Source organism: Canis lupus, chromosome 18 (genome assembly GCF_011100685.1).
Source record: "Canis lupus familiaris isolate Mischka breed German Shepherd chromosome 18, alternate assembly UU_Cfam_GSD_1.0, whole genome shotgun sequence".
Lineage (NCBI taxonomy): Eukaryota > Metazoa > Chordata > Mammalia > Carnivora > Canidae > Canis > Canis lupus.
In genome coordinates, this window is record NC_049239.1 from 27,734,651 (window position 1) to 27,806,739 (window position 72,089).

At 39.7% G+C, this 72,089-nt stretch overlaps 1 long non-coding RNA gene across 1 annotated transcript; it reads left to right on the forward strand.

The window, feature by feature from the left end:
- Nucleotides 1–42,585: 42,585 nt before the first annotated feature.
- Nucleotides 42,586–57,698, forward strand: LOC111090929. Its single transcript, XR_005373311.1, has 3 exons — nucleotides 42,586–42,809; nucleotides 54,021–54,112; nucleotides 55,945–57,698. It is a non-coding gene; the product is annotated as an uncharacterized LOC111090929 (long non-coding RNA).
- Nucleotides 57,699–72,089: the final 14,391 nt, after the last annotated feature.

Consider the following 72,089-nt stretch of genomic DNA (forward strand, 5'->3'; position numbering starts at 1 on the left):
CTTGAAAACAAGCTTTTTTTTTTTTTTAAGCTATCTTTGTATATTTGTTTGTTTTTACATTGATAAGGCCTATTTAAAAATATTGAATAGTCAAATCTTAAGATTTGGGAAATGCTGAAATGTTAGCCAGTCTGACCTCCCACCTCATGGGAACCCTTCACTGTAGACCTTCATACCTTCTCATTAGCTTCATTCTCTGCTTGACAACCTTTTGCCCCCTTCCTCTAAATAGTTTCACCCTTTAAAACTCAGCTTGTGACACCACCTCCAAGAACCATTCTCTGGATGTCCCAAGGAATGAAGATATCCCTCTAGTGTCTTGAAAGTACTACAAAGTGTTTGCATTGATCAGTGCATTTTCCAATCACTGTTGTAATTGCAGATGTGTTTACCTGTTTTTTCTGCTAGATTATAAGTCCCCTCATTGGGAGCCAACCCATCTTCTTTATTCACTTCTGTGTTTATAAATGTATAAAATGAGGTCTAGAGAAGCACCAACACTTTGTTTAGTAGAATGGCTGAATGAATGAACACATGCATTATCTTTTTTTTCTTTGATCGGTTAATATGTATATTTGATATTTTAATAAATGTATGTGGTGTGTCAGTTTGAGGAGAGGAATGTTGCTTGGAAAGATGGCACTTAACTTGAGATGACTCTAACTGATAAGAAGATGTGTTGTGAAAAAAAGGAGGAGAGAGGTGGTTGTTTTTGCAAGGATAGCTCATTTGCTTTAGTTTATTGATGGAGAGAGGTAACATAGGTTTCGTTCTGTTTGCTATTTCTGTGAGAAACCATGCAGCTCAGCTCTGCAGAGTCTGTCTCTCATTAAAGAGTTGTCTTAAGGAAACGATTCAGCAGCTGTCAGGAGAGTGCCAAAATGAGTCATTGATTTGCGATCAGGATGACCAATGCTAACGGATTCACCAATTCCTCAGGTCCTCTTAGAGCTCACCTTCTTGTCACATAGCCTAGCACTCTGGCAGCTGGCGTTCAAGTGAGGAATGACCCTTCACGGGGACCCTGACTGTCTGCCCCTCTGTCACCAGGTTTCAGCCTCTAAGATACGTTTGTACCTTTCACTCAAATGTGTCTCACTAGAGCTAAGGGTTAAAAGATGCATCTTGATGTTCATGGTAAAGACATTCTCATGTGAGCAGCTGACGTTCCATTTATGCAGGAAAATGAACCCATTCTACCAAATTCCAGGTGGTTCAGCACAATCCATGATGTTACTATTTCCTGATTATGAAATAGCCAAGGGACCTGAGAAGTCATCTAATCTTCTTTTAGTAGAAACTGAAGCCCAAAAGGCTAAGAATTTCTGTGGTCTCAACCAGAATCGGCTGAATCAAGGTTCAAATCTGAAACTGATGCCCTTGCTACTTTGCTAGAAACAGATCCTGGGGCACCCGGGTGGTTCAGTGGTTGAGTATCTGCCTTTGGCTCAGGGCGTGATCCCGGGGTCCTGGGATCGAGTCCCCCATCGGGCTCCCTGCATGGAGCTGCTTCTCCCTCTGCCTGTGTCTCTGCCTTTCTCTGTGTCTCTCATAAATAAATAAAATCTTTAGAAAAAGAAACATCCTTTTTTTCTTCTTCTTCTGCATTATAATCTGGTCCTGGAGATTAATATGACTGGTTGGTGAACAATCAAGATGTTCAGTGGTTATGGCAATTAAAAAAAAGAAAAAGCGATCCTGAGTCTCTTTTTTCTCCTCTTCTATTTTCACTTGATCTTAGCCAAAAGGCCGAGAAGCAATCTTCTCCTACTTTCAGAAGCAATGCAGTACAGCCTTTGGTGTAGAGTTTCTGAAGCCAGACTATACGCGGTAGGATCCATGATTCATATGGTATTAACTAGAGGAATTGAGCATGTATCCTCAGTTAAAAAAAAAAAAAATGGTATAGTCCTAGCATCTACTTCATGAGGTCACTGAGTTTAAAAAAGCTAAAGTCATGTACATGGAACAGTGACTGACACGAACTAAGCTTTCACTAAATATTGCCTGTGCTTATTTATAGGTGTATGGGAAGGGGATGGGAACTTTCTATGCCTCCCTTCATATCTAGAGTGGGAGTGAGCTCTCATTTCACTGTGTATTTCTCAGATTTTCAGCTCCATCTCCTTTGTTCCAGTATAACCTTATGCCTCTTCTCACTTGTGCTTTGTAAAGGAATTAAGATAGGCGGGGGTGGAGGCTGATAGCATGGTTTTGAGTGTTAGTCGTACTGAATTTTGGAATGATTGGAATCCACACACTTGTTTGCCAGAACTACTGTCTAAGCGACTACACAATGTTTTATGTATCAGCATCGTAACATCAAGGGACCCACTTTCTAGCAAAGGTTGAGTGAAAGTGTATGGAATCCACTTGTGCCTTCATGCACCACACCACCCAGAAACTGGCCCAGTAGAGTGGCAGACTGAGCTGCTGAAGACACAGATGGGGCACCAACCTGGAGGTAACACCCTGTGAGGCTGGAGTGTGGTCCTTTAGGACATCACATGCTACACATCCATTATGTGGTGCCACATCTCCAGTAGAGAAAACATATGGGACCAAGAAACAATAGCTGGGGGCCAGAAGGACTGCACTGCGCCTTCCGTTGGTTCCAATGATCCACTTCAGGAATTTGTGATCCATACCCCCCTTGACTCTGCGCTTTTCTGGATTACAAGTTTTGTTTCCCAAAGAGGGAAATGCTTCCACCAGGCATCCAGCCAAAGAGCCACTGAACTTTGAGCTAAGACTACCACTCACATATAAGATGGTCTTCTGGCCACGGAACCAATAGGGAAGAATAAATGCCAGAGTCCTAGTGGGGAGACTTGGCCTGGACCGTTAAGGAGTGCTGTCACACAGTGGAAACACGCAGATATATGTTAGGAACCCACTTGGTTATCTCTAAGTGCTCGCTAGCCCAATATTGATCATACATGGATAAGTGCTTCCAAATTATATGGGAAGCAGAAATACAGATGACTCAGGACTGAAGGTCTCATTCACCCCACGTAGTGAGCCACCAAGACCAGCAGAGATGTTAGCTCTGAGCGAGGGACTCTAGAATGGGTAGTAATGGATGAAGATAAGGATCATCTGTTGGGACCAGTTATAACAGTGGGGACTGCAGTTCATCCTACCATCTCCTTTTTGTGAGTTTTTTCCCCAGTAGAAGAGGCCCATCAAGGCATTGAGTTGATATGTTCCATATCATGGCATCAAAGCCTTGAGTTGATATGGTCCAAGTGGATTTAAATGGCATAAAGGGGAGACTGTAATAAGTGCTGTATCTTTTAGGTCTGATAAGAGTCCCCCAACTGCTAATTAGGTTGCTGGCTGAAAATTTTAAGTTCTCGGGTAAAAAAGGTTGACTAACCCCAAGTCAGACCCCTTTGCAGGGTATCTCATAAACAATTACTGATTGTGGCCGGGTGATAAAGCCGGGACCTCGCAATCTAACCTGTGACAACTCTAAAGGACTATCCTGACTCCAAAGCTTCTGGTTGGATTGGCTGGGGCCTGGATACTGTACTGGAGCCTGCTTCTCCTTCTCTTCAGCCCTGCTTGTTTTTCATTTCCCTCCAGATGTCGACACCAAGAGCAGTCCCTAATACAAACCTAATGCTGACTGCTAACCTAGACCTGGATTCTAATCTTTATCTCGGAGTTCCTGGGCACTTGCACCGGTGATATTGTCTGAATATACACCTGTATAAGTCGGGGACAGGATAGGCACGAGTCATTTCTTTCAGGAGTAGCCATAAGAATAAAGTTTCACTAACAGTGCTGCTCCTTTTCCCTCTCATCCTCCTTTCTCCACTTCCTCCTTCCCTTCCCAAGTTGGCCTCAAGTTGACATTCTTATCAACCCTTAACGCCTTCTGCAGAGAAAGTGAGGAGTATGGGTAACTTTGGTTCTGTTTAGTTGTTCGGGGGAGGAAACCTGACCTTCTCAATGTATTAGTTGTACTTTGCAGATTGAGAACTGATTATAAAAATCATTTACAGTCGGGCCAACAGAAGTCTTGTAAAAATAAAAGGAATATTTGTTAATGATGATAAATAAAAAATAAGATTTTTAAATGTAATGATTTCTCCACAATTGGACTTTTTAAAAAAGATTTTATTTATTTATTCATGAGAGACACACACACAGAGAGAGAGAGAGAGGCAGAGACACAGGCAGAGGGAGAAGCAGGCTCCATGCAGGGAGCCTAAACTGCTGAGCCACCCAGGGATCCCCACAATTTGGACCTTTTAAAATGGACTTTCAAACTTTGGCCCAGGAAAAAAACGTGAATAATTCTGAATTTTTTCAATTTGGAGTGGAAACTATCGAGGCAAGAGTATGTGACAAACTTGGGATGGTAATATGTCTATTTGGGAAAAAAGAGATAGAAATAGAAACAGACTAAAAAAAAAAAAGAGAAAGAAATAGAAATGGACTTGCTTTAATTGGTCTAAAAGAGAAATACTGCAGTATTTTTTTAAGATTTTATTTATTTATTTTAGAGAGAGAATGGGTGGGCCCAGGATGTGCACGGGTGGGAGGAGGAGCCGAGGGAGAGGGAGAGAGAGAATCTCAAGCAGACTACCCCCCCCCAACAACCGAGCACGAAGCCCCACGCAGGGCTGGGCCTCACAACCCTGAGATCATGACTTGAGCTGAAATCAAGAGGTCTCTCAGTGGACCCAGCCATCCAGATGCCCCAGGAATGACTGTTGTATTAACTCAGCTCGAGTCCAGCCCCAGAGTAGTCACCGTTTAGTCCTGTCAGCACTGTGATAACCTCTGGCTCCTCTTACAAACGTAGGTGCCTCTGCTTCGAGGAGGCGTGTGCTTGTGCAGGCAGGCAAGCCTGACACGCATTGATTAAAGTGCTTGGCATCTATTAATAGAATTGCAGATGGGGACAGAAGTGTTTTAACTCAATTATGCCTCAAGACCTAAGGAAGTGGCTTGTATTGATTCTCCCAACTGACACTTTAGTCTTCAGCAAATGGGAGGAGAAAAAAAAAAATAACAACAGCAAAAAACACCTTTGCTCCATTGTTGGATTCTTTCGTGATTACTGTTTATTGAGTGAATGCCCACTGTGTATCAGTCCTTCACGTTTATTCTAATATATGTTAGAAATGTTACAACAGGGCAGCCCGGGTGGCTTGGCGGTTTAGCCCTGCCTTCAGCCCAGGGCCTGATCCTGGAGACCCAGGATCCGTGTTAGGCTCCGTGCATGGACCCTGCTTCTCCCTCCGCCTGTGTCTCTGCCTCTCTGTCTCTCTGTTTCTCATGAGCAAATAAATAAAATCTTAAAAGAAAAAAAGAAATGTTAGGACATTAGCCATGTTAGAGGTAGTAGATTGCCAAGGATGGAGGTCATATGTTTCCTATTTGACATATATGGGAAACGGAAGCTATAATCCATGAGCTAGCTCCGTACTTCAGCACAGCGGATGGTGGAGGCTGTGTAGGAGCCTGGCCCATCCCAGGGCTACGGGGCTGCCTCAAGAGGATACTGAGACAATGAGAGCTTTGAACTTGAAACCAGCCATGATACAGGGTGGGTAGGATGAGCACTTCACAGGTGACAGGTGAGGCTCTTCCTCTGAATGAGAGAAGCAACTACATACTGCACATGATGCTTGCAGTAGATAAGGAGTTTGAGTAAAAAAAAAAATTTTTTTTTTGGAATTTGGTATTTTTACTTGCAAGGCTCTCAAGGAATTCAAGTAAAAGTAACCCAATTTGTGAAATTATAGCATGTTGGAAGTAAAAGGGCTTTGAGGAGACTCTAGCTCCGTAGTAAAGGGAATAAAACCTGGTAGAGGGTGATGATTCTTTGTTACAGTCAACTCACCAACTTAATAGAATGCGCTTTTTTCGGACAGTTCTCTGAAGGTGTACGATTCACGGAGTGGACGTGATCTAAGAGGTCATGGGAGGCTTTCTAAGGAAAGTGTAATTGAAATGACATCTGTAAGAATATTGAGAGGGGAGCAGCCAAAGGGAGGGTAGAGATGGGGAAGACCATTCCAGGCAGGTGAACAGAAGGCCCCCATGACAAGAGTAAGGAACATTGAAAATATAGAAGGTACGAAACAGCTAACGAACGTACAGAGCTGCCTTAGGTGAAACCGAAAAAGTAGTTTGGAGCCTGAACACATGGGTGCTCTGGACCAGGTAGAGAATTTAATGCTTAATCCTAAATGCAATGACAGACAACCCTTCGAAGTGTTTTTAGGTATGGATGGGACAAGGTCTAATTTGCATTTCAAAATGATTGATCCCTCTAAGGTCGACTAGATGGCAGGTACATCTATGGTGACTGCAAAGAGGTAAAAATGTATCAATAATACTGGGGAAAATACTGACAATTTGAACAGTTCTGAGATATAATCTATACAAAATAAATGCCCATGTTTTCAGGGCTGTGACAATGTAGCCACTATTATAATTAATCAATATACAGACCATTTCCATCACTCCCAGGGTTTCTTTATGATATCTGTCGATCCATCCTTGGCACGTTAGCTTCTTCAACTTTCTTTCATCTGTGTTTTTTATAGTTTTCAGAGTATCGAACTTTTACCTCCCCGATTAAATTTATTCCTAAGTAACTTATTTTTTATGTTATCATAAATGAGACAGGTTTCCTGAGTTCCTTTATGGATAGACCATTGTTGGTGTAAAGAAATGCAAATGATTCTTTTTCTAATGCAAACGATTCTTAAACATTTATTTTGTACCTTGCAACTTTACTGAATTTGTTAATTGCTTCTAACAGGTGTGTGTGTGTGTGTGTGTGTGTGTGTGTGTGTGTGTGAGATCTTGAGGGTTTTCTACGTACAGGATTATGTCCTCTGCAAACATAGATAATTTTACTTCTTTGTTTCCAATTCGGATGCCCTTTATTTCTCTTCTTGTGTCTGCTTGCTCTTTCTTATACTTTGGTACTACAGTGAATATTGAATAGAAGTCATGAGGGTGGACTTCCTTGCCTTGTAGCAAATCTTACAAGAGTTTTCAGTTTTTTCCCCATTGATTATGATGCTAGCCCTGGGCTTTTCATAAATGACCTTTATGTGTTATCCAATTTACTTACATATAAATTGTTTATAATAGTTCTTTTTAAGGCATCCTTGATAATGCCTCATCTTTCATTTCTGATTTTATTAATTTGAGTTGTCTCCTCTCTTTTTCTTTTTCCAAGTAAGGGTTGCTGGATGTCATATTTTTTTTTTTCAAAAAAACAACTCTTAGTTTTTTTTTTTAATTCTCTATTTTTCTATTTTCTATTTGATTATTTCTGTTCCGATCTTTATTATTTCCTTTTGTTCTGCTAGCTTTGGGTCTAGTTTACTATTTTTTTTATAGTTCCTTGAGGTTTTTAACTTGAGATTTTTTTCTTTTATAAGCTGGATGTTTATTGATATAAACTTTCCTCTTAATGCTGCTTTTCCCGTAAGTTTTGGTAAGTTGTGTTTTGTTTTATTTCTCTAGAGAGACTTGTTCATCTCAACACCATTTGTTGGAGAGATTGTCCTTTCCCTGTTGTATATTTGTAACACTTTGTTGATTATCACTTGACAGTATATGCATGGATTTATTTATGGGATTTCCATTGTTCCATTCATTTATATGTCTGTCTTTATGCCAGTAAAATACTGTTTTGATTACTGCAGCTTTGTGATATATTTTGAAATCAGAAAATGTGATACCTATAGCCTTGTTCTTAAGAATCATTTGACTATTGATTAATGTTTGGCTGTATGTGTGCATATGTGGTCCTATATGAATTTTAGAATTGATTTTGCTATTTCTGTGAAAAAAAAACAGGCCATTGGTATTTCGAAAGAGATTGCACGGAGTCTTTAGATTGCTTTGGGTAATATGAGCATTTTAACAATATTGTCTTCCAATCCAAGAACACAAGATATGTTTCCATTTGTTTGTATCTTCTTTAATTTTTTCATCAGTGTTGTATAGTGTTCAATATACAAGTTTTTTTTTCACCTCAAGTAAGTTTATTTCTAAATATTTTATTCTCAGTGCCACCATAGAGGAAGGTTTTCCTAATTTACTTTTAGGGTAGTTTGTTGATAGAGTCTAAAATGTAACTGATTTTTTTACATAGATTTTGTATCCTGCAACTTTACTGAATTTATTAATTCTAATAGTTTTTTTAATGGAGTCTTTCGAGTTTTTTTTTTTTTTTAAGATTTTATTTACTTATTCATGAGAGACACAGAGAGAGAGAGGCAGAGACACAGGCAGAGGGAGAAGCAGGCTCCATGCAGGGAGCCTGACGTGGGACTCGATCCCAGGTCTCCAGGATCATGTCCTGGGCTGAAGATGGCACTAAACCGCTGAGCCAGCCGGGCTGCCCTAGAGTTTTCTATACATTAGATCATATCATCTGTAAACAGGAAAAGTTTTACTTCTTTCTTTCCAATTTGGGTGGTTTTTAGTTCTTTTCCTTATCTAATTGTTCTGGCTAGAATTTTAAGTACTATGTTGAATAGTGTCAAGAGTGAGTATCTTTGCCTTGTTCCTGAGCTTAGAGGAAAAAACTGTATAATGTTTGAGCAAACATTGAGCATGATGTTTGCTGTGGGTTTTTCGTATGTGGCTTTTATTGTGCTGAGACACATTCCTTCTATACCTAAATTATTGCTCACTGGGAGTTTTTAATCACTAAAGGATATTGAATTTTGCCAAATGAATTTTTTTTTGCGTCTGTTGAGATGATGATATAGTTTTCATCCTTCATTCTGTTAATGCACAGTAGCACATTAATTGATTTTTGTATGTTGAACCATCCTTGTATCCCAGGGGTAAATCTGGTTTGATCGTCGTGTATGATCCTTTTACTATGCTGTTGGTTTCAGTTTGCTAGTATTTTCTCGAGGATTCTGCATCTATGTACATCAAGGATATTGGCCTATAGTTTTCTTGAACTGGCTTTGGTTTCAGTGTAATGCTGGCCTTATAAAATGAATAGGGAAGTTGTCCCTCTGCTTCAACTTTCTCAAAGGTTGAGAGGCATTAGAGTCGTTAATTTTTCTTTAAATATCTGGTAAAATTGAGGAAGACAAACTGTGAGAGACTCTTAATTCTGGGAAACAAAAAGGGTTGTGGAAAGGGAGGTGGGTGGGAGGATGGGGTAACTGGGTGATGGGCACGGAGGAGGGCATGTGATGGGATGAGCGCTGGGAATTATACTATATGTTGGCAAATTGAATTTAAATAGAATATTTTAAAAAAATATTTGGTAGAGTTAATTAATGAAGCCATTTGGTCCTGGGCTTCTTTGGGTTGAGCGGGTTTGATTACTGATTCAATCTCCATACTACTTACTTAGAGGTCTGTTCAGACTTTTCTATTTCTTACTAGCTTAGTCTTGGAACTTTCTTTTAATGGAGTCTTTAGAGTTTTCTTTTTTATTTTAATATTTTATTTACTTATTCATGAGAGACACAGAGAGAGAGGAAAAGGAACTTAAAAATTTATAAATTGGCATTACCTAGTAAGTTTTAAATCCTTTAAAATTATCTAGAAAGTTTAAATATACATCCTGGAATTCCACATCAATGTATATGACTTACAGAAATGTTTGCTGGTGGGCCCCAAGGGTTAAGTTCAAAAGTACTCAGTTATCATCCTTTACAATAGCCCCCAAATGGAAACAATCCAAATGTCCATCAGAAATAGAATGTGGTTTATGTATACAATGGAATATTCTTCAGCTATTAGAAATGACAAATAGCCACCATTTGCTTCGATGTGGATGGAACTGGAGGGTATTATGCTGAGTGAAATAAGTCAATCGGAGAAGGACAAACATTATATGATCTCATTCATTTGGGGAATATAAATAATAGTGAAAGGGAATAGAGGGGAAGGGAGAAGAAATGGGTAGGAAATATCAGAAAGGGAGACAGAACATGGAAGACTCCTAACTCTGGGAAACGAACTAGGGGTGGTGGAAGGGGAGGAGGGCGGGGGGTGGGGGTGAATGGGTGGCGGGCACTGAGGGGTGCACTTGACGGGATGAGCACTGGGTGTTATTCTGTATGTTGGCAAATTGAACGCCAATAAAAAATAAATTTATTATTTAAAAAAAAAGAAATAGAATGGACAGATACACTGTGATTATGTTCATACAGTTGAATCCTAGACAGAAACTAAAATGAATAAAACATAAGTCACGTGACAATGTGGATGGATTTCCCAAACATTGCTGATCAAAAATTCAAACATGCAGCTATTCCTACTGGATAGTTTTTTATTAAATAAAGTCCAATGAGAAAGAACTAACCTGTAGTCTTTAAGGATACATAAACATGTGGTATAACAAAATAAGGAGCAAAGATCAATTACTTTAGATGCCAAGATAGTAGTTTTAGTTGCGTGCATAGTGAGGAGCTCTGATTGGGGTGGGGTGAGAGGGAAGTGGCTGATGGAATGCTGGTGGGGGTTTTTTGACTGGGTACTGACTTTGTGTGCCGTGTGTGATAACATGGTGTGGTGTAGATGAGCGTTTTTCTCTGTGCATGTGATAGTGTGTAATTGACATTTTTATTTCATATTAAAATGCAAATTAGGGGCACCTGGGTGGCTCAGATTAAGCATCTGCCTTAGGCTCAGTTCATGATCCCATGTCCCTGGATTGAGCCCCACGTTGGGCTTCCAGCGCAGTAGGGAGACTGCTTCTCCCTCTGTTTCTGCCTCTCCCTTCTGCTCATTGCTTGCTCACTCTCTCCCTCTCTTTGTCTTGAATGAATAAATAAAATCTTTAAAATAAATAAAAAACAAGTTAAATGTAGGAAGGACAGTTAGGAGGCTACTGCCCAATTTTTCAAGGGAGAGAAGATGGTAGGTTGAAGACTAGAAGTTGAAGGGTTAAAGGGATATCAAAAGGCATTTAGAGGGGATAGGGAATAGGGGGAGTACATTGAATTTTTGTGTTTTACATCCAAGTAGCTAACACTTATAGAGTGTGCATACGGTTTGATATATAGGTCAAATTTCATTTTTTTTTTCTGTATGGATACCAAATTACCCTAGCATCATTTATTAATGAGTATTTAAACTTTGTATCAATCCAATGGGGTAGGATTTATGGGTGAACAATCAGGATTTATGCCCTGATTTTATGGGTGAACAAACTGAGGCAAAGAGCAGTTAAGCAGCTTTAAAAGAGCAGGATAACCTAATATAGCAACTTAGGACTAACAGCATTTACTGAATAGCAGTGTTTTGAGGTATGAGGAGAAGTGCCTTAAATGCAGGTGCTCATTCAATCATCCAACCACCTGTGAAGCCAGTCCTACAGTGATCTCCATTTACACTGGGGGACCCGAAGAGCCAACTATCTGTAAGGGTGGAACCAGGCCTCCCACACAGGTCTATTACTTTCTAAAACTCAGGCTCTAAATGACTAATTTGTCCTGCTTTGGCAATATGCTAAAAGTGATCATAGATTTGAAGTTGTCATTTTGGTTGTTCTATTGCAAAGCATTCACAGGTTTTCTTTGAGGATTTCAGCATACATAATCCTTGCTCCACATATCTTCTAAATCATAGAAGAAAGAGATAGGTTGAAAACGATGGAAGAGCCCCAAATTTATACTATTTCTTTTTTGATGTTAGCGTTTTATACACTGTCTGTAACTTTGACAGTTAACACCATACTATGGATCTTTAATATTAAATTGATCTAAATTCTTTCACTTCTGATTTTTCTCTTTGCTGCAAAATTTCCTATCACGGCTCAAGATGCAAATTTACAGTTAGCAGTCACCATGATTTCACTGTATGCTTCAGCTACGGGATGTTAATATGCACAACTAGACTTTACTGTTTTCTATCTCCTATCTCACCGGTTCTGTTCTATAACTCTGCTTCTTTGCCTGTTTTTCCCACAGAATAAATACTTGGCATTCTGATAACTTACTGATTGTAATTCCTTATCATTAAATACGTTTTTTTTTTTTTCCCCAAGTGATGTTTCTCCTTCTGGAACTCTGACCTTTGAGACCCTGCTGAGCTCATTATTATTGCCAGTAGCAGATATCCAGCCCTCATCGGAATACTCTGATAGACACTTCCTTTTTTGCTTGACATCAGACATTTCACTTCCTGACATCTACAATTTTGTGAGAATTTTAGTGGCTGCCACAAGCCTGAATTTCATCTTCACTGATAGCATCATGCGAAGCATGCAAGAATGTCTCTCTCTGTATCATTAATGTGTTAATGTGTCTATTAAATACATCTTTGCAGGCAATGTTTGACGAGCCAAATTAATTTCACATAATTACTTATGCTGCAACATTACTTGTCCTGTAATATTAGATTACTTTTCCAAGGTGTCCATATATATAAAACATTTGTGTTGCATATGTCCCCTTAATTTATATCTATTTATTCCTTCAGCAAATACTTTCTGAGCCCCCTTGTGATATAGCATGAAAAGTACAAAAAGTGGGAATTTTCAACAGGAATAACATAGTAGGTACCCTAAAAACATTATTAAATGAATAAATGAGTGAACACAATAGTGACATAAATATTGAATAATTGCACACCTTGTCAAGAGTTTGCTTGAACTTCTCATGGGAGAAATCCAGAAATCCATCAGTTCAGGGACATTGGTTACTGGCAGTGATAAGAGAATGGGTACCACTTCCCTCTGGTTCAGGACTAAGGAGCAAAGGGAATTATTTTATTTTATTTTATTATTTTATTTTATTTCATTTATCTTATCATCTTATCTTATCTTATCTTTTATTTTATTTTATCTGAGAGAGAGAATGTGAAAGAAGGAGAGAAAGGAAGGGAGAGAGAATCCAAAGCAGACTCTGCACAGAGCACACAACCTGATGTATGGAGATCTCATGACCCTGAGATCATGACCTGAGTCAAAACCAAGAGTTGGCTTCTTAACCAACTGAGCCACCCAGGTGCCCCTAGAAGCAAAAGTAATTATATCTGAACCCTTGTTGAGAGTGAATTTAACTGTCTAAGATTGAAGAAGTGGAAAGAGAATAAGACAATGAGCTACTTGAAAAATCACTAAAATAGAACAGGAAAAAAAAAAAGGAAAAAAATTCTGAAATTATTTCATGATGGTAAGGTGTGCAGAGAGAGTGTTAGTAGCTGGCAGAAGAATAATAACTGCTAATGTGGAAATGAATTTAGGCAAAAGCAGCAAATTCCACAGCTCTTATAGTTTCCCAGTGTCCTTATATGCCATGTAACCCTCTTTCTTTGTTTTGTATGATGGCAGAGAGAGTGAGCCATTGCCAAGATGGCTGAGGCTGTACAATTTAAAATGTAATTAGAATAAAATAAAAGGCCCACAAAGCACAGTTGATTAGTGCACAATAAGGTGGCGGGCGTTACTCATAGTTAGAGCACTAGAGATCCATTCCCATCACTGATCTTTTCCCCAGAGATCCTGAGCATAGCAATCACTTCTGGGCAATAGGGCCAATTGCCTGAGGGTTGATGAAAGTGAAATATGATATCTTCCCACTCGAAAATTTAATCAATAGTCAGGGAGACTGTGTATTCACTATTTATGGTACTTCCTCTGGTTGCATCCATTTCTAAACCTGCAATATCTAGCCTCTGATCCAGCACTCTGCTGAAAGAGCTCTTATGATGGGTTTTAAGAACTCCCTATTTGCACAATTCAAAAGCATCATCTCAGTTCTCATTTGCTTTAGCTTCTCTCTGCGGTGTTTGACCAAACACTGACCCTTTCATTTTTCTTAAAACATTTGCTGTGTTTGGCTTCCAGGGTCCCAATGATATTCATCATTCTTCTTGGCTGGGTGATAACTGGATCTCCTTCCTCTGTTTGGAGAAGTCTCCCTTTTGGAGATAGTGCCCTTCTTCCATTTTGGAAACTGAAAATGCCAGACATTCATTTTATCAGCTCTCGTGGCAGCTAGGAAGCAAAAACATGTCCAACTTCTAAATTTTCACCTGTATCAGCACTAGGCCTTGAATCAGAATCAGTGATACAAACCAGCAAAGAATACAGAGTCAGTCCAGGTGACCAAGGACAGCCAAGGTAGCCTCTCTGTGACAGTTCCAGATGAAGTAACTGTAGAATTTCTAGTGGTGGAGTCCAGTAGCCTGTGCTGAGATTTTGTTGGGGTGCCTATGCTCATTAGGATTTTCCTTATGGCGTCACTATAAGTCTAGCATAATGGTAGTCATTCTTCATGGTTCTTCTCCCAAGTTATATGCTACATGTCATGCAGATTACCTTAATGGACTCCAGGTGACAGAATGCCAAAGTACTCTAGAGCATGAAAATAATTGCATCTGAAAAATACAAAGAGTGAAATTCCCGCTTCTTTATCTCCTATTCCTCCGTCCTCCTCTCTCTTTCATAAAACATTTCAACTATATTTTTGTTAAGAATTAGATGGTAAATGTGAAATGGTCGATTATGCCTTTGTCAGTGACTCATTAAAGAAGGGGTTAAGAGGGGATCCCTGGGTGGCTCAGCAGTTTAGCACTGCCTTCAGTCCAGGGCGTGATCCCAGAGACCTGGGACTGAGTCCCACATGGGGGGTCCCTGCATGGAGCCTGCGTCTCCCTCTGCCTGTGTCTCTGCCTCTCTCTCTCTGTGTATCTCTCGTGAATAAATAAATAAATAAAATCTTAAAAAAAGAAAAGAAGGGGTTAAGAATCTAGTTTGGGTTCAATCAATTGAATTGTAGAGTTAGAAAAAAAAATCCCAAAGTAAATTTAATTCTACTTCACATTTGGTGTTTCACCTCCAACATGCAGCAGTCTATCTTCTGTGCAAACTCCTCAATTATTATAATTGAAGTTTTAGATCATGGAGTAAACCTAAAAACCTATGCTAATGTCACACTTTTTCAGAAGAAAACCAAGGCCAAGGAAGGATGAATGAGCAGCCTATGGCCACATATTCATTAGTGGTTGATCCCGGTTTCTGGGTTCAGTGGTTTCTTTGCTGTACCTCTGTCGTCACTCTTGAGGCATCTCTAGCTGACCCTGACTCTTAGGACATTTTTCCTTATAATGAGCCCAAATTTATCTCTCTGAAACCTTCGTGGTCCACTGATTCCTAAACATGTAGAGACATAAAGAATGAGGTTAATCCCTCTTTGAGAAGACTGGTATTTACTTTGCTCAGGGTTTCTGTTAAGTATTCTCCAGGGTAAGAATTTCCCTAATTCCTACAACTTGGTGCTCACATATTGGCACTCTCCGAGTCACCCTCCCCTCTCCTGGCAGACTTCTGGGCACACTCCAGTTTATTTTATTGGGTAGTAGCTAGAACTAAACATGCTCTTTCTGCTGTATTTTCTCCAGCTTACAATTTGTCTCATTCGTTCTTATGAATAGGGAACCATCTGAGTCTGAAGTGACTCATGGAGTCTTGGAAGGAATCTTGGTGTGTTGGAGGTGGTTTGGTAAACATGGTGTTTGGAGAACTGTTTCAGAAGGAGGATAGTGAAGGCAGACTGTAAAATACCAGCTGCCCAAGGCATGCCAGAAAGCCTTTTCTAACAACTTACAGACTGCAGGGAAGTCATTTAAACCCTTTAGGTCCATGTTTGAACATGTGTAAAATAAGCCATGTGACTTACTAAGTGATTACTAAGGAGTTAGCACACTTGCTGGAGTGGAAAGAGCAAGAGGGCTTTGATTCTGAGGGTCTGATCCATTCACGTCCAAGCTCTGTTATTCACTAGCTACATGAATCTGGGCCAGTAGCTCCTGTTTCTGGCCTCAGTTTCTTCCTCTTTAAAATGTATACGTGAATAAAGGGAACTGAAGAGAAGAAAGTTACTGGAATTTTTATGGTGGTTAAGATTCTATTTCAATCAGCAAACAAACAGAAAACACCTCTTTTCTGCTATTATGCAATCCACATCCCTTACTCAACTATGATATCCTCAAAGCCAGAGCCTCCAGCTTGTGTAGAATAACTGAGGTTCTGGTTTTGTGAAAAGCAGTCATTTATATCATAGGTATTCTGTTCTTCCTTGGTTTAATTAGTCCTTTATTATCAGAACTAGTGGAATTGTATATTATGCAGCATTTCAACAAGCTTGGGAAGAGAGTCCCTTGAGCTGCCGTCATAAAGAGCCAGCGTCCAAGACTTCACAACATGACCTCTTCCAGTAATGAGCTGTTTCTAACTTTATCCACATCATAGGCACTCAGACCATTAGCTGGTTTTGAAGAGCAGGTTGGGATACCAAAGACCATTATATGTGATGATCGATTTTTGTAAAAGCTGCATCTGGGGATTACCAACCAAACAAGTAGCAAGCAGACAGCACTGGATGCCTTTCTTCAGTTGAACATCAAGATGACCTAGCTTGTGGCAGACTCAGTCAGCTGGAAGAGGGTGTTTTTGTATTTCTTAACAACTCAAAGCAACCTTCTCCCAATCATCTCAAATTATCTGCAGCACAGGGGAATGAGTGGTCCATGAATTAATTATTTACAAAAAAGCACACGCACCACCACCCCGCGTCTTTTTCTTCAGCTGTGACTTGCCGTGCTCCCTTCCTAGGAGAAGTCAGAGGATGAACAGGTTCAACAATTTTGTATAATAATATCCTCCAGGGATAGCCTTATTTTTTTTTTTTAATTTCATTATTTTGTGCTCTGGGGAAATTGACCAGAGAGCTAGATCTTGAGCAAATATTGCCTTCCTAACTTGTAGTTGCAAGAAGATCTTTAACAAGGCATTTTTTTTTTTTTTGATGGCTGGTGCAATTATATGTTTCTTTGAGCCAAAAATTAAAAAAAGAAATCTCTGATGGAGATTAAGGTACGGTACATATTCCAAAGCACCGATTATTTAGTAATCATAACCCATTGAAAATGAGAACTGGTATTAATTCAGTGGAGACTGTGTTCCTGTTGCCATACTAGGTGTAAGGTGCGTTGCATGTTACAATACATCCAGTCTTCATAACCTTGACCTCACAACTAAGCACTCTTACTCCCATTTTAAAGATGATGGAATTATTATCAGAGAGGTTTTCTGACACTTCAACAGGGCCTGCTATTTTACAATGTGCTTTAATATAAATGATCAACTACAACTCTTTTGCATAGTCTACAATGCAGGCTTAAATGGCCTCATTTTATAAGTGAGCAAACAGACTGAGAGAAGGTTGGCCTTGTTAGCAAGACTATGCCTGGGCATCTCTAATGCAATGGCTTTAGTGACTATTTTTTGGGAAACTTATTTACCAAAAATTATTCTGAGGACCTTACCTATCTCATTTTACAAATCTTTCAAGCAATCATGCCAAACTGATACCTCCATTTTATAGATGAGGCAAGATGAATTATTTTGCTCAAGGTTATCCAACTAATGTATGTTGGGACCAGGGTTCCGATTCAGGTTAGCTGGACTCACTGCCTGTGATCGTTCTCCAAAAAATACACTGCACCACATTGTAGGTGATGGTGTATTCCTTGGCTTCACCCATGAATTCATCCTCTTGAAGTTAATGACACATTCAGGATACTGTCACATTTGCATTCTCCTGAAGTATACAAGCAGGTAACAACACCAGCAACAACAACAACAACAATAATAAATACTGCACAGGGCTGTTGTGAGAATCAAAGGAATTAATACGCCTAAAACACTTAGGACAGAGCCTAGCAGATAGAATTATAGAATGAATGCTAGCTTTTATTTTTGGCCAGTGTTGCTGCTGTTGTTTATTTTTTTCTAAGGCAACATAGGCTATGCTAAAAGTCTCATTTTCTTTTTCTTTTTTTTTTTTAAATCTCTTTTTCTAAAACCATCTTTGGCTCTAGTTAGAAGTGTTATTCATGTACATGTTTCAAGTGTGGGATCAAAACTCATTATATTCCTGTGGACGAATGTTAGGGATATGACCCACATCCTCCAACTTTCCTTCGTGATATTCCCAGGTGCTCAAAACATAGAAGTTCTCAAGGTGGCCTTGTTATCTGCAGCTCTTCTTTTGCACAGCTCCTTTCTGAGTGTCCAGTTGTCACAGTGACACTGACAAGCACTGACAGGCTCGTAGGTTTCCCCCGGGAGTCTCTGCAGCCAGCCTGGACCCACCATTAACGATCACCGCGAGAGTGCTGTGTGTTGGCTCTCGCCTGCTGGTTATAAGTCAGACAGGCCCTTGCCTCACAGCCAGCATTCCCCGGAGTCTGCAAACTGACATGAAAGAACGGAACACCTCTCTCTTGCCATAGCCTAATCAAGCCAGAGGCCCTAACTATCAAATTAGGATTCTTCAGGCCTTCAGCAGGAGAACTTATTTTTCTCTGCTCACTCTAGGGCATTAACCTGCCTGTCACATTGATCTGCATATGATATTTTTACTTAAGTGTCAGGAAGACTCTTTGGGAAGAGCTGAGTCAAACTGAAGGGAAAGAAGATGAGTGTTGGGGATGATGATAGTCAAGATGGAGTCTCATTTACCTAGGGAGGTAGCGGGTTTTGCTCTTAAAATCATGATGTATCCTGTCTAAACCGGCCATTGTTGATGCCATCTAGAACTGGTACATTGTGACCTAAAAACATGAAGTGTCAGATTTTGTAGGAATAAAGGGAAAATCGAATGCCTTCCCTAGGGATAGTAGGGAAAACTTTTTGCGACATCTTAATTGGTGCTATACAATTACTCTTTTTACCTGCCCATCATCACATGGGCAAAGTTTAAGATTTAGCATAAACCAACCTGAGATTAAATCTGGTTTCTTTCTTTTTTTTTTAAAGATTTTTTATTCATTTATTCATGAGAGACACAGAGAGAGAGAGAGGGAGAGGCAGAGACACAGGCAGAGGGAGAAGCAGGCTCCATGCAAGGAGCCCGATGTGGGACTTGATCCCGGGACTCCAGGATCACGCCCTGGGCCTAAGGCAGGCACCAAACTGCTGAGCCTCCCGGGATCACCTGAATCTGGTTTCTATCCCTCATAACACAGTAACCTTGGATGAGATATTTTAGCCCTGGAAGCCTCAGTAAAATATGAATTACTCATACTATTTTGAAAGGTTGTTTTGAGAATACAAAACAAAATCATCGACTTTGATGATTTCAAAGAAGTTAGAAAATGTTATATCCTCACCTGACTAGCTCAAAATCCCCTCTCCGTAGAGCCTTCCCTGACCTTACCTCATGTTGCCCCTTCTCCTTTACTCTTTCTAATTTTCCTGTCTATGTAGCTCATGAGAAGTATCACTATCTGAACTACTCTTGTTTTACTTATATGTTTGTTCAAGTTGGCTTATCGTTCTCTCCACATGGCATCTCTTTTATTTCCTGGCAGTCAGAGCAACACCTGATACTTATTAGTAATAAATAAAAACTGCAAGTGGCTAAATGACTGTATTAGTTTCTAAATGCCACTATAACAAATTACCACAGACTTGATGGCTTACAGTAACACAATTGTTTCCTTACCTTTTTTTTTTTTTTTAAGATTTTATTTATGAGAGAGAAAAAGAGGACGGTGGGGAGAAGCAGAGGGAGAAAGACAAGCAGACTTTGCACTGAGAATGGAGCCCACACAAGGCTCGATCTCATGACCCTGAGATCATGACCTTAGCCCAAACCAACAGTCAATATTTAACTGACTGAGTCACCCAGATGCACCAACACAAATGTATTCTATTAGCGCTCTATAGGCCAGATGACCAAAATCCATATCACCAATCCCCAATTGATATATAAGCAGGACCATGCTTAATCTGGGGCTTTAGAGAAAAATGTATTCTTTGTTCTTTTCATTCTCTTGTGGCTGCTGACCTTCTTTGCTTGTAGCCAAATCATTCCATTCTCTGCCTCTATGGTCACCTTACTTTCTTACTTTCTTCTACCCCTCTGTGCCAAATTTCCCTGTATCTCTGTCTAATAAAGATACTTGTAATAGCATTTCTGGCCCCACTGATACTCAACAACAATCTCCCTATCTCCAAATCCTTAACATATTTCTGCAAAGTCCTTTTTAGCCGTACAAGCAGCACTCACATGTTCCAAGGAGTAAGATGTTGGTATCTATTAGGGTTGGTATCTATTAGGGGAGGATATCTTTCATTTCTACCACATGACTATTTTTTATTAATTTCTTTTAACAACCCTTCCTTCTATCCTTTCAATTCTTACGTTTGGACTTTATGCTGTCTGTCAGTACTTATCATCTCTGCTCTTCTCTAAAATATTTTTTCAAGTCCTTATTTGGTCTTAGTACTTTCCAACATGTTGTGTAAAATAAAACAACATATAATATATCCTTATCAAAGCCCTCACTAAATTTGGTGGCAGTTAGTTGGACTTCCTTTTATTTCTTTTGATTTTAGGGCTATGATTACCATTTGATTTCAGCCTTTAAAGGCCTCTTCTTAATAGTGCTCAGTGAATCCATAAGTAATTATCAAGGACAATCTGTGTTTTGGTGAAGAGGGCCAAAATAATTATAACACTAATCTAAGATGCCAATTGCTAGGTAATTATTCAGCTACCACCTGATAATTAACGTGTGTTACTTGTATGCTCAACCAGCTAACATTTCAATTAGAACCTGATATAGGTCACTTAATGTCCTTGAAAGCTAGAGCAAAATACAAAAAGCCCACCTACCCCAAAGAGTCTTTATTAATATTTAATTGATTGATCATATTGGACTTGACTCTTAAGACTGCAGGTCATTTGGACGGCAGGTATCTCAACTGATTTCAATTAATTTGGCACTTTTTAAACCTTGGGTAAACACAACACGGAAGTAGAATGTAATCAGCATTCTAATAAATATGGCAAACTCAAGACTATCTTTTTCATTTAGCATGTTGAAGCATTTTTCTCATATGGAACGGTGGCAGGGAACTCCTACATGAAAATCCGAGTGGTCCCAATATAAATGCTGCTCACAAGTCCTCTGGCCACGATTTCTGGGAAGGTGGCATCATTTAATGGCATATAATTAAGTCCACAAAAGTTTCTGAAAGGCAGCTTAATGTCACTCAACAAGACTAAGCTGAATTGGATTTGTCTGTCTAAACATGGGGCTTACAATGAAAGTGCTAATCAAGCATCTTTAAGGTAAGCACCCCTTTCTCCTATTTATTTTTGCCTGTGGGGAAACAGAACTGCAAAAAGCAAAACAGAAGAACTGTTGTTGCTTGATGAAATGTCAGGGGCCCTGAAGCTGCTCTCTTGTTAATCCAGTGTACTTATTTCCATTATAAGGGACTTACTTGGGAAGAGTAGGCTGTGAGAATGGGCAGTGTGAAAAATAAACTTTAGCCCAAGGCAGTTACACTGAACATAGAAGAAATGGAGGCTTTGGGTTTGCTGGAACAGAACTCTGAGAAGGATGAGACAGCCCTCCTTTAGCTAGTTCCTGACTATTGCCTTTGATCAAAAGAACAAGAGGAAATGCATTGTTAAGGTCACACAGAGGGTTCTAAGGAAAATATGAGCCTAAGATTATTATCCAGGCCATGCAGGCCAATTTTCCTCTTGAGTATTATAAATTAAATCTGTTTAATTCTATTTCTTTCTCACCCCTCTTTTAAAATAATATCTATCTTGATGAAGTCCCAATAGTTCATTTTTGCTTTTGTTTCTTTTGCCTTCGTGGATGTATCTTGCAAGAAGTTACTATGGCCGAGTTCAAAAAGGGTGTTGCCTGTGTTCTTCTCTAGGATTTTGATGGAATCTTGTCTCACATTTAGATCTTTCATCCATTTTGAGTTTATCTTTGTGTATGGTGAAAGAGAGTGGTCTAGTTTCATTCTTCTGCATGTGGATGTCCAATTTTCCCAGCACCATTTATTGAAGAGACTGTCTTTCTTCCAATGGATAGTCTTTCCTCCTTTATCGAATATTAGTTGCCCATAAAGTTCAGGGTCCACTTCTGGATTCTCTATTCTGTTCCACTGATCTATGTGTCTGTTTTTATGCCAGTACCACACTGTCTTGATGACCACAGCTTTGTAGTACAACCTGAAATCTGGCATTGTGATGCCCCCAGATACGGTTTTCTTTTTTAAAATTCCCCTGGCTATTCGGGGTCTTTTCTGATTCCACACAAATCTTAAAATAATTTGTTCTAACTCTCTGAAGAAAGTCCATGGTATTTTGATAGGGATTGCATTAAACGTGTATATTGCCCTGGGTAACATTGACATTTTCACAATATTAATTCTGGCAATCCATGAGCATGGAATATTTTTCCATCTCTTTGTGTCTTCCTCAATTTCTTTCAGAAGTGTTCTATAGTTTTGAAGGTATAGATCCTTTACATCTTTGGTGAGGTTTATTCCTAGGTATCTTATGCTTTTGGGTGCAATTGTAAATGGGATTGACTCCTTAATTTCTCTTTCTTCAGTCTCATTGTTAGTGTATAGAAATGCCACTGACTTCTGGGCATTGATTTTGTATCCTGCCACGCTACCGAATTGCTGTATGAGTTCTAGCAATCTTGGGGTGGAGACTTTTGGGTTTTCTATGTAGAGTATCATGTCATCGGCGAAGAGGGAGAGTTTGACTTCTTCTTTGCCAATCTGAATGCCTTTAATGTCTTTTCGTTGTCTGATTGCTGAGGCTAGGACTTCAAAGACAACCTACAGAATGGGAGAAGATATTTGCAAATGACATATCAGATAAAGGGCTCGTTTCCAAGATCTATAAAGAACTTATTAAACTCAACACCAAAGAAACAAACAATCCAATCATGAAATGGGCAAAAGACATGAACAGAAATCTCACAGAGGAAGACATAGACATGGCCAACATGCACATGAGAAAATGCTCTGCATCACTTGCCATCAGGGAAATACAAATCAAAACTACAATGAGATACCACCTCACACCAGTGAGAATGGGGAAAATTAACAAGGCAGGAAACAACAAATGTTGGAGAGGATGCGGAGAAAAGGGAACCCTCTTACACTGTTGGTGGGAATGTGAACTGGTGCAGCCACTCTGGAAAACTGTGTGGAGGTTCCTCAAACAGTTAAAAATATACCTGCCCTACGACCCAGCAATTGCACTGTTGGGGATTTACCCCAAAGATACAAATGCAATGAAACGCCGGGACACCTGCACCCCGATGTTTCTAGCAGCAATGGCCACGATAGCCAAACTGTGGAAGGAGCCTCGGTGTCCAACGAAAGATGAATGGATAAAGAAGATGTGGTTTATGTATACAATAGAATATTACTCAGCTATTAGAAATGACAAATACCCACCATTTGCTTCAACGTGGATGGAACTGGAGGGTATTATGCTGAGTGAAGTAAGTCAGTCGGAGAAGGACAAACATTATATGTTCTCATTCATTTGGGGAATATAAATAATAGTGAAAGGGAAAATAAGGGAAGGGGGAAGAAATGTGTGGGAAATATCAGAAAGGGAGACAGAACGTAAAGACTGCTAACTCTGGGAAACGAACTAGGGGTGGTAGAAGGGGAGGAGGGCGGGGGGTGGGAGTGAATGGGTGACGGGCACTGGGTGTTATTCTGTATGTTAGTAAATTGAACACCAATAAAAAAAAAAACAAAAAAACAAAAAAAATAAAAATAAAAAAAAAATAAATAAAAAACAAAAAAACAAAACAAAAAAATAATAATATCTAGCATGCCAAGCAGAAAATAATAGTATCTATCATGGTAAGTGGAAAAACAAAATAAATGACATCAATAACAAAATTTACAAGACTACAATTAAACATACGTGAATTCTAAACACAGAATCCTAGATCAAGGAAGGTGGTTTTGTGTATTTTACACAGTGTCTCTGAGCCTTAGTTTCCCAAGCATGGGTTCTGGAGCTGGACCACAAGTTTCAAATGCCATCTCTACCTTTTACCAACTGTGTGACCTCAGATAGATTATTGAACCTTATAGTTTCCTCATTTATAAAATGTAGATATAAGAATACTTACCTCACCTGTTACCGTGAGGAGCAAATTAGTTAATGTGTAAAAAGTTAATGTGTGAGATCCAGTTAAAAAACATAAAAGTTCTCAATGAATGTTAGCAGCTGTTGCTATTCTTCTTATTACAGCTATTCTTTTCCTCATCTGTCAAAAAGGGAGCGATTTCTACCTCCCTGAATTATGGCATATAGGAGATATCAATTCGAGTATCAGAGAGCAAGAGTTTTTAATCCATGACATGCACTATATTTACTGACAAATGTATACATTTGTCCCTCCCCACATAAGAACCTTTCTCCTGCTTGATGCCCTCAGTCAAGTCAGAGAAATTATGAATCATTTTATGGTCAGAAGTATAGGTACAGTGTACATCTTTTCTAATTCTCTTCACCTTTCTTGAAAGAGTTTTTCCATAAAAACTTCCCAGAGAAGATCGATTGATACAGTGATCTGGAGTCACCTTAAAATGCCTGGAATCCTTAAGACTGTATATTACAACATGTATGTTGAGGTTGAGAGGGGAAGAGTTGAATAAGGACTTCCAGTTCCTCTTCTCAGTAACTATAACTCAAAGTATACCTTGCAAGTCCCATTTGCTTGCAAAAAGAGTTGCTGATGGCCTGGAGAAGCAAATAAAAGAGCAAAGCAAGACAGAGGTGATCTAGCCCTCTCTCTTTTCTATAGTCCAAGAAAACATGGAAACTTTTCCATTGCTCCAGACTAGCTCTAAAATAGGAACCAAACAGCTGAGGAGACCCAGAAAAGATTCCAGCTAAGTCCATCTGGGAGAAAAATGGTGATGTTTGAACTAGTCTTTAAAAAATCCAAGTTAAGAAAAGAGGGGGGATATAATATTTAGTGGTGAAAATACCATAGTCAAAGCATCGAGGGCACAATGATGCCTTCCTTTTTTCCATCTTGATCTTGGAGAATGTGTGATTTTATTTTTAACTAAAATGTAATGGAAGGACACAGAGATGTTCCTGAAGAAAGCCTTCCTGGATTAGGTATCTGCCATCGGATTATATGGACACCTTGGAAAACCGTTTCCACAAGCCCCACTCTCAAGGAGCGTACAGGCTAATGTTGAGTATAGGTAGGCAAAAAAAAGGAAGAACAAGAATGGATTTGTGGGTGTTCAGAGAAAGAAACTATAGTGAAACAAGAGAACCCAACCTAGGCTACAAGTCAGGCAAAACTTTTCTGAAATAATTTATTTAAATCAAGACCTTATTAAAAAGAAAAGTTAAGGAAAACCTTGATCTGTTATTGATCAGCCTGGATGATATTTCTATACACTTATTGATAGGTTAGGTGTTATGTATGAATATATATATACACACATATATACCTACTTTTTTAAGTTAGAGAAGTGAATTGTGAATTCCACCTAATTTGGGTGGGCAAACCTCTTAAAAACATTCTCGGAGAGCTCAAAAACTAAAAGTGGACTTTACTGATGTGCTCATTGGAAATAGCTGGAATAAGCAGTCTCTGAAGTTTCTTCCAACATTAAAATTCTACAATTCCTTAATTAGTGCAAAAATGTGACAATCATTCATAGTCATTTATATATCATTTTATAGGGAATGTCTCTATTTTTTTTCTTTTTGCTTGATTATTCCTGGAAGTCCTCTCGCCATTAGTACACCTCCTGCTAGTTGTAGGGAATGGCCAGTGAGGTTGCTCACTTAAGCAGATGGAGATGGTATTGCAGAAGGATTCAGCATCTCTCTCCAGAGTCAGGCTGTGTGGCTGGAATCCAGGCGCAGACACATCGTCATAAGGTCTCCAAGCCTGTGTTTCCTTATCTATATAAAGGGAATGCTAAACATATAGTGGATAACAGGGGAATCCATGTAGAGCCCTTATCCTATGGGGTAGCAACTTTCTTTCAATCCCCACATCACCTTTGAGCTAAGTGGACCCGTCTTCTCTACAGATGAGGAAACTGATAGTCATAGGTGGTTCAAGTTCCGCAACACGTCCGCAGTCACAGAGTGCAGGAGGAGGGCTGCAGAATCCCGTCTCCTGGCGCCAGGTGCATCACTCCTGTCTCAGAAGAACAGCTGTGCCTCTCCCAGAGCTTCGAGGGTGTCTGATAAGATCAGGAATGCAGGGGCAGCCCCAGCTCGATTCTCCTTGCGTAAGCCTCACTCTGTAGTGTTTTACTAAATTAGATGGAAAGAAGAACCTCTTTACTTGCCTTGAACTCTTGGGAAGTGTGTCCAGACAACTCCTTCCTGCTGACAGTTGAAGTAGTAAAATTTATGACTGTCATGCATTATTTTAAAGGAAGCAGATTCAAGGTTATCTACCTGAAAGCCTCTCCCTCCCTCATCTGCATTCAGTTATACTTTCTTGAGTAGTTGCAAAGGGTGATGTTTGAGCTAATTTGGGAAATTGCAAATGAGCGCCCCCGATACAGGCATCATCTGTCAGGTGTGTCTGATGGAGAAAAAGAATGAAGCACTCCGGATCTAAACGGTGGCTAGTGGAGTCAACCTCTCAGCACTCAGCCTACACCCAACAAGTCTTTTTTACTACTTCTCTTTGCTTTTTTGGGATTAGCGTCCCTGCCTTTCATCTTTGCCCTCAGCAAAGCCGTGGCTCTGGGCTGCTCACTCTGGTCAAGCTGCTGCTGGGTCTACCAGAATGATGTCCTTGTCAAAGCTCAGCAGGATGGGCACTCCCTGAAGACTCCTAAGCCTTCAACCCCTTGGCTCCCCCCAAGTCTGAGCTGCAATGGCAGAAGCCTCTGGAAAAACAGCAGGGGTGGGGAGAAGAAGGGAGGAAAACAGCATTATACAATCTGCACCAACTCAACTCCTTGAAATCCTGCTCGCCAGTTTCCAGAACGAGATTGAAGTGACAAGGAGGAGGCTGTTCTGACATGTATCCAGGAGGTGCCTTGATGGTGACTGACAACTTGTTATGCAGAGGCTTAATTGAACCCGACGGCCTCATAAATTAAAGCCAGGTGCTCCAAGCCAAAGGGAAAGGAAGTGGCTGTTGGGCTTACTGTCTTCATTTCCCCAACAGTGGCCGACAAATTGCCATTTTACAGGGGCACCTCCTGCCAACTAGTTTCCTGGGTTTGCTGTTCCTATAATTAATTCTTGACCCTGGAGCCTCTGGCGTTTACTATGCATGCGGTTCTCTGTGAGAGATATATTATATTAAATAAAGCTATAAGGCCAGGGGGCATTGACTACAGCTGCTTTAAGGGACTGCGCACGAAGAATAACCCAGATCAGCAAGGCGCTCCAGCTTCCCGAACCAGAGTCTTCTGAAGAGAGAGCATGTGGAAATTAGAGGCCTGTAGGGAAATCTGGGAGGAATCTTTTCTTCTTTGACAGTAGCTACCCAGAATTTATTAAATAATTGCTGGAATTGTGTTAGGTGCTTTGCATAAATGGTCTTTGCCCCTCATCACAAAACTGGAACCGAATCATTCTCATCCCCATTTTAGAGATGAGGAAACTCAGACCTAGCGGAGATGGTAAGGATATTTACCCAAGGCTAGTGAACAGTGGAGTGGGGACTTGAACCCCTATCTGTTTGAGTTCCAAAGCTGTGCAATTGGTTTTTAACAAACTGACAACATTTATAAAGTATTGCTTCGGGCTGAGGATTCTGAGAAGAAGTGTTAACAAGGACTCAAAGATTCCAATGATTGTATCAATAATAACTGTAAGGATGAGGATAAGAGGATGAGGGTAACGATAAGCACAATGATGGTAGCATAATGTTTTGAGATAGCAAAAATACTATGATGTGTTAGTTTTACTCTTCTTGAATTTCTTTCCTTTACCCCTATTCCATCAGGGAGCACCTCCTGTGCTTTTACCTAATGTGCTGAAAATAGCAATCTTTGCACCTTTCGTTTTAAAAACCAAGAACCAGAGAGGAGAGAAGACTCTTAGATACAGATTAAAAAAAATGTTTTAGATAGAAATGGGGGACAATAAAATGCCCCATTTTATTCAGAAAGAGGAAGAAGAGGGAAAGCAGAGAGCCCCTGCTTCAGGGTAGTGATGGTGGTAGTGGGGGTGGTGGGGTTGTCAGTGAGACCTCAGAGAGTCAATGGCCACTTAGGATATGTAGGTTGTGGGAAAAGCAACAGCCTTGAAAAGAGTTCAATACACTCAAGAATGATCTGGACTTTGCAGAGAGCAGACTAAAGAGTCATAGCACATGTCTCAGTGATAAATGAGTAACCAATGACCGGGACCAAATCACCTCAACTACCTGTTTAGAGCTGTGGTTCAACCATGGAAGAGGATTGTGAACACAAAGTCAGCTTCAACCCTGCAAGTGAAATCTAGAAAATAAAATTCCATTGTATTATATTTTTTGGTATAAAAAAGAAAAAAAATGTATTTGTATGCTTTGCATATCTGAGTATATAAACTCACGCTGCTTTAAAAATAGCCCTAATTACATTCTTATTGATCACTTTTAAGTGTATGACCACCTGTTATCCCTATATTAAGTACTTTATAAACATCCCCTCATTTATTTTCCACAAGTCTATAGAATAGATACTTTTATTTATTAATTCCATTTTATGAAGGTGGAATCTAAGGCTCAGTAACCTGCCTAACATTATACCGATGCCACATGCCCTTATGGTGGCCACATTTGCCACTTGCCATAGCCTAATGATTTTCCTTCCCGACTAATGATTTCAATATGGACAACACCATCTTTACTGTACCATAGTTGTCCTGGTTGTATCTGCAAAATACATGTGAACCTGGGGGGTATGCAGTAAAACAGAGATAAGCATATCGAGAACAAATCTCAGTGGACTGCTAGAAGGGGCAGGAGCGTGATTAAACTCTAGAGCAGTTTAATAATGAAAGTAAAAGAAGGATTTTAATTCACTTCACACTTGATTTTTAGCCTAACTGTTGAAAGAAAGGGACCAAGATTACATAATGTGATGATAGGACTAGGGAAGATCAAATCATCATCAGCAAGCGATTCTCTTTCTTTCTCCCATGTTCATGAAAGGAGTACATTTCCGTGTCTATTGGTCCACTGATGTCTGGCTCCATCATTTGTCTTTCTTAAGCCCATGGGATATAAGCAGTCATGCTGCAAGCTTGCAGCGTGGGTTCTACTATCTTAGATTTCAGTGATTTTTCCCTGAGAAGAAACTGCCCCCTCCTACATCCAGGGTAACCACTACCCCTTGAGCTGGTCCCAGGATGAACAAAAGCAGAATGAACCAATCTCTACGCTAAACTGAGCCTGGATTAATCTTCACCCTAGGGGCATCTGGGTGGCTCCCTCGGTTAAGTGTCTGCCTTCAGTTCAGTTCATGATCTCAGGGTCCTGTTTGCTCTCCCTTCCTCTCTGCCTCCTCCCCTCTACTCATACTCATATTCTCTCTCTCTCTCTCTCTCTCAAATAAATACATAAAAACTTAAAAAAATAAATTTAAAAAACCTCCCCCTAAAAGTAACACAACCATGACCTCTAGATACATGAGCAAGAAGTAAATGCTTATTCTTGTATATTATTGAGATTCCATGGTTCTATGTTACATGGCAAAAGCTAACTGATGCAATGACCAATATGAAAGATTGTCCAGGTGATCATATCTTCATTTTTAGTTAATCTATCAGAAATCAAAATTTGGTGAAGTCAGTCATGAGAATGATGTCCTCTAACATGCTGATATAATAGCTTATTTCTGGAGTATGATGTACTTCATGAACTAGAAGGTAGAAAAGTTTGACTTAGAAACCGGAAACAGTATGTAAATCTGTGTCTCCCTAAGTGAAGTCTCAGAGAAAGAGAGCAAAGAGATCTTCACTGTGCAATAAGTGTGAGCATTAATTTCATCTAGTGGGTAGACATTCAGAACAGGAAGAATTTGGAGACAAGTATTAGTGCAGACATTTTAGGGGAAATGGTTAAGGTACTCTAGGCTTAAAATTCTTCATCCAGAAAATGCAAATAATTACAATGTCTACTTTATGGAAGGGTTTCTTATTCATTTTACAAATATTTATTAAGCATTAATACTTATTGATTCACTAGTCACTGTGTGGAAGGTACAATGAGGAATAATACATAAAAAAATGAAATAAAAGAGAGAGAGAGAAAATTGCTTGTCTCGTGGAGTATATTGCCTGGTGAGCTAGACAATATTCATAAAGCCAAATATTCATAATAATTAAATAAATGTATAATTAAAAGCTTCGAAGTGTCATAAAATATTAAAATACATAGTGCACGTAATATATTTAGTATAGTGCTAAATTATTAATTTTTTTTTTACATATTAATGCTCAACAAATGGTGATGGTAGAGCAGTGTGGCAGTTCTGATGGTCAGAGTGAAATTCCTGCATAGGTCCAAGTTCTCCTGAGCCTTGGGATTTTTTTTTTTTTCTCTCTCTCTTTCTTTCTTTCTTTCTCTCTCTCTCTATTTTGGTGTCACTCTTGCTTTCTCACTGAGTTTGCTTCAGGTAAACAGAATAGCACTGACCAGGTTTTTCACTGCTGTTAGTTAATGATGGATTACATGGTCTTATCCATCTGAGTGTGTCCTTGCTAAGGCCTCCCCAAGAGGTCTCTACCAAACATGGTGGTGATCTGCATGGGACAAGGCATCCATGTAATCACCTCAAGGCTGCCATTCCATTTTGAGCCTAAGAAAGGGGATCACTATAGCAGGGGTTTCTGGTGTGTCTCTGACATTTCCGTGCCATTGGTGCCTAATGGAACCCAGGGGGCTCACAGAAGATGGCTCAGCAATGTCACAGAATGTAGATTATACTCAACTATCATGGGTCTGATTAATTAATATATTATAATAGAGGAGCACTGAAAAGGAGTAGCGGAATGCCTACATTTCAAGGTACTATTTCTATTCCTACTCTTTATGCACAGGTCACTGTGTTTGGTTAAGTCACTTAGTATTGCTGGGGTGTTATTTTTCTCGTCTGTAAAATAATGAGGTTTAAGTCTGGATGGACAGTTAGATCCCTCCTCTTCCAACCATTCGTGATTGCATGATTCTGTTTCAATAACCTCTAAACTGGCCTTATATGTACCAGAGACACATATTTTAGAAAATATTTAAGATAGGCAGAAACCTACAGATTCATACACCATGTCTTCCTAATGTATTTTTGCCATGAAGGCCTTGATTTACATGATGATATCAATCTTAAAATTTCCCAAGGGGAAGAACTTTGAGTTAACCTGCTTTTCTAAGTTTAACACTACATACACATCCATTATAGAAGCTATATTTCTGTGGCAGCTGAACTTCTAAGTCTAAAAATCAATGAGGCAAAGCTGCCTTTATTGAGTTATTCCAATAATACCTATTTGCTTTTAAGAGGGCCTTTGTCTAATGATAGAATTGTATAGCTGAAAAGAGTAATAGACTTCATCAGGTTGAAACCATTATTTCACAAATGGGAGCATTCTTATCTCCTTTTATCCTGTGCCAGCTTGGATTTGGTTTAACTTGAGATTGTCTTACTACACTGCTGTCACTGTTATTATAGGATGAAGGGAATGAGCACTTATTGACCACGTACTATGTTAACTACTGCGACGGGCAACTGCATGTCATCACGTTTGTACCTCACAATTTCAAAGCAAAGTAGATATTAATATCACCATTTACAGATGAGGGAATTGAGATTCAAAGTTCATGTCAGTTGAATGAGCAAACCTACTTTGTTGGAAGCAGAGCCAGGGTTTGAAGGTGTGCATGTTTAGGTTATCTATTTATTTGATCTCCAAAACCCATGCTCTTTATATATATATATATACACATATATATATAAATGTATATATTATTTAGGAGATATATTTATTTATTTATTTATTTTACATTCTCACTGGAGAGAAGAGTTTTTAGCTTTGATCAATTTTTCATCAGGGTTCATGACCTGTACAATATTCAAGACCCTTGAACATTCATTCATATTATTATAATTCTTAATACCATTATTAACAATCTACCTAATTGCAAAAATAATTTGGATACATTTCCTGTATGCATCAGTTAGGCTGGGCTGGACAGTGCCTCCCATATGCCAGTAACTTCAAATAACAAAGGTTCATTTCATACTCAGTCTCCATGACCATGTGGGGAAGGTGATAGCTTCTGGGTGGCCTGTATTCAATGAGCCAGAGTGATTGAGACTGCTATCTGGGCTATCACAGGTTGGGAGGACAGAAAGAATAGGGAATCATGTAATTGGCTCCCCCATGAACCCATAATCTCTGTTCACGTTTGGTTAGCCAGCATTAGCAATATGGCCACAGATCCACAGATGAGTTTGTGGGGTGTGGGGCCATAAATTTTTCTGGATGTCCAAACTAGAACAGCTATAATAATACCACACTAGAGTTCCTACACCTAAATAAAATAAAATAAAATATAAAGAAGGAAATTAAAAACAAAGAATAAAGGGAAATTGAAAATAGAAGAGAGGAATATGTATTACAAGCCTCTCTACAACTAACATTGACAAGAATATTTGACTGAGTTTTCCTGCAACTAAAGCACAAGGAATATGTAATCATTTTAAGATTTACATTGTCTTTAGGGATTGGCAAACTTTTTCTGTAAAAGCCCAGAAAGTAGTTTTTTGGGGTTTTTTTTTTTTTTTTTTTTTTCAGCTGTGTGTGCCAGTCTTCTCTGTCATTAACTCTTCGCCTCTACTGTTGTAGAGTGAGAGCAGCCATGGACAAGAGATAAATGAATGGAAATGATGGTGTTTCCATTTGGCTTGAGGGCTACAGTTGATGGGTTCCCCACCTATATGATCAGTACGCATCGGTTGCTTAACAATATTAAAGCTTTTCCTGGGTTAATGTTAGAGACAAATTTCTCCATTGGCTATGCAAAATGGAACTTCAGTGATGAACCGAGCATCTTCAGTAAAATTCCCATAATCACTGTGTTATTGCAACCTAAAAAGCCTTTCTAAATGCAAGCTAAGGCATAATTCTTTGAGGTGAAAAAAGTGCTTGAATTCAAACACTCCAGGTAGCCTTGCTTAATCTAGGAAAAATGTCTGGAATACATAGAAGACAGATAGAAAATCCTTAACATTCATTGATACATCAATAGTGTTTCTCATAACTTAACATTTGATTAAAAGCCAAAAGTGGGCAGCTGGTATCTAGAAAGAGTATGGAATGCAAATATTCCAGGTATAACAATAACATAAATTTAAAGAAAAATTAAAATTTCCTGGAAAGAGTGAGCTGACCTGCTTTAAAGAAAATTGGAGATCCTCTCCTAGGCTGTACATGACTGAAAGAACTCAAATACCTCATTAGGAGAAATGTTAATCTAGAACCTAGGTGTTCCTCCTCCCATGTCATGCATCTTTCTACCCAGAGCATGAACTTCCCCATAACTGCATGGGATTACATATGAGGGAATTTCAAGACTGGACATCTAGAAACAGGCACACCTGTTACACTTAGTTTTGTCTTTATCGTAACTCCCTCACTTACGTGCCCTGTGACCTTGGGCGAGTTATTACAATTTTACCAACCCCAGTTTCCTTACTGGGTGATACTAAGATAACGATACAACCTCCTACATAGACTTGTTCTTAGTATTCAAAATGATAAGGCATATAACATTCTCAGCACAATTTATGGCACCTAGTAACTGCTCAACAAAGCAGAGCTGCTGTATTTTACTCTTACTCATCCTTATAAAATAGCATGTGTTTTAATGCAGTTTGCAAGCTCTCTGCACCATGCTCATGCAGATTGATTCTCCCTCTCGTAAACACACACTGTGCTGCCTGGATTTGAGCAAACTATTTTTTTTTAGATAGTGAGGATCTACCTTTTAAAAAAAATATTTTTAATTTTAATTTTTATTTTTAAAATTTTAAATTTTTTATTTTTATTTATTTTTTATTTTTATTTTATTATTATTATTTTTTAATCTACAGTTAAGTCACTTTCTCTCTGGACAGAGACAGCAGGGTGACCCAAAGCATTTGTTTCAGCACTTCTCATGGATAAATGAACCACATTAACATGAGTGTTAACTTTTAAGTTTCTGAACTCAGCATCTATTATCAGTTTTAATTTCTTTCTGAGAAAACACAGGTTTTCACCCATATGCTCACAAGTGGACATGTACACACACACACACACACACACAGCACGGAGGTTAGAGGAAAGGTCTCAGATCCTTAAGTCTGCTCAGCAGTCCCGTGGGACAGTCCTGCCTTCGCTTTATGAGTCTGTAGAGCAGTTAATGGGTGCTGTGGATTTTTGCTGCTGCCCAGGAGGTTAGACAGCATTTCCATTTATTGTGCCTCACTCTTGACCCTGTGTGTGTGTGTGTGTGTGTGTGTGTGTGTGTGTGTAAATGTTAAATGAAGACCCTGCTTGAAAGGAAACAAAGTGCTCTTGTATTTCACATAGCAATTGAAGGCCAGATTTTTCTTTTCTCTAACAGTGGGTTAATCACTTTCCCAACGGAAAATGTAATTGGACACACAGAGCAAACTTCAAAAGTTGTCTTTGCCAAATACCATTTGGTAGGTACAAGGTGGAAACAGGTTTTTTTTCCCTTCCTCCCTCCTTCCTTCCCTCCCTCCCTTCCTCCCTCTGTCCTTCTTTCATTTGAGGAAAAAATAGAACAGAGGATGTAGGCTAATCCTCTTCAGTGTTTCCAAGTCCCCTGTAGTATTGCCTCTGCCTGCTTTTCAAAATTATTACCCATTTCCCCTTCTCCTGGAGTTGCCCCTCTTTCCATGCTGAACTACTTCCTATTCCTTTGTTTTGTTACTAATGCCCCCTCTTCGTGGACTCCTCCCCCTGCCCCTAGCACCCCCTGGATGGATCTTATGCATTTAAAACAGTAGGCTAGGACTGCACAAATAGTCAGATAGTCACAAAGCAGCTGTAGGCTGGATGCACAGAAAGGATAATGAGTTATTTTCTCTTCTCCAGAATATATGCTTGAAGCAAAGTGAAAGCATCCTTTCACTGTAAACCACATACTTTTTGAAGAAAGTACTTAATAATTGAGGGGGGATTTGAAATAACTGCCCTAAAGAGTTCAACACTGAGAGTTCAGGAAGTGGGGCCTCTGATTTGTGGGGCCTCCCTAAGCTTAGGGAGCCCCATTCTGACACCTCCTTTGGTAGGTGAGAGAGGCAGAGCCAGTTGGGGTGAGGAAGAGAGTCACCCAGGTCTGATTCCAAAGTGCCCTACACTCACCACCTCAGTGGCCCTTTTCCCAAGCGGGACCTCCCCAGGGTGGGTTTCTTTTTTTAATTTTTTTTTTAATTTTTATTTATTTATGATAGTCACAGAGAGAGAGAGAGAGGCAGAGACACAGGCAGAGGGAGAAGCAGGCTCCATGCACCGGGAGCCTGATGTGGGATTCGATCCCGGGTCTCCAGGATCGCGCCCTGGGCCAAAGGCAGGCGCCAAACCGCTGCGCCACCCAGGGATCTCCCAGGGTGGGTTTCACTGCCGACGTGGGCACCCTGTGTTCAAGGGGTGGCCATGAGACTGCTGTTTGCAGGAGGCAGGATGGGCGTGGATGGGCAGGTGGGGGTGTCCACACGCGTACATGCGGGGCCCTTCTTGCTGCAAGTCAGAATTACGGATAAGAAGAAAAGGAGCATGAAGCCCCAGGAGTCAATCATTTGGTTACTTTGCATGTTGTGGCAAAAGTATAGGGACAAAAAGTAAGGACAAGGTGGTTTAATTCCATTTGTTAACGAGATGTAGACCTACGTGGCTCTCCTTTTGTATTCTTGCCCCCGGCCTGACAATGTTAGGGTGGGAGGGATAAAATGCCCTGCTCCCCAATGGCCTTTTCTTGATCTTCTCAGCCACCCCAGAACTCCCATGTCTCTAGGTATTGGCCCTGCCCCCTCCAGGGGCCACCTGTACTAGTCAAATGGGGGTAATTATTGACAGACATTTCCATGGCAGGTCATAAACTTTTGAAAGTGAGCTGTACATACAGATTCATCTTTGCGTCTTCACTATACCCATGACAGCGTATCTTATGAATTATAGATAATAAATGTGTTGACTTAATAGAAAAAAAATATAAATGTCTCCAGAAACACATCAATTTTGCCCATTTCTACAATGTACCAAGCACATAAAAATTGCTTTTATAGAGGCCATTTGGTTACAACAAACACATGCAAGCAACACAATGAAGAATTCAAGGAGGGGCACCTGAGGGGCTCAGAGGCTGAGCATCTGCCTTCGGCTCAGAGTGTGATCCCGAGGTCCTGGGATCGAGCTCCCACATCGAGCTCCATGTGGGAAGCCTGTTTTTCCCTCTGCCTGTGTCTTTGCCTCTCTGTCTCTCATGAATGAATAAAATAGAATCTTAAAAAAAAAAAAAAGAATTCAAGGACACAGCCATAATCTCAAGGGGATGGAATGGGACTGGGATGCACAGGCACTGTGAGAGTGAGTAGGATGTGAGTGGGGTTTCTGTTGGGCTCAACAAATGCTCTGCTTGCTGCTGCTGCTGGGGCTGCTGGCGCTGCTCTCTAGACACTGGTTTCTCCTGCTCGCCAGGTGTCTGCTCCACGTGTTGCAATGCAATCCTCAGTCCTTTGGTTTGTCTCTACGGGTCAGCCTTCACCCAGAGAAATAGAAGCTCTAAGCGATAACGTATGGAGACATGTACTGCCTGGAACCAGCCGACGTGGTGGTGGGGCCTGGGTGGGCAAGTCAGCAATGTATAGCGCGGTCGCTGCGGAGGGGTGGGCCGAGGCTGCAGTCTGCAGTTTGGCTCTGAAGGCCTCTCAGTGGATTGAATCAGGCCCGCCCAGATCATCCAGGATAACTCCTTTATTTAAGGTCTACTGATTTGGGACTTTAATCACATCTACTAAATACCTTTCTAGCACCAACTAGATCACTTTGGTGGAGTAATTTGGCCTGTAGCTTAGAGCCAAGTTGAGATATAAAGAGCACAGTTACATGACTCCTGGCTCTTAACTAGCTGGACCCTTTGCTTAGCTTCCCACATGTAGACAGTCTTTTTTTTTTTTTTTTTGAAAGATTTTATTTATTTATTCATGAAAGACACACAGAGTGAGGCAGAGACACAGGCAGAGGGAGAAGCAGCCTCCCTGTGGGGAGCCCGACGCGGGACTCGACCCCAGGACCCTGGGGTCGACGCCCTGAGCTGAAAGCAGACCCTCAAGCGCTGAGGCTCCCAGATGCCCCTAGACAGTCCCATTCTTATAGCTAAAATAATCAAAAGAAAGGATTATTTTAATTTCTAGAAACTAATCGCGTAATCCGTGGTGACATGAAAGAGGCCAAGAAAGCAGCACGTCGGTCTGCTCCTTCTAGATGCTGTCATGGGCGGGCTCGTTAGAAGAAGCAGCGTGCATGGCTAGCAAGAAGCCTGTCTTCTAGAATGTCTGCCTTTCCTCAGCTTTTTCCTTAATATTGTGGACGTCAGGGGGGCAGACTAGGAGAGACAAGGCGTAGTCACAGTTTCTGGCTTTTATGATCAACATCCTTGCCCAAAATAGTTTCATATTGATGAAATCAATTTGAAACATACACAAAAAATACATTCGTGAGAAATATTAAATATAAAGGCAAGCCAATAAAATGCAGCGCGGTCATAAAACTCTTAATTTGTTTCATATGTAATAATAATAATAATAATAATAATAATAATAATAATAATAACATGCAAGTGAATCCTTGGCTATATTTTTTTCCCCATATGTCACTAACACAGCTTACATTTGTCAGTTTTTCTTTTCATCCAGAATTATATTTATTTGCAGGGTAAATACCAACTTGGCTTCATAATTCTGCAAGTATGTAACTTTGATGGAGATGATAAAATTTTACTCGCTTACCAATGGCAGCTCTCTCCCTCAATAGATCCAATTAAGTTTTCATCCTAAAGCAAAGTCTTCTAGATCACAGTGGAAACAAACAGTTGTCATGGGCTGTGGATGAACTGAATGCTAATCATGGCTGGCTTCCTTATCCATGAAATGTTGTCTTCCAGTGACATTCAGAATAGTATAAATGAGCCATAAATTACATTTTCATTCTCTAGGCTCCATTCTGAAAATTCTGTAAATGAGTCATGCATCTATTTAGTTTGCTTTTGATGGCCTAGATTGCTGCGTCCTGTGGTTTTAGATGCCCAATATCTCTTGCTGATAAGCCTCCTTGTCCTCAGTGGAAGACAGAAAGGACAGACGTACGGAGGAGAGATTCTAAAAAAAACACTCAGAGAGGGATCCATAAGAGAAGATATTTTGGGTGTCAGTTCAGTGGCATTCATTTCTGGACTAATTTGTAAGGAACCCTTATTTTTTTTTATTTTTATTTTTTTATAAAAGATACCGGGTTGGGTACTCTGAGTCCTCTATATAAAATATAGCTCAAGTTCTAAAAACTCGCTATCCAGCCTTAGGATAACAGCGCTCCCAGGGAGTATTCCAGCATCATCTAAAGCAGGACTAGTTTGAGGAAAAGCAGGCGGTGTTTTCTGGCTGTCCTGTGGAGGCCAGGCTGCAGCCCGGGGAGGGGAATCGTGGCATCGTGGAGGAGTTCTGAGGGAGCCTGCCCAAGCACGGGCACACGGGTGCTCTGGGCACAAGAGGTCATCCCGTGTGGCTGCAGAGCAGGGCACAGCCAAGACGGTCAGTGGGGCCAGATCGCCGCAGACCCTGGGTGCGAGGGTAACATGTGTCTCCATGCCAAGGCGTGCAGAGATCACCTGTGAACAAGTGCAATGAAGACTTTGCAGCAGAAACGTATCCAGGCAGAAACTTTCCTTCGTGCCCAGCATCTTCCATCCTGAGAGTGTGGTCGGTGGACCTTTGCCAGTTCTGTTCCCTACTGGTTCCTACTGAGACAGATGCAGGAAATGAAATGAAATCCTTAAGATTTAAAAAACAAAAACAAAACAAAAGAAAAAAAACAAAAAACAAAATAAAACAAAAACAAAAACAAAAACAAAAACAAAACAGTTTGCTATGAAGTACATGATTTTGTGTATTCTAATACATAATGGATTGAAAAAGGATTGATTCTCCACCAGAGGTAATCTGAGCAAGACCCCAGGGTTTCCCATACAGGGTGCTTAGCCTATAGACATTCATTTTACAGTTGCAGCCAGAATTTTGCGTATCGTCCCCCCCCACTCTGGTTCCTAATTTCCCTCATCTCACTGGACATCTTCCTTAACTGCATTTGGAGCTTGACATGTTGCTATATTGCGTCTTAATCACAACCTGCTAGAAGGAAAACTGTCAGAACATAGAAATTCACTCCATGTAGTCGAGAGTAGGGGTTGGAAAACCATGGCCCACAGTCTAAACCTGGCTCTCTGTTTTGGGAATGAATCTTATTTGAACACAACCACGGCCGTTTGTTTTCATTTTATTTGTAGATGCTTTTGTGCTACGACAGCAGAGACGAGTAGATGCTACAAGGACTGTGCAGCCTTCTAACCCTGAGACATGTACTAACCAGGCCTTTACGGTAAAAGTTTCCATGGAGAGTGATTGAGTCTTGGAAGAGAAATTATTCACTAGGTACCCCAAATTCTTATTTTCCTGAAGGGCTAGCCCGGAAGAACTTTGGGACTCTGCTGAGTTTCAGGAAGGGGTTGAGAAAGAAGGCAGCCCCCAGATCCCAGAGTTGCACATGAACCTGGGAAGGTGTGAGAGGAAGCTCAGAGGACAGGCCGCATTAGGTCGTCTCCCCTACCGAGTTTTCAGGTTAACACAGATGAGGATGCGAGCTAATGAAATTTGATGGGACAGATGTCCTCCCTGTTAGCGATTTTAAAAGACCGTGTCAGGAATATATCCCAGAGGTGATAGCACCCCCCACATAAACACACGGGCGAAATCCAAGTTATTTCCATTAAGACTTTCTGCGGAAATGGGTTTTGGTGTTTGCTTGAGTTTCTAGGAGCATCAGGACAATCAGTAGAAGATTTTTGGCCTGTAAGGAGCAGGTTCTTGCATTTGCATATCTGGAATTATATAAAAAGGAAAAGATGTGAAGCAAAACTATGTGTTTTTTTTTTCTTCTCTGTATACTTCTCGTATCTGTGCAGCGGTTATCATCGTGGAGCGCATCCACGCTGGATAGTCTGCTCCATGGCACACATTTCCATATTCAGCTATATTCTCAGAAGCAAAATCACTCCAGAACTAAGAATAAAAGGAGGAGAACTAACTCTTTGCTTCAATCCTTTGTAAAACAAGAAAGGGTATGTTGTAAACCTGCACAACAAACCTACGCGGTGGGTTGGGTTACCCCCGCGGTGCAAATCAAGACACCGAGGTTCGAGGAGTTATATGACTTTGCCAATGGCACGTGGGTAGGAAGTGAAGGAAACTGTATTTACATCTGATATGTTCTTCCCATCCTCCTAAAGTTTGATAAGAAATAAATACCGTGTCAGCATACAAATTAGGTGGAAAAAAAAAAAGGAGAACGAGCAAGATTGTGGAGTCCGTACAGGTTAAACTTTCCTCGGCTCGATATAGACAAGATCAGGTGGGGAAAGGATGGAGGCAGGCTGATGACATGGATGTGAAGAAAAGGCAGGAGTAAAAAGAGGGATGTTGGGTAGAGACAAGGGTTAGAGGAACATTGAATAAGTTTTGAATGATAAAACGGGTTTCAAATTTTCAAGTCCCTGTATAGGTATGTATTTATGAATATGTGTTACGAACAATGAAGCAGAACATCTGCAGCCCACCCTGGAAGGATGCAAAGAGGTGGGGCTGGTCCTGTGGCTCGCCGGGGTCTGCTGGTATTCGCAAACGATTCGTGTATAAATGTTTTCTGTGGCTCATAAATCTAGCCGCAGGTGGGCAATGTGTGCAAATCACTAAGAAGTTGGAAATGTGTGCCTCGTGCATCAGAACCCAGACTATTCAGAGCCATTGTAAGGGTATGCTTTAATTAAGTAATTTTTAGGAAAATGAATCTTTTTCTCTATTCAACTGTCTTAGGAGAAAGGATTCCCTCTCCTTCTCCCCTCCCCCCCTCCCCCTGGCCCCATATCTTATTTTCACACAAGTCTTAATCAAACTTTGATACCCATTTCTGTATGTGAGTAAGATGGCCAAAATTAGTATAATGATTCTACAGCTTGTGATTTTTAGAGAAGTTTTTGATTCAGAATATCATTAAACGATGGATTCCGTTTCCCTTCTTATTTCTGTGTTATATTAATAACGTTTCTTATGCTCCTAAGGCCAATTTCAAGATTACAAGAAACCTACTGCCAGGCTCAGAGGTGAGTCATCAAGGAACTCATGTGACCTTGACCACCTTCCTGGTACTAATGGAGCTCTGCCCACTAGCACAGTGTCCCATAGGAATCGGAAATGAAGAATTATAGAGCCCCATACAGTCTCCCCATATAGTCTTCAGACCTTACAACACAAACATAATTAAAACCAATGTTTCTTATTTTCTGCATAAAATCCCCCAAAATTCATGTTCTTCTGTTCTGAGAAAAATCCTCCCATCCACTCAGTTTTTGAGCTAGACACCTAGGTCTCACCCTTGCCCCCGCCCCCCCATCCTCATCAACACCTAGTTGTTTCTCTAGATGTTTTAACCAATTCCTAATGATTCTACCTTTCGTAACATATCTATATCTGTCTATTTCCAATGCCCTGGCCTTGTCCCGGGATTGCTGTAATTACCTCACACTGGTCTCCGCACTTCTATTTTTGTTTCTCTTCAATTCATTCTTCATTCTGCAGCCAGAGCACATACCTCCCTCTCCCCGCCCAATATTAGACTATGATATTTATTTAAAATTCATTATTGACTGTTTTTCTTTGAAGCAAACTTGATCTACAGTGCTCAGCCATCTGAGCATCTTTCCTGCTTTCTCTCTCATCATTTGCATTTCTTTTTTCTCTAGCACATGAGCGACTTGACAGGGTTCACCAGAAGCACAACCTCATTTACTCCTAAGCCTTTACTTCTATTCCTTCTGCCTAGAACACAATTCTACTCTTCACCAAAGGTAACATACATGTATCCTTGAGGATCCAACTCAAAATTTAATTAGTTGGGAAGGTTTTTTTCTGAATGATACCCCCACCCAGGCCCCACCACACACACACACACACACACACACACACACACACACACGCACACATACATGCCTCCTATGTCTGCTTGCTTGGGTGCATCTCTGTATTTCTACCTCAAAGCAACTGGCATTTGCATTAGCTTCCTCTTGGTACAGATCACGGCACATGTGCTGGTTCAATATAGCAGATGCTGATTATCCTTCATTTCTGGAGGGCAAGATTCTAACATGGCTCTCATTGGACTAAAACCAAGGTGTTGGCCGGATTGTATTCCTTCTTGAGATTCCAGGAGAGAATCCATTTCCTTGCCCTTTCCAACTTCTAGAGTCTGCCTTCGTTCCTTGGGCCCAGTGATGGCAGGTCAGATCCTTCTCACATCTTCTTACTCTTGTTTCTTCCTCTTCTACTTCTCTCTTCCAGTTAAGATCCTCCTGATTACATGTAGGCCTATGTGGACAATCTAATCCTATTGTGAGGTCAGCTGATTAGCAACTTTAATTCTTCCTGCCATTTAAATTCTATTTTACCATGTAAGAAAAATACTCATAGGTTCTGGGGATTAGGGAGTGAACTTTTATTAGAGGAGGGGAGAATATTCTTCCTACCGCAATAATTGTGTTTACTTATCCATGAACACTGTCTCTCATGCAGATCACATAAGTGTAAGTTTGGGGAGGAAGAGAATGGTATTTGTCTTCATATCAATGCTTCAGTTCCTAGCAAAGTGTCTGGTATGTAGTAGGTGAGTTTCTATCCTGAGAGACTGAATCAGAAGGTCTATGGACCATTTTAGTTCTGTACCAACTATCTTGATGGAAGACATCACTTACTTTATAGAAAAGAAAGAAGTGTAGGGATCCCTGGGTAGTGCAGCGGTTTAGTGCCTGCCTCCAGGGCACGATCCTGGAGACCCGGGATCGAATCCCACGTCGGGCTCCCGGTGCATGGAGCCTGCTTCTCCCTCTCCCTGTGTCTCTGCTTCTCTCTCTCTCTCTCTTTTTTTTATGTGACTATCATAAAAAAAAAAAAAAGAAAAGAAAAGAAAGAAGTGTGTATGGGTGCCTTTAACTTGCACCAACAATGTTATACTCCTGATTATTGAAGTATTAAAGTGTTCAGCTCCAGAGGAAGAAGGGCAAAGATCTCAATGGTAAGATAAATTTGACTTCTCTGCAGCATATTCCCCAACTGGATGAAAAGGAATAGTTTTCTTTTCCTTTGTTAAAATAGAGATGTTCGTGATTGTGGGACAGCATTATTCTGTGAAGTTGAGAGGGGACACAATCTAACCAGGCCCCTTTGCCAGTGTTGGATCTTTACCCGAGCTATGACATCTTAAGATTTATTTCTAATACCTATTAATGAAAGTTTGAAATAAATATAGTGTGATGAAATAAAACAGTGACCCATATTTCACAAATAACTGGGTTTTGTCTACTGTCATATATTGCATGTATTCTCAACTTTGGCCCTGGTAATATCTTGGACTAGATAATTTTTTATTAGAGGAGAACTGTTCTGTGCATCGTACAATGTTCACCAACATCCTCGGCTTTTACCCACTAGATGCCAATAACATCCTCCTCGGCTGTGATAGCCAGTAAGATCTCCAGATATTGTGACATGGTCCCATGAGGTGGTCGACAAAAATCACACCAGTGGAGAAATACTGATAGAATGGATTAGATCATATTTAAGACCGTTACGTCATTTTCCCCTTGAAGGCTCTTGGATATTATGCTGGGAAGGAGAAGCTTTGATAACGTGTGTGCATGCACGTGCACCCAATACACCCAGAATTTTCAAATGTGATTGGGGTGACATAATTTCCGAGCCCCTCATCGAGGGTGCTTTGGCTGACCACAATAAGCATCTAAACTGGAGAGCTAAGCCTCTTGTTCCTTTTTTTTCCACTCTTTTTCAAGAATAAGAATTCCTTTATTTCTTCTAACTTTTTTCGGCTCTTAGAACCATCAGTTGCCTGTGCTTACTGTATTGTGGAAGTTGTTATGACAGGTTTGTAGGTGGGGCTCTTCTCTTTTCCCTCCTTGTACCTCTCAGTGTGTTAGTGAGGGAACTTGATGGCCTCTCACAGGAACACATTTTTGTGCATGCATCGTGTCAAATAGCAGTTGCTTTCATTTTTTAAAATATTTTTTTATTTATTCATGAGAGACACAGAGAGAGAGGCAGAGACAGGCAGAGGGAGAGGCAGGCTCCATGCAGGGAGCCTGATGTGGGACTCGATCCCAGATCTCAGGATCACACCCTGAGCCAAAGGCAAACGCTCAACCACTGAGCCACTCAGGTGTCCCAAATAGCAGCTGCTTTCAAAAGCTGACCCAGAAGAGCCAGGCCTACCCTGGGGTGGCCCCTCCTCATCCTTGTACCACCCTCCCTGTACTTCTAGGAGAAGGAGGTGATTGATTCTGGACCATGTTATTTGCTTATGCTGATCATCTAATGAGCAACACAACTGCCCAGTAATTGGTTTTATTGGCTTTTCTGGAGTGCTGCGTGGAGTGTAACCATCAGAGTGTCTCTCTGTTTCCAGTGCAAATTGCTTTTAATTTTTTGGTTGCCTGATAAGCTAGTGAGAGAGAAATCTTTTAAGCACATAATCCTAGAGCCCATTGTTAGGAGTGATTTTATTTTCTTATCTGCTGGCATCCATTTCTAAGGAGTTTGTTCCCTTTAGTCAATAGTTTATAATTCCATAGCGAAGAAAAATCAGGAAGATTTTTGTCCGTTTGTTTGGATCTACTTCTATTTCTTTGCAAGATAAGCTTGCTGGCTTGGTCTTTGATGTACATAATTTCTGGGAACTGCAAAAGCTTTGACCTCATCTTACCCCCAATATTCTTCTAATGTTCAACTTAGAGATTTATTTCTTTGGCAAATGTTTTTTGAAAATTAATCAAATCCAGATTGTCTGTCTTGACTTAATAACAATTTTGCAGAGCAACGTGCAATCAATAGGAGTAAGAAAAGAGCATGGATCAATTATTGGTAGAAACAGAGGAGAGAGTTCTGGAGAATACTGGAGATCATCATTACACACTTCTTGTATTAGACTACCTAGATCTGTAGCTCTCATAGGTACAACTGAGTATCAACCATATACTTTTAATGGATGGGTATGTTTAATGTGAAAATTATATCTGACTACTCCTACTAGAAAATAGAAAATTATCCATAAAAGTAAGTAATTTGTCTGTTTTTTCTCATTCTTTTATATTTAATATGTAGAGTTCTTAGTAAGTTTATAATAAATGACTAAGTTAATGAGTGAATAAATGGGTGATAACAAAAAGAGGTACAATAGTTATTCCTCTTTATCCTCTTTAAATTGCTGTTAAATTTGGGAGATACCCTGCCAGGAGGGTTGTCCATCAAAATTCCGTTTCAGATACATGGTGCACCCACAAGACTTTATTGGTTTTCACCGTAGTCTCTGTACTCCAGGGATCTGTGTTATGTTTGACATCCTGGGCCTGTAGGCATAAAAAGCTGTTTGGAAAGTGGAAAACATATAGGCTTTTGCATCCTTTGATATTAGTCTGTATCCTATATCTGTTTCTCACTAGCTTCAGGACCTTAGAATTTCTGAGCCTCCATTGCTTCCTGAAAATACAGAAAACTAGCACAGACTATGGATTCCTTCTTCCAAACAATGTCAGAGAAACAACAGGTCAGGGAAGAAAGTTTGGATCTAAGAGTTTTTGTGCAAAATCCCTGAGGATACCAAGCATTTATATGAACTGATGTGTGGCAAGTGGCAACCTTGCAGCACTAGGGATGATGTACCAAGAACAGAGAGGTTGTGGAGATTATTAAAGGTCTTTTTGCTCCCCTCCTCCCCAGCTTGAAGGATTTCTGGCTTTCCTGATCCCTCAGAGAGTCAATAGTCAGGAGCTGTTGCTTGGGCTACTTGGTGTCAGTGATGCTGAAGCCAAGCTCAACCTGATGGGATTATATGGACGGTTTTACTCACCCTAACACTCCTCCCCCTTCCAAATCCCCTCCCCATCTAAAGAGAATATTTCTTCCTTTAGCTAGCTTGATGTTCAAAGGATTTAAATGAGATCCCATGATCATATTATCTGTCTAGTGGAAAGGCAGCAAAGGAGGTGGATGACAGCAACTCTGAGGTACATCCCCTCTCAACTCTAAATTCACAGGAAGAACCCAGACTACTCGAACCTTTGCTTCAGCTACTTCTCTGTACCCAATCCACCCAGAATTTTTAGAGATCTTCACCAAAATAACTAGATGCTTGGGAAATACAACATTAAAAGAAAACATTAGAGAGAGCATTATCTATTACATGAATTTTTTAAAAAAGAAACCAATGATTTAAATTAATTTTAAAAAGTATATGCAGGGACATAAGGGAGAATATTCATAAATTAAGCAAAAATGGACAAATCAGTCGTAAAAAGTATGGTAGTTATTATCACAGCCAAGAGAACTAAAGAGACTTGATGATTAAATGTGATGTGGTATTCTGGATAGGATCCTGGATCAGAAAAAGGAAATTAGGTAAAAACTAAGGGAATCTGAATAAAGTATGGACTTCATTTAATAATAATGTGTCAATATTGACTCATTACTTTGGACTAACCTACCATATTAATGTAAGATGTTAGTGAAAGGGGAAACTGGACATGAAGGGTATGAGAATTCTACGTACTATTTTTGTGACAATTCTTTAAATCTAAATCTATCCTAAACTAAGATGTTTATTAAAAATACATCAGAATTTATGGTTTTAAGTCCATTATGCAAGGAGCTCAGTAGCATCTATCCTAATAGTAAGTAAAAAGCTGAACAAAGTGAAAAATCAACAACTCTATTTAGATCTTTTAGAAAAAGTGAGATTACATGGCAAACCAATGGCTTCAGAATTGGAGAGACAAAGAGAAAAATATAGATAATCACAATTTACTGGAGCAGAAACTCAGGAGCAGACATCTCTGTGAGAACCAGGGGCAGGACAGGAACACATCAACTATAAGTGGCGCATTTCTTGAGGCTCAATGTGGACAAGTCTGGGAGTAAAAAATTCCAGAGCATCCCAGTTATAGGAGGGCCTCCACACTTTTTTGAATTTTATCTCCAGGAGCTGGATCAGATTATTATAGCAAATACTAGAGAAAAAAAAATCCCTTTGTGCCTTTTTCATAGAGAGGAGGAAAGTAATCATTTATAAATGCACCAGATCATTCTGTGTGTGTTTGCTTGTTTAAAGGCTTAGTCTCAGAAGAAACAATTTTATCATAGCTTAAACTATTGGAGTTTTATCAGAGCCTAACCAATCTGGGGGAAGGGGAATATCCAACTTATGCCCCACTCCAGCTATTTTGTCCCGTTGAAGGGAGAGAGGGGCTGAAAAGTTCTTGTCAAGTTCACAGCCCAAGGGCAAAGTAGGTCTTAAAAACTAAGACCTAATCATAGACAATAGAATGCATCCATTCCCCCTATACCTTACTGCCATATTACTAAGGGCCTATTTACAGCAGTCTTTAACCCAGTATATAATATCAAGCTATCAAGAAAATATTACAAAGCTTTCTAAAGCCAAAAATCACAGTTTGAAGAGATAAAACAAGCATAAGAACCAGACTCAGATATGGCAAGGAGGTTGAAATTATCAGACCATTAATTTAAAACAGCTATGATTAATATGCTAAAGGTTCTAATAGGTAAGTAGGCAGCATGTAGGTAAAGATGGGCAATGCAAGCAAAGATATCAAAATTCTAAGAATAAAAAATACTAGAGATAAAAAACAAACCCACTGTATCAGATATGAAGAATATCTTCAATGGGCTCATTACACGAGAAGTGGCTGAGAAAAGAATCTGTAAGTTGAGGATAGGTCAACAGAAACTTCCAGAACAAAATAGCAAAGACAAAAAAGGAAGACAATGAAGACAATGTTCAAAAACTGTGGGGCATGTATGTGATAGGAATACTAGAGGAAAAGAAAAATGATAAATTAACAGAAGACATATTTGAAATTACTGAGAATTTTCCCAAATTACTGTCAAATATAGATCCAAGAAGTTCAGAGAATATCAAGCAGGATAAGTGCCCCAAAAATCTACACCCAGGCATATCTTATTCAAACTGCAGTAAATAAAAGATAAATATCCTGAAATAAGACAGAGGAAAATAACACCTTACCTATATATAGACAAAGGAAAGAATTATTGCTGACCTCTCCTCAGAAATCTTTCTTTTTGTTTTTTTTTTGTTTGTTTGTTTTTGTTTTTGCTTTTTGTTGTTGTTGTTTTTGTTTTTGTTTTTTTTTTCTCCTCAGAAATCTATGTAAGCAGGGAGAGTGGAATGAAATATTTAAAATGTTGAGAAAAAAAATCCAACAACGTAGAACTCTGTACCCTGTGATATTATCCTTACAAAATACAGGCAAAATAAAAGCTTTTTCTGACAAACAAAAATTGAGGGATTTTGTTGCCAGTAGACATTCCTGCAAGAAATGTTAACTAAATTCTTCAGAGAGAAGGAAAGTGATATAGGTCAGAAACTCAAATATACATAAAAAAGAGCATCAAAGGAGTAAATAAAAAATATTTTTAAAAAATATTTTATTTTTATTATTCTTAATCAAAATAATAATAACAATGATATATTCAATTATACACACGCACACACATATATATGTATACATACATATGTGTTTATATATGCTCAGGTATGCTTATTTATTAGTGAAATAAATGACAACAATAATGGAAAAGAAGGAGGAATCAGGTTTATTTTATTATTATAAGATAATTGCACTACTCGTGAAGTGGTATAATGTTATTTGAAATTGGATTCAGTACGTACCATTTACTTTGACATGGATGGAACTGGAGGGTATTATACTGAGTGAAATAAATCAGTCAGAGAAGGACAACCATCATACGGTTTCACTCATATGTGGAATATAAAAAGTAGTGAAAGGGACCATAAGGGAAAGGAGGGAAACTGAATGGGGAAAAATTAGGAAGACAAACCATAAGAGACTTGTAACTTTTGGAAACCAAGGCTTGCAGAAGGGGAGGTGGGCAGGGGAATGGGGTGACTGGGTGACAGGACTGAGGAAGGCACTTGATGGGATGAGCACTGGGTGTTATACTAAATGTTGGCAAATTGAATTTAAATAAAATATTTTAAAAATTAATTAATTTAAAAATCTGAAATTGGATTCAGATTAGTTGTAAAGGTATATCACAAAATTTAGAGCAACCACTGAATAAAGAAGTATAACTGACATACTAAGAAAGGGGAGCAAATGCAATCATATAAAATACTCAGTTAAGACAAAAAAGGCAGAAGGGGAGTGGGAAACAAAAATAGGAACAAAGAACAGGGCAACAAATAGAAATCATTAATAAACATGGTAGATATTCAGCTATACCAATAATCACTTTAAAGGTCAGTGGTCTAATTATACCTTTAAAACCCAGAGGTTGTCAGAGGGAATCAAAAACAAGACCCAAGCATATGCTGTCTACAAGAAATCCCCTTTGGATCTAAATACACATAAGATTAAATGTGACAGGATGACTGTGAACTAACACTAATCAAAAGGAAGTGGGGGAAGCTGTATTAATGTTGGTGCAGAACGATGAAAGTCATCCGGAATAAAGAGGGGCATTCCGTAATGATGGAGTCAGTTCTCCAAGAAGCTACAACAATTACTGAGGTGTCTGGCCTAACATCAGGGTGTCATAAAACGTAAGACATAAACTGATTGAACTGCAAGGAGAGATACATGAATCCACCATTATAACTGGAGAATTCAACGCTCCTCTGTAAAAAATGGCAGAACAAGGTAAGGACATAGCTGAAGCTCTGTAACACACCATCAGTCCATCGTTTGTCATGAACATCTATAAACTGCGTCATCCAACAAGAACAGGATGCATGTTCTTCTCAAGCTCATGTGGAATAACCATCAACAAAGGTTATATTCGAGGCGCCATGATACACCTTAACAAACATAAGAGCATAGAACTCATACAATGTCTGCTGTTAGATCACCATGGGATTAAACTAGAAATCATTAACAAAAAGATATCTGGAAGACTCCAAAATAGTTAGAGATTAAATAACACATTTCTAAATAACAGAAGGGGTTCAAGGAGAAATCACAAGAGAAATATAAGAAAACATTTGGAACTAACTAAATGTTGAAGCAAATCGTGTGGCATGAAGCAAAGACAGTGCTTAGAGGGAAATTCATAGCATTGAATGACTATATTGGTAAGGAAAAACATCCACAATCAGTAATATAATCTCTCACCTTAGGAAACTAGAAAAAGAAGAACAAATTAAATCCAAAGTACACAGAAGAAATACCAGAGCAGAAACCAATATAATTGAAAATAGGAAATCAATAGTCTGAATCAATAAAACCAAAAGCAGAGTTTCTTTTTTTAAAATATTTATTTATTATTGTTATTTTTTTTTAGAGAGAGAGAGCATGTGCAAGTGGAAGGAGGGGCAGAGAGTCAGAGAGAGAGGGAGAGAGAATCTTAGGCAGACTCCCCACTGAATGAGGAGCATGGTGTGGGGTCTGATCTCAGGACCCCGAGATCATGACCTGAGCCAGAACCAAGAGTTGACTATCCAACCAACTGAGCCAAACAGGTGCCCTGGTTGCATTTTGGTTTTGTTTTGTTTTGTTTTGTTTTTTTAGATCAATGAAATTGATAAACCTCGAGCCAGGCTATCTAAGGAAAAAAGAGAGCATCTGGATTACTAATATCAGGGGGAAAAAAAAAGAGAATAAATCATTACATATCCATTGAAAGGATGATAAAGTTATATTATGAATCTATCTATGCCCATAAATGTTATAACCTAGATGAAATGGGTCATTTCTCTGAAAAACATAATCTGGCAAAACTCACACAAGTAGTAGACAATTTGAATAGGTTTATATCTATTTTAAAATTTGAATCAATAATTAATAATCTTCCGGGACACCTGGGTGGCTCAGCAGTTGAGCATCTGCCTTCAGCCCAGGTCGTGACCCTGGGGTCCTGGGATCGAGTCCCGCATTGGGCTCCCTGCATGGAGCCTGCTTCTCCCTCTGCCTGTGTCTCTGCCTCTCTGTGTCTCATGAATGAATAAATAAAATCTTTAAAAATAGTAATAATCTTCCAAAACAGAAAGTAGGAGACCCAGATGCATTCACTGGTGAATTCTACCAAACATTGAAGGAAAAAATTACGCTAATTCTTTAAAATCTTTTTCACAGACTGGAAGGAAAACGAATACTTTGTAACTCATCCTACGAAGCCAACATTACTCACCACCAAAACTAGAGGAAGACATAAAAAATCCCTAGACTGAGGTGCCTGTGGGGCTCAGTTAAGTGTCTGCCTTCAGCTCAGGTCATGACCTTGGGGTCCTGGGATTGAGCCCCATGTCAGGCTCTCAGCTCAGTAGGGGGGTCTGCTTCTCCCTCTCTGCCTCCCAAATAAATAAATAAAATCTAAAAAACAACTACAGACCAATATCTTTCATGAACGTAGACATAAAAAAAAAAAAAAGTCAACAAATTACTAGCAAATAAAACCCAGAAATCAATAAAAATAATTATAAACCATAATCAAGTGGAATTTATCCCAAGTATGCAAAGCTGGTTCAACATTTGAAAATCAATTAAAGTTAGCCCATCACATCAACAGACTAAAGAAGAAAATCACAGGATCTTATCACAAGATAAAGAAAACAATATTCGACAGAAATCAACACCCATTCCTTTTTTTTTCATTTTTCTTTTATTTTCTTTTTTTAAATATTTTTATTGGAGTTCAATTTGCCAGCATATAGCACAACACCCAGTGCTCATCCCGCCAAGTGCCCCCCTCAGTGCCCGTCACCCAGTCACCCCCATCCCCCGCCCACCTCCCTTTCTACCACCCCTAGTTCAGTTTCCCAGAGTTAGGTCTACACCCATTCCTAAAAAAATTCCCAGTAAACTAGGAAGAGAGGGGACTTCCTCAACCTGATAAGGAACATTCCAAAAGCCCTACAGCACACATCGTACTCAAAAAGTGAAAACCTCCAAGCTTCCCTGCAAAGCTCAGAAAACAACAAGGTTGCAGAATAGAAGTTTAAAATTAAAAAGTCGGTCATTTTTCGATGTATTTTCAATGAATGATTGGAATTTGCATCTTAAAACACAATACCGTTTACAAGATAGTCTTCCCAACAAATGGTGCTAGAACAACTGAACATCTACACACACACACAAATCTAGACACAGACATTATTCTGATCACAAAAATCAGCTCAGGCTGGATCACACAAACCTAAACATGGAACGCAAAACTTTAAATTCTTAGACGATAACAGAAGAAAACCTGGGTGGCCTTGGTTGTCATGATGACTCTTCAAATGTGATAAATCTGAGAGAGATAACTGACAAGCTGAACTTTGTTAAAATTAAATGCCTCTACTCTGCAAAAGTCAAGACAGTGGAAAGACAAGCCACAGATGGGGAAGACGTATTTGCGAAGGAAAACTGATAAACGAGTATCATCCAAAATATCCAAAGAACTCTTAAAACTCAACAAGAAGAAAACCAGCAACCTGGTTAAAAAATATATATAAGTGGGTAGAAGACCTGAACAGACATCTCATCAAAAATATATATACAGATGGCAAATAAGTATATGAAAAGATGTTCAATGTCCTATGTCATTAGGAGGCTGCAAACTAAAACAACAGTGAGATACCACTGTGCAGCTCTTAGGGCGGCCAGAACCGGAAACACTGGAAACAGCAAATGCTGATTAGGATGTGGAACAAGAGCCCTCACTCATGGCTGCTAGGAATGCAAAGTAGCACAGCCACTTTTGGAAGAATATAGATAACCAAAATGATTAGAATTTTACTGAGTAAAGACTATTAAGGCAAATTTAACCAAGTCATATTTAACCCAAGATTAAATCCTGCTTTGTTTTGTTTTATCTATTAGAAAACGCGCATGAGTTCATGATCTAACTCTGGGAAAGGCTTTTGACAATAAAAATAATGGTACAAAAGAGCAAACTGTGGCAAAATACTGTATTGATTTGATTAAACCCCAAATTAAGAATTTTGTTATGTTAGGGAAATGTGAAGAAAGTTAAAAGGTAATAGATGGGGGAGGAGATGAAATAAACTTATAAACATTTATATCTAGAATATACTAAGAACTTATTAAAAGAAAAACACGGGGAACCCAATAGACAAATGCACAGTAATATGGTATCTATTGAGATCAATGAATGTATGTAGATAGAATATGTAAAGGTTTTAATTTATTTGGTAGAAATGTCATGGGCTTTACCATCAGACATGATTGATATTCTGACTCTGGGTGGATCAAATGCCTTAACCTAACTATGCTCCAGTTTCCTCATGAGTAACGTGGGTACAATAAGAATCCACCATCTCGTGATTTTGTTTATTTGTTCTGGGGAGGAATAGAGCACATCATCTAAAATACCTGGCCCAGTACATGCTGCTCATGAGAGCTCAATAAAAAAGAGCTCAATATCGCTATTATTACATCAAAGAGGTTTGATATGTTAAATCTTTCATCCAGAGAGTCTGTAAAATTGTCTTTGCATGTTTTAGAGCCTCTGCCTATGAGAGGGAGATCCTCTGATTTATCTGATGTTGAATCATTTAACAGAAGGCCTGTATTGGAGTCATAAATTTTGAAGTTGTAAATGTTCCAAGGGGAGGGAAAAAGAAAAGGCTGTAGTTATTTACACTTTATGCACAAGGCAATTGAGATGCAAAGGGTTCTTCACAATTTCAACTCTGTAAATTAGAGAGAAGTCTCGAACTCCGATGTGTTTGCCCTCTAGTGTTGTGTTCTTTCTGTTAATATTTATTGTCATTATTTCAGTTTTGTTTAGGGTTTTTTTTTTTTCATAGATTCTATGCGAGGCATTGCAGGTGCATCAGACAAAATTAGACAAAGTCTCCTCCCATGAACAGCATGTTAACAGTCTAGAAGGATTAAAAAGGTAAGAATTCCAAAATACAAAGAATTCTAAATACAAAGAATTCTAAAATAATAAAGACTTAGGTAAATGCCGTAAGAAAGAGGTACAAAGGTCGCATACAGACTCAAGTGTTTGCCAAAGGCTCGGTGGGAGAGTAAATACATCAGATGGCTTTAGAATTAGAGAGTGTTTTGGGTAAAGACAATGTGAGCAAGGGCACAGAGGTTGAAACAAATGAAATATGACCGGGGTATGGTAACTAGTCCAGTTGAGCTTAAGAAGCACGTTTTAGACACTAATAAATATTTTATTGAGGAGAGAAAGTAGGGAAGGGAGGAGTGAGTGACAGGGAAGGAGGAAAGAATGATGGAAGGGAAGGAGGGAAGCAATGAACAAGTGAGAGCAACACCGTGAACAGTCTCAAATACCAGGCTGCAGCTCTAACGTCAATTCAACAGGCAGACGGGTGTAATGAATGTCGTTTTCTTTTCAAGGTTGTGCGTCGGCCTCTTTCTAGCAAACTCAGTTCAGAATCGGTGGTTGTGGGTGTGTAAAAGTTTGGCTTTCGTCACACGGATTTAAGACTTTTGCTGTTCTTTCCTCGGGATGATAATCTGAAAGAGCAAAAGCAAAGGCAACGTGAGAGAGAGGAAATACATTGAAAGTCCAGCCAGAAACCAAGCAAAATAAGCAATGTTTCTGAAACACAGTCAGGACCAAGAAGGATGGATGAATTATTACTCTGGCATTTCCTTTGTTATTTATGTCTAGAAATCAATCAACAGCTGAAGAAACTTGAGTAATTTATAAGTCAGGTGCTGTCAAGTACTTGTTGGTCTCAAGTGGTGTAACCCGTCCGTGAATTCCTACGAAACCTGGCGACCAAAGGACACAATCTTATTACAAGCCTGACATCCATAATCTGGGACATGTTGTTCTAATGTGATGTAAAAACGTAAATTAAAAATACAATAGCTGCTGGAGATAGAAGTGCCCACTGACTGTATAAAATCTTCCCTCCGGCCTCACCACACCTTGTTTAATAAAAATAGATGTAGGTGATGGAACATTTATTATGGAAACAAGTTAACCAAAAAGACCTGTCAGTTTGATGGAGGAGGTTATTTGCTCAACAAATATCCAAGCACATGAGGCAATCTGGAAGTCCAATAGGGATAGCAGGGGCACCCCTGTTTTCACTTTTCCCCACCTGCCCTCTCACCCAGAATTAAAGGTCTGAAGAGCACTGGTTAGAAAAGTGTAAACATAGTTCAACTTCATCTGAGTTGGAAGGACTAAGGGGCGGTTGGTCACGTCGTGAGAGCAGAATTTAAACAAGAATCTTGTTCAAAATAGCCCGACCTTTCCCTCCCTGTCCCCGTCATGTCTCCCTCACCGCCTCCCCACCTCCTTGTCTCCTCATCTCAGAAACAGTAGTGTGACTCCCCAACCCTGCTTTAGCCCATGAGGCCTATGCTCATGTGGTCAGTCTCTTGGCCAGCGCTCCATTGACCGAACTAACAGAAATCTGATGGATAATTTGGGGTGCCAAGGAGTTAGTTTGACAATGAAGGAGTAGAACTGACAGGCAACGCAGATGTTTCCTAACAGCCAATTAGTGTATCACGTCCCTGCAGGCTACACGGTAGGAAACGTCCTCACTGGCAGCTACGTCGGAGGGGATAATCAGGTAAAGAGGAGTCCATGAGGCAACGTGAATGGCTCACGGCACCGAATGATTACTGATGGAATTATTTCCAATCCTCGGGTTGACCTGAGATGGGCGCATTCAGGATTCTCTGCCTTAAATTGTGTCAGATTAGATTGACTTTTTTTTTTTTTTTTTTTTTCAGGGAAGGCTGTTTTCAATGAAGTTCAAACTATCTCCAAACGTCAGTAGTTCAAAACAACATACGTTGATTTCTCACCAGTACCTGGTGTCCATGTTGGCCATGGTGGTTCTCATCAGGGGCCCAGGCCCAGGCCGAGGGCCTCCACCTTGGTCAAGAGCCTCACTGGTGGTCGTGGCAGTCGGGCAGGCTGGGCGCTACCTCTTACCTGCCTGCCTCTCAAAAGTGAAGCCCAGAGCTTTCTTTCAGGTTCTGTTTACTAAAGGAAGACACACGGTCACACCTGAGTCAAAGCACAGGATATGCCAAACACGGTCCATGCCCTAAAGATTGAGAATTGGAATATTATGAGCAGCCCTGAGGTCTCCCAAAACACACAAACAAATTCATACTCTTGAGTTCAGCTTTTCTCCACGTGTTATTCCATCCTCACATCAAATGTCCCCAATTGTCTGCAATGTGACTTTATGTCCGATTACATCAGGCATTCAGCGTCTCGTGGGTCCCGTTACTGTAACCCACACATGGGGCCTAGGCGTCTATTCCTTGCTTAGTACAGGTGGCTCCCTTGGAGAGCAGAACTCGGTCATTACTCGTTGGCTCTTCCAAGTGTCTGTTCTTGGAGGGGTGCCAATCTGATGGTTGGGGTCACTCCGTGGACCCACACCCGAGAACTACCCCTGGGCTACACTGGCTTAGCACTGTGTGGGCCCAGGTGCTGTCGTTCTGGAACTTGAAACCCACTAAGATGATGTGATAACTATCTGTTGGTTGTTCAAAGCTCTGGCTGATTTCTCAGGAGGCAAAACCATCCTTGCCTCGGTGTAGATTGGCTACGAGGCCTGTGATGTGGGGGGCGAGGCCTGGCACGTTCAGCCCAGCCCTCGGCCCCGTGCCCGGCTGCTGTCAAGCTGCTTCCTGTCCCTTGGGCCACACAGAGCGGTGACGGTCATCTCAGTGCAGTCCCCGGGGCGCGGGCAGCAGACACGGGCACCAGGCCACGGCCTCCGTGCAGACCGTGGAGCACGGCACCCAGGACGCAGCTGGAGGCCCAGACCCTTCTCCCGCTGCTGCAGGGCCCAGAAACGCTGAAACACGGGCTTGTGGGCACTGGGCGACGTATTCCAGATGGGAAGCCTGCACTTTCCCACTGTGCCTCTTGGTGGGGAGTTGAGGTAAAGCAAAATATCTGCTCAAATTAGTATTTTTTCTCCCATGTCCAAACTGGGAGGAAATCATCCACAAAGCGAAGCTCAGGTGTTTATTGCTGTTTGTGGGTTTTTACACTGGATGAGCAAATTAGGCAAATGAGCAGCGTGGATACGAGGGTTGGGGTGGGAAGCTGCCACCTAACAATCAGCGTGAGCCCCGTGGGCTGGAGCCGAACACCCATGTGGGTTGATGCAACTGATGTCAAATTACAAGATTTGAGGGACAACTGGTATCGATTGAACACTTGCAGTTCTCTTTGTCTTTGTATGTTTGTTTGTCTGGGGGGAGGTGGTCTTTATTCTGTGTGTGTGTGTGTGTGTGTGTGTTGTTTGCTTGTTTGTCAGTAAATTGTTAATCGCCTAAAATGAAACAAAAGCAAACAACTCCTAGAACTTCTTTTCCTCATCATTACCACACAGCCACAAATGTTTGCTTCTTCCTTTGGGGGAAAAGAAGGGGGCTTTTGGTCTGAGCTTTTTCAGAAGTCGGAGTTTTATCTGTGCTTTTTTGATATACGTTAAAGCTCTTCATGTCTCCCTCTTGGACATGAGGAAGAAATTTATAAAAAATTTCTTATAAAGAAATGTATAAAAGAAGATAATCTCTGAATTGCTTTTTTTAGAATTTAAGATCTTCTTCCCTTTTTTTTCTCTCCTTTCTCTCTTCCTCCTTTCTTCCCTCCTTCTCTCCTTCTTCCACTTTGATTCTTTATTTTTTTTTTATTTTTTTTCCCCTTTGATTCTTTGATCAAGTATTTTTCCGAATGTCTTTCAAGCATCAGGAAGTGTTCTAAGCACTAGAAATACAGCACCAATATGCTGCCTTTCAAGGGATGGGAAGATAGATTATTACCTGGACGCAGCAAGTGATAAGAGCTGTGAAGAGACACCAGGCAGGTGGCAAGCAGGAGGTCTCTATTTTAGACCAGTTGGTCTGAGAGGTTGACATCTGAGAAGAAATCTGAGGGAGGCCATAGAGGAAGCTCTTGGAGTTTCTGAGAACGAACGTGCTGAGCAGAGTCAAGAGTAAGCACTGTGACTCTGAGCAACAACTCGTTTGTGGGCAGAAGCCCGGTTTGACTGATTACAGTGATTACAGTGACTGAGGTAGGACAGTGGCCCCAGAGGAGTGACCCAGGGCCAGGTTGAATAGAATCTTGTGAACCAGGCAAAATCCTGGATTTTATTAGGAATGCAAAGTGAAACCGTAGAGGGTTGAGCAGATGAGTGATATGATCTGCTCTACTCTTTAAAAGAACCCACCTTAGCTGTCTATAGAAAAGGGACATTAGGGGGAATGCTATACTGTATGTTGGCAAATTGAACTTCAATAAAAAATATATATATAATAAAAAATACATATATAATAAAAAATAAAGAAAAGAAACATTAGGGAGAACAAGAAAGAAAGCAGTGGGACTAAGCAAGGCATGACCACTTCCATCTGGGCAAGGAATTAGGATGACGTGGACTAGAGTGCTGGCCACAGAGGGAGGAAGGAGGCACTGGATCCTAGAACCCAATAGGACCGTGGGACCTGAAGATGCTCCAGAGGACCTGAAACAGAGGAGCATAGTCCTCCAGTGATTTCATGACGGGATATCCCTTCACAGACTGAGATGCATAAGAACTGCATCGCTGGTGGTCGATCCGAAAGGAACTCCTTGCCCTTTCTTCTGCATTTCTCTCTGCTTGTTGAGAATATACGTGAAGCGTATATTCATACCAAACTCAAGTTTTGAGTCTTGAAGATCTGACAGGTTAATCCAGATTTCCTTAATCATTGCAGAAGATAACATTTTCTAGCATAAAATGTAGTTTCATCTCCAAACGGGGAAGGGTAGTGACCTCCCATATATTTAATTCATGGTAAACAACTAATGACAAATATCATATTAGGACGTCGGCATGCAGACCCAGAGGCTTGACATATAAGGCATGGTCTAGAGCCCTTGAAATTGGGGACCAGCAGTAGCTACTGGTCTAGTTAATATGAATCTTCTCATTGCTGATTTTCCAGAGATAAAAACCCCACAGTCTTGAGGGAGGTAGAAATTAAATCCTGTTATAAATTATGTGCTATCTGAAGCTGTATTCCGCTATGATCCCACCCAGGCTGCCAATAAATAAATAGTTATAACACAGACTCTTGTCAGAGACACAGTTCTATTGCCTACATCCATTCTCTGTTCGCTCCTTCCCATTTTATTTTTCTCTTGAGTTCTTTAAAAGAGAACAATCCCTGTTGAGTTATTTTTATCGCCATCCATTTCTTTTTAGAAGTTAACAATTCATGCAAAATAGGCTGTAATTTTTTTTTTTTCCTAAAGTATTTAGCAGGGCAACTTAGCTTGATTTCAAAAAGCTGTCCAGAGTGTTTTTCCTTTTCCCATCAGTCTGGACAGATTTAATTAGTAACTATGGCATAACAATGCCAGATTTTGCTTCTAGATTGGTATGCATCTAGAAGGCATTTCCCAGCCCTTGGGATCACCTCTGAAGTCCTAAGATTGAACTGTCGCTAGATTTTTATACGTGAGGTATTTAAATCCCAGGTATTTTTCTAGGGAATTTCCCTCTATTCCTCTTTGAATTGCCATCCCTTGATTTCCCTTTCATTCCTGCTCTTTCTCACGTACGTAAGACAGTGAGAGCTGCCTCAGCCCACTTCACTATGACTCGTCATCTTCCTGCATGATTTTGCTACCTACATGTTGAATACTTTTAGCACCCTAAACCTCTTATGCTTTTAAACCTTCAATGCCTCGTGTTGGGGAAAAAATTGCTACATCTGAGACATCATTGAGTATGCTAAGAATCCATGCGCTAGAATCCCTAAAATGGAGAAATCCATTAGGCAGATGTTGTTTACGTTTTACAAAAAGAAACATGGAAGATTCTGATGTGTTGGCTAGATCAGAAAACCTAATATACTTCCTAAATGAGAATGATGATTTGGATTCAGCTCAAGGTTGCTTTGACTTCAATTTATTACTGAAATAAGAAATGGTACAAAGGAAATCCATGTGTTAAGGATAGGAATAGATGTGTTGTTCCCCAGTGCCTCCCTGGGTACTCAGAGGTGCACCTGAAAATCAGTGGTCAGGGCAGCCTGCCAAAAGTGGGGAAAATGCTTCTTAAGGACATCAGAGCCTTGGATTCACTGTCTTTTGCACCATTTGTTTGGCTTAGAGGCTACATCAGTACTCAAGAGTCCATATTTTTACCATAAAATGCATTCCTCATGATGCACAGTTACATACATCTGCATTGGCCTGGTTATAAATTTCTACTTCGGGCCATAAACTTCCAAATTTTTGAAGATATTAGGCAGCAATCTATGATAAATTATAAAAATTCTCATAAACCATCAGCATTTTGGATGCATGGTAAAAATTTTCTACATCAAAGCCCGGTTCCTTTTGTTTACCACTGAAACCATACTACTTAGCAGTGCCTTGGTGATAAGTAGTGCTTACTAATATTTTTAATAAAATGAGATAAATCAGGCCAAAATAGAATGCATTTGCATTCTGAAAAAAAATTGCCAGTTCGATCATATGTTATTAAGTTTTATTTTTTCACAAAGGCATTTAGAACAAACTTTCCAGATATCCATGGATGGAAGATGAATAGATGTGTATCACTGACTAATAAGTAGGCTTGTAATCTGACATTTTCCAAAGTATGTATATAAAGCGTGCTATGAGACATGTTCCAAAAAATGAAAAAGTGGATACGAAGAAGTTTTTATTTCCTTAGCAATTATTTCAGTTTTCAGTTTTTAATAGTTTTGTTATTGTTTAGGTGGGTTTTTTCCCCCATTTTTTTCTATCTTCCTCCCCTCTCTAGAATATAAGTTCTATGAGGTCAGAGGTCATATCAGATCTGTTTACTGTTTATTCCTAGTTCCTAAAATTCCCCATAGTTTATAGAAGGTAGTGAATAAATAGTTGTTTAAATGGATGAGTACATTCTGGGTTACTCCAAATATGAGAGAAGGCAATTCTCAAATAATTTAGTATGCTAACATGGTTTAGGAATCTAGAAAAATGGGTATAATAGGTAGTATCTTCTGAATTGTCCATCATCTGATGTGATCCACTTATAAATAGGAAGAAGAGATGAAAAAGATTTGTATTTTTGTAATATCCAGAGGCTCAAGTGAATGAAATTCATTATTAAAACCATAAAGGAGAATGAAAATTGAAAGGAGTTGATGGAGTTTTGCCAAAGAAAAAACAGTGAATGGCTGCCATGATGTTCAGGCCTCATGAAAAGGTGGAAACGAGATGGATCCATTCATTTAACAACTATTCATCAAATTCCTGTTATTGCCCACATTTCTCTAGGATCTGGAACCACCTAGATAAAATCCAGACTTTCTACTCTCAAGAAACTTATATTTCAGTGAAGAAACAAATGGATAAATCTTTGTTTATGCAAATGAGAAAATTGCTCTTTAAATAAAGGTTTCTATAAAAACATATGTAATTAAAAAATCTACACCCCCCAAAAACCTCATTTATATATGTATCAACAGCTAAGACCAAGAGAAAGAAAGATAGGAATAAAAGAATGTATGTGGGAAGTTGGCGACTCTATGAACTTTTTAAAGAAAGTATAGGGTGATGAATACATATAAGAAAAACAAGTTATACTCCTGGTCTAATTATACCATTTTGGGCAAACTACTTCATCTTCTTCATTTATTAGACATTAGACTAAATAATTTACTAAAATTTCTTAGTTTCCTACCATCTTTATTATAACCATTATTTTTAAAAGCCTAACTAAAAAACTAAGGCCGATTGATGCTTAATTATTATTTTTTTAACCTCAGAGGTTTTTACCCTTATAAACAAGAAACATCTAATCTTTCAGTTGGTTGATGTGTGTGTTTGGGAAGTTTGACATTTAATTCAGTCATCAAATGCTTTATTACATATCAGATTGACAAATAGAAATAAAAATATAACCACCTGCCATCTCTGAGACCTCCTTTCTTAACATCTCCTGTTGATATAGGTGGAAATGACCCTGATTTCTAAAATGAGAAAGAGAATAAAGAGGCAGAGCTTTAGTACCTACTGTCAGCAACCTAGGAAAATCCCATAAACTATGTCAATATTACAGGAGAAGAATTTAAGGCAGGTTGAAAAGTTACATGCATCTCCCCATAAGAGAGTGATAGCTGCTATAATTGAATATGGACAAGGCAGCTGGGCAAAGCAACCAACTTTCTGATGAAATTTAATGGGATGATTACTTAATAGGAGGAATTGCTGATCTGAAGATACAAACCCCGCTGAGGGAGAGCAGCCTGTGCTCTGAGCTAAAGCAAAAGGAACTTAGATTTCTGTTCTATAAATTAAGAGGGAAAATGTAATATCTAAATTTTGACTCTTCTCTCTTTTTCTATTTAGGATTCTTTTTTTTTCTCCTTTTCTGTTTTATGTTCAAGAGAAATATTTCAGTTACAACAACAAAAAGGAAGTGGAAAATCCTTCACATCTCCAGTAATCAGGATAATTTTAAGTATGCCTTTAACTCTTTTTAAATACTAAATCATATCCAACACTGATTGTAGGAGAAACTGGTGAGTTTCACCCCATCCCCCTCCTGTATCACTCCTTTCCTATTTAATTTTCTTTCTTTAAATAAGTCCATTGGACTTTTCTCCCATGTGTAGAACTGTTCTGTTGCTTCATGCTCTGAGTCATCCCTGTCCTTATCCTCCATCAGTTTGTCTATTCTATGATCCATTCTCTCCAGTGAAGCCCCCTATCCAAAGGCACGTCAGCTCCCTCCCCTGCACTCATCACCAGACCTGGCATTTTCAGTCATTATCACCTGCAGACATCTAGCCTGAGCTGCTTTAAGATTGATTGTCTTCAGAATGAGTAGAGTGTTGCAGATAATGGGTGTTTTTGAGTTGGAGCAGGCTGCCTCTGAGATGGAGCATGCTCATCCACCCCTTGCTATTTCCACCATCTAGTCATGATTTCCATTTACTTGGCTGCAGTGTTATATGGTAGAGAGTGTAGACTCCTTCCTACAAGATATTAATGGCATGAAAATTAGTGTGGCAGCAAGATAATAGGGTCAAATAGTAGAAGCCATCAGATACAATGTGTTAGAGTGGAATTCACTCAGAATTACGCAAATGAATTTATGTTCTCTTCTTAAGAATCAGAGGCCTGCAGTTATAGGTTCTTCAAATTAGGCAATATTAGCGTCTTCTATTTTACATTTTCTTTATAGTTATCTGTGTGTGCGGTATGAGCACTTAAGATCTACTCTTTTAGCAAATTTCCAATGGTGAGAATGGAAATTGGTACAGCCGTTATGAAAAACAGAATGGAAATTCCTCAAAAAATTAAAAATAGAGCTGACATATGATCCGATAATGTCACTTCTGGGTAAATACCCAACAGAAATGAAATCAGTATCTTGAAGAGCTATCTGTACTCTGACATTCACCGTAGCCCAATTCACAGTAGCCAAAATATGGAAGCAACACCTAAGTGTCCATTGACAAATAAATGGAAAAGGAAAATGTGATGTCTCTATCTATCTATCTATCTATCTATCTATCTATCTATCTATCTATCATCTATCTATCATCTATTTAGATATAGATATATATCATTATATTATACTTCCTTTAATAAGTAGATCTAGCTAGTAGTACTACATATAAGATGTGACTCTTCTACTTGTATGTGACAGAAACTTAGTTCAAACTGGTGTGAAAAGAAGTTTAAGAGGCACCTGGGGGGTTCAGTTAAGTGTCAGACTCTAGATTTCGGCTCAGGTCATGATCTCAGGGCCATGGTACTGAGCCCTGTGTCAGGCTCCACGCTCAGTACAGTCTGCTTGGGATTCTCTCCCTCCCTCTCCCGGTGACCCTCCCCTGGCCCATGCCTCTGCTCATGTTTCCTCTCTCTCTCTGAAAAAAGGGAAAATAAAAGGAAGAACTTCAACAAATTTCTAAAGCCATGACTGGGTTCAGGGCCTTGAGCTTGATTCTGATTTCCTGTCGTGTTTTCATTTTTAGGTACATTCTTCCAAAATGTTAGTCAAGACACTTAACCAAGGGTTCGAGTTTATGCCCTCGCTTTTAGCAAATGCCTTATTATTGACAGCAGTTTTGCCCCATTTGGACCCCACGCCAGGGAGAACAATTCATGTGGTTTACAATATCTTTGGCACAACTTGGAGTCATATACGGCAGTGTTCTGTTCCTTCACCTCTTTCAGGTCTTTAATCAAACACCAAGAGTTCAGGAGGGGCTCCCCCAACCCTGTAAACCTACAACACCAGTCTTCCCCACCTTTCTTGTTCTGTTCTCCATAGCACATGTCGCCATGGGTGCACTGCATACCTCAAATATCCTAGTCTGTCCATGTTCCGACACACGCCACTGGAATGTAAACTCCACTAGGAGGGTTTTTTTTGTTTTGTTTTGTTTTTTATTTTATCCACATACCTAGAGTAGTGCCTGACACTAATATGTTCCAAACTAATAAATGGATTGATACTTCTGAAAAGGTCATTCGGGGCTATCAGCATATGAACGAGGAACAAATGATACACGGGCTACAACAGTGGTTGTATGCTCCAGATCTTTATTCGTAATGTCTTAGAATTTAATTGGGCAGAATCCATATAATTCTAAGTACTTCTCAAGCAAACCGTTACCTCTGAACATTGCCAATCCTTTAGATCTCATGCATAAAATGTTATAAGACATCCATCTCTTAATAAGGAAAAATATGCATATTTCTGCATTGAGGGCAAAACTGGCAGAGGTAAGCTGATTCATCTCATCCTTTAAGATAATGCCTGTCTCCATCCAATGCAATTTGAGTGCTCACCTTACCATCTTAGAGGAGGACCAACATCTGAAAATCACTTGTTCATTTTTTTCTGTAGTAAAAGGTGTGCGTGTGTGCATGCCTTTGAAATACATTTTAATCATGCCATTATTTGTGTGCCAGTTAGCTCTCTGACTCCTCCCGTTATTTCAGACCATGATGGTCTTTGTTTTCTTCCAAGATAAGGGGCAAGAATTGGGGCCGTGAATCATAGATCCTGGCACTGGGGACATCAGATCACAAACCCGATTGCCCTCCCCTGACAAGAAACAGTCCTAACAGTTTTCATGCTCTCGTGATTCCTCTCAACTAAGGCTGAGTCTGTTCCTGTACCAATGTAGCCCCACTTGGTGCTAGTCTGAAGAACATCTCCTCTGAGGCAGCCTTAGTTGGTTCTCACAGTGGTATTTTATATACAAGCATTTTATTCTGGCACCTAAGGACTCTTGATTTGAGGAGAGACACACATTGACAACTTATTTTCCAGTAAAAAAAAAAATCCTAATTAACTTGAGAAAGAAGAATTAACTTATAATTGTTTCTAAGCTATCTCCAAAGACCAAAGTATTAATCAGTGAATAAATCACCTGACCAAATGTGTGAGCCAGCCTGTTATCCTGTACTCATTTTTGGAGATAAAGCTGTGCTTTTCTTACCTTCTTAGCCACATTCTCTCTTTTCACCAATATCTTAGATGAAGGGGGAAGGGGGACAAGAAGAATGTAAAAATAACATGGGGAAACAATTATTGACAACTTGCTAAACACCTGGCATTTTTTCGAATGCTTTAAACAAATTAACTCCTTTAGTCTTCATGAAGACCCTCTGCAATAAATACCGTTATTGTGTCTACTTCACAGAAAAAAAAAAAAATGGAACAACAATAATGGTTTTAAATAACTTGCCAAAGGTTAACAGTTAGTAAGAAGAAGGGCTTACTTACTTAATAAATATTTACTTAAACTCTGTCTAGGAGTCAAATTTAATCCTCAAAACCATATTCCCATTTATATTCATTCATTTATTCCTTTAACATTTATTTAGATTCTACTATATATTATATACTCTGTTGGGTACCTGGAATCTGGCATGAATAAAACATTTTGATCCCAGCCAAAATGGCATTTACTTATGGACACTATCATCTAAGCGGAAATATTTTAGATGCTCAAAATGCCCATCTGGTTTCTCCTCATATTTAGTTGACTTGTGAAAAATAATCACCATTTCATGATCTTTCTAAGTGCCTGTGGAAGATAATACTTCCGTGCACTAAAAAGTCTCCATTCCTCCAACCTTCTTTTCTATAGTATCATGCACACATGCAGTTAGAAATCAGTGACATAGTGTGTATACATATGCATGTGTACATGGCACATATATGATAGTATATGTATATGGTTAAAACCAATCAAGTATAAAAGTATGTATTTAACATAATCCATATTTCTCGGTCAGACTTTTATCCTGGTCCTCCTCTCACCAAAGATACTTGCTAAGCTTTAGTTCTCTTGTTACCGAAAAAAAAAAATTGCACATAGGTGTGGTATTATATCTTACATGTCCTAATGACTTCTTCTTGTACATCTTTTTTTCTCTAAGCACATTTAACTGTGGCCTTGCTCAGTGAAATGAGTCGATCCAAATAAGCCAGATGGAATGGGGATGTTAATTTATTCTAGAAAAGATGTGTCAGTCACTCTCAAAAATATGTGTTGTCTATTTTGCAGATGATTCACATCAACCTTTCCATTTAATACAATTATAGGCTGTTTAGACTGTATCTGTGCACACAGAAAACATCTGAATTTTGTTTCTTTCGATCTTTAGAAATTATGATTCTGATTAAATGAAAAGCAACCTATACATGTGGATTCAACCTCATATCTGATCTCATGAAGCGTGAGCTCTTGCTGTGTATAACATGTCCCTCTCCAAGATTTATCACTGTGTTAGGCACACAACCAAAAAATAAATACTTCTCTGAAAAGAAAATAGGCAGCAACACAATGTTAGTAAGATAATATAACACATGTGTTATAAAGCATGAATGAAACAGGGAGAATGTGATACTCATGTGTCACAGGATTTAAGATTGACCCTTGTGAGAAAGATGATTCACTGCTAGTGGAAAATGCCAGGATGCTTGCACCTTATTCCTTATGACGAAAAATGGTGGGTGCATTTTGTTTTAGAGTGGTGCAATTTAAAGAATAAAAATGAATAATCTAACCACTGAGTCTAGCAGACCTTAGGCCTAGGGTAGTTCCACTGGAAGCCTGAGGAAGTGAATGCAGCCTGAAATACAAAGTCTACAACAGAAGCATAGTAGCCATGAGATAAAATTCTTCTCTTCTTCCTCTCCATGTCTTCCCTTCTCTTCTCTTCCTTTCCCTCTACCTCCCTTCCTTTCCCTTCTTTTTCATTCTTTAGAAGATCCAATGGTGCTTCAATGTTAATGGAAGATAGAGATGCTGCTTGGAGTCTTTGGCAGGTTCTTACCCATGAATTGCAGCACAGTTCTTTAGAAGTTTGGGCAAGGCCCTGCCATCACCCAGAGATAACTAATCTTTTGAGAATCAACTCTTGGCCCACTGCTGGGTTTTAATAGAGACTGAATGCTTACCGTGGGCCACAAAGTTACCATGCATCCTGAGCAGGTCTCTCATGAATGGGGTTCTATCTGTCTCACCAAACCATAAACCTGAGCGTTCACAGCAAGATGCTATCATGAGATGGAAGTGGCATAGACGTGATTAGACCAGAGCTGGCTCTGAAGGCACAAGTTAATTACTGAAAAAAATGCCCTATATGCCCCTGGTCCCCACTCCTGCCAAACTGCCTTCTCTCTCCCAGCCTATGCCTGTATTCATAGGCATGGGATTTTATGGGTTATATTTTCTATGATCAGGAGACAGAGAAAGGAGAGGACTTGGGCCTGATTTACAGATGATTCTACGTGATGTGTAGGCACCACCTGAGAGTGGACAGTACTATAGACCCTTTCTGGGACATCCCTGCAGGATGGTAGTGAAGGAAAATTCCCCTAATGGGCATAACATCATACAGTGCCCCTACTTGTTCACTTGGCTTAGAGGGAGAAGTGTCCAAACATGTAGTTATCACATGAGCCAATTCTTCATGATAATTATCTTTTTAATATTCAATTGGGTCTATTTCTCTGAGAGCCCAGGCTCATACACCTTCCTTTCCCATTCCCTGTGCTTTTTTGTTGGCTTTAAAAAGTATGTCCAGGGCAGCCCGGGTAGCTCAGTGGTTTCGTGCCATCTTTGGCCCAGGGCGTGATCCTGGAGACCCGGGATTGAGTCCCACGTCGGGCTCCCTTCATGGAGCCTACTTCTCCCTCTGCCTGTGTCTCTGCCTCTCTCTCTCTCTCTCTCTCTCTCTCTGTGTCTCTCATGAATAAATAAATAAAATAATAATAAAAAAAAGAAGTATGTCCAGTGTTTATCCAAGGTGGAAAAATTGCTAGTTGTGACTTTTATTGTTTTAACCGGTAATATATTCCTTATCTGAATAGCGGGACTCCATTTAGATCTTATGGATAGATATTATTCTTTAGATATTATTAGATAATTATAAGCTCTTGATTAGATAATGTTGTTAGATAATGTAACATTAACATGATATAAATACTATACAAGTAATTGATAAATTATTTTAAAACATTATATAAATGTTATAATATTAAGTGATAATTTCTTTGTTAGATATAGCAATCCTAAAACTGCTTCTGATCCTAACATTGCTGTCTTTATCAGATTCTCTCTGACCTCCTTTGGACAACTTTGGATTCCAAATGCTTCCTTCTCTTTAATTTTCTAATGTAACCAATGGAAGCTTCACTGCTACTGCAATTACTACAGGCAGAAGACTGACCGGATTTAGCATTTGAGATGGGGGATACAGTTGTCTTTCCACTTTTAAGGAGCCAGATTGCCTTACAAAAGAGCTAAAGGGTGGTCTTTGTCCCTTAGATTAGAGTCCAGAGCAAAACAGGAGGACCAGAATTCTAACACCAATGACTAGCATGGCGCATAGCACATGATGGATGCTTAATTCATGCTCAGTGAATGACTCACTGACAGTGTGAATGTTCATATTCATGGTAGCATGACTGACTGAATAAGTGAAGGAAGGAAGGAAATAGTTCAGTGACTGCTTGAATTTCTCCTCTCTTTTCTCCCCTCCAATAAGAGAGTGGGAAGGACATGGGCAGGAGAATTTGCGGCATGACAGAAATAGCGTTGGGTAGACACATCGCTGGCAGATATATCATAGTGCAAGCTCTGTGCAGCCATTAGGTCAATAGATCTTTTCAAAGAATCATCTTCTGGGATCATCCTGAGCACAGGGCTCCTTTTATATATAGGTGTTGGTATTTGTTGTATTTTATAGCAGAATAGGGACTCTGAGTTCATTAAAACCCTACCTTCATAGGAAAACTAATTTTCCTGATCTCTCTCACAATTATATGGGAATTTTTCACTGAATTGTAGCTGATTGGAATGTAGATAAAACTGAAGTTTTCTTAAGCTTGGTCACTTAAAAACAAACAAATAAAATCCTTCAATATAGCTTCTCTCTTGTCCTTTACTTCCTGGCCAGTGGTAGACTCTGACACAAACACTGTGGAAGGAACCCTTGTCCCAAAAGGACCCTGCAAGGAAGAAACAGCATTCACTCCAGTGTCCAATATTGCATAGTTTATGTGAACAGGGTATAAGTTTTCACTGTAAAGCCACTGATATTTTGAGCATGTTTGTTACAGCATGTAGCTTATTCTGACTAATGAGAATCAAGGATGAAACTGAACATCATCCCTACTCATAAATATGCCTTCCATCTCCTCCTATGCGTGTTGTTCTTAGGGCCTGAGGTATCAGTTTTAGTGTTGTTTCTTGATGACTATGTAGAGAGTTGATTGACGCATTATCAGTGACTGGTTTATATTCTTAGGATACTGGGAGCTGGGGCAGTTAGCACAAGGTTCATGGCCTTTGAGTCAGTAAAAAGGAAATATAGTTAGTGTGTAGATGTGGAAACAGAGAAACACTCAAGACAAGTCTTGTGATTTATGTTTTCTTTCATCCAAGAAATATTCCATAACTTTGCAGTGTACTTCTCCTAGAATTGCCTGGTAAGATTGCTCAGAACTGTTGTGGCCCAGGGACCACCGCCTGCCTTTCATTCTCCCTCTGTCCAACCAAGAGTCTTCATTGTGCCTAATCTGTCAATACTCAAACTCTGTATGTTGAGTATGAGGGAACGATAACTCTGTTGTTGTTGTTTGAAAAGTCTCATGATCAAGAGCTATGATGTATAAATCCCAGTAGATCATGATACCTGGACTTTAAGCTTGATGACATGAGCATGTATAAATCGTAAAATATCCTCCTTGGGAAGGGTCCATCACCACTAAAATTTTGCAGCTTAGACAACAGTAAACACTTATTATCTCACACAGTTTGTATTTGAGAGTGACTGAGCTGAGTGGTTCTGGCTTGCAGTCTTCCTCAGGGTTGCAGTCAAGAAGTCAGCTAGACCCGTAGTCATCTGAAGGTTTGGCTGGAAGAGCCACCTCGACGACGGCTCATACATAGAGCTAGCAAACTGATCTTGGCTTTGTCAGGAGGTCTCCATTTTCATCACATGGACTTCTCTGAAGAGCTTCTTAATGTTCTCATGATGTTACAGCTGGCTTCCTCTAGAAGCAGTTCTCCAGGAGCAAACATCTGCAGTGTCTCTCATAGCCCAGCTTAGATGGCACACACCATCCAATCTGCAACGTCTTAATTGTTCATACAGTTCAGCCCTATTTATCTATGGTGGGAGGTGCTATACAAGGGAATAAATGGCAGAAAGTGGGGGTCATTGAGAACCATTCTGAAGGCTGAATAAAGAAGGTTTTGGAATATTTTGTGTTTAGGAAGGAAATATGTTTGTGGCTAAAGGGAGAGACTGGTAGATTGTATTATTTTTTTCCTTAAAATCACTCTCTGGACCTGTATTTACCAGCGTTGCTGTAAACAAACCACAAACATCATATTTCTTTCTTACATTACTTCTCTGGCTGTGGGTCAGGCCACTTTCTCCACTTTATTATGTTCTGCTCTGCTCTGTATACTTCCTCACACTTCATAGGCTAACAAAGTCACATGCCCAGGCCTGATAATAGGGGGTGGAAAGATGTTCTGCCTATGGAGCATGGAATGGGAAGGAATACAGTCTTCCTTATCAGATGGAGTAGTAATAAGGTTCAGATGGAATTGATGTTGCAAATCAATTGACTTTAAAATAGGGGAGATGAACCTGGGTTATCCAAGTGGGCTCGTTGTAATCAAAGCGTCCTTAAAAGTGGAAAAGGCAAGCCAAAAGGAGATTCAGGGAGAGAGCAGGATAAGAAAGATGAGGCCCAAGTTTACTGGCTTTGAATGTCGAGAAGGGATACAAAGAGCTAAGAAGTGTAGGTAGCATCTTGAAATTGAAAGGAAAGAAAAAAGAAAAGAAAAACAACAACAAAAAACAAGAATATTGATTCTTCGCTAAAACCCCAGGAGGAATTACAGCCTTTAACAACACCTTGATTTTGGCTCAGTAAGAGCCATTTCCAACTTCTGATGTCCAGAACCATTAAAACATTTAAATTAATTAATTAATTAATTAATTAAAAAATAAACACTGTCAAATTAAAAAAAAAATCTGGACTTAGTAAGAAGAGACTGTATTCAAAAGGATTTTGAGGAGAGGTGGTGAGGAGAGGAGGTGAAAGGAGCTATTGCCAAGAGAGAAGGCTATTGTCATAGGGAGGCCACCCTTAGCATAAACTTCAAGCCTCTCGAGGGCCAGGCAAAAAGCGTTTTCTTCTATGGGGAGGAATAAACCAGGCTAAAAGAAGTGGATATGTGGGGAAGTGTATGAAAGAGTATGACCTGAGAGGATAGAAGATTTGGAAGGTTTTACCTTGATGTCTTTCTTAGAGGACCATTTAAGGAGGGCCATATGCTGCTCAAGCTGAGGGTGGGTCAGAGTTCAG